This window comes from Xenopus laevis, chromosome 1S (genome assembly GCF_017654675.1).
Source record: "Xenopus laevis strain J_2021 chromosome 1S, Xenopus_laevis_v10.1, whole genome shotgun sequence".
NCBI lineage: Eukaryota > Metazoa > Chordata > Amphibia > Anura > Pipidae > Xenopus > Xenopus laevis.
Window position 1 is genome coordinate 152,825,780 of NC_054372.1, and position 72,089 is coordinate 152,897,868.

Sequence of the window (72,089 nt, forward strand, 5' to 3'; positions counted from 1 at the left end):
ATTTGTTTAGTTGTGTTCAATAATCCAGGTGTGGGGATATGGGCCTATAATAATCCATTTCAATGATATGAATAAACTTTGAAAGGAGAAAAGAAAACTCTTTTGATATTGATATTGCTCTGCTTAGAAAAGACAAGAGAAGCATTAAATGTTATCATGACTACCCTAAAACGTTGCATCTCTGCAATTAAAATTGCAAGGGCTTACCCTGCCTGAATTTGCAGTGTGTGCCAGTGAATTACTTATTTCCAAATATACAGTGCACATAGAATATAAATGTCACAATATAAAGTTGATTAGTAATTAATACAGATAATTACTACATGGCAGCACAGAAACCAGTGCAATTAACATCAGAATGTAATAATCTGCCATGTAGCATCATCTTATATTACAGTCCCTTGTTTTCTCCATGATAATTTGTGACGACCCCTAAGATTAGCTTCTCAACAGCTACTCAGAGCAAACTGAGCATGTGAGTGTTGCAGACACTTTCCAACATGGTGACCCCTTATGACAAGTTTGAAGCCCTGGATCATTGCTGCTATTGAGAAGCTGAAACTTTAGGATGGTGCAATAAATTCAGTATATAAAATATGGCATTTTTAGCTATATTAATTTTTAGGGTTTAGTTCTCCTTTAATTATTAAAGGCAACAGGCACTTTTTAAGAAAAAGTCACATTTTGGGTTCTAAGAGGACAGCAAAAACATTTGAAGCAAACTGCAACAGGAATACTGTTAAGCAGTAATATTCAAAAATGGCCGTGTGTATGAGCTCTTAATGTGACCTCAGCAATACCAGCTAGCTAGTAGGATGGGATAACAAAACTGTTTGAATTGGGATATGTAAGGGCATTTTTATTAAAAAAAAAAAAAAAAAAGAATTTCTCAAAGAAATATACCTCAGTTATATATATAAAAAAAAATAAACAGCCCCTAAAAGTAATATTGCATGTACAGTGAGGGATTATATTTATATAATAGAATATGTTCTTATGGGAAGTCACTTTGAGATGGAACACAATTTTTACTGTAGATTAACAATATTTTTCCAAATCAGTCTCAATAATAAAAAGAATAAAAAAAAAGGAATAAAAAAAAAAAAGGAATAAAAATAACATTTCTAAGAACGTAAGCCGTTGCTGGATATCGTATTAAGAGCAACCTTGCCATCTTGTGGATCTTTATAGAATTACATAAAATGATTTCCAAAGGGCCATCATTCTATAGTATTTATATTTAGTTATCTAAAGAAGATGTATTACGCAACACTGTACAGAGATTTTATTTCATTCACATCAGTCCCTGTTCCAGTGGAGCTTACAATCTAAGGTCCCTATCACATTCACACACAATATGGTCAATTTTATCAGGAGACAATTAACCTTCCTGTATGTTTGGGAGGAAACTGGAGTTCCCATAGGAAGGAAACCCCACACAACCGCAAAAAGGACATACAACTTCTTGCAGTTCTGTGAATATAGTTCAAATGTTGAATTGTCCTTAGCTGAAATGTGACATAGCTACATGCATAAAGCACCAGATAAAATAAACATCATGCTAATGTGAGATGATATTGCCAACTGCCTTTATATGTAGCTGCTAATGTTAATATTTCAGCATATCCAGACAATGTTTATGATGTCCATCTGTGTAGTGGCACATACATTGAATCCTAAAGCCAAGCTCTGCACTAGCAGTTTTCTGTGTCTTTCTGAACAAACTAGAGGTATGGGACCAGTTATCCAGAATGTTTAGGACCTAGGGTTTTCCAGATAAGTGGTCTTTTTGTAATTTGTAATTTTTGTCTATTAAAATAATCTTTTATATTTGTTTAAAAAACATTTGGGTATTTCCAGCACAAATTTCCAGCAGTGGAATTGTAAATAATCTTTTAAACATTAATGAAATCCCATGCTTTTTTTTTTTAACTCCAATAAAGTTTAATTATATCTTAGCAAGGATAATGTACAATTTACATTTATTATTACTGAGAGAAAAAAACTTTGAAAAAATGTGGATAATTTGATTAAAATGGAGTCTTCAAGATGGTCTTCTTGTAAATTTGGAGCTTTCTGAATAATGGGTTTCCAGGAAACAGATCTATTGCAGCACTAACCAGGTAACAGCACTATTGGCACAGCTGTAGCTGGTGTAGGGATTGCTTTAAAGGAAAACTATACCCACCAAAATGAACATTAAAGCAACAGATAGTTCATATCATATTAAGTGGCATTTTAAAGAATCTTACCAAACTGGAAAATATATTTAAGTAAATATTGCCCTTTTACATCTCTTGCCTTGAGCCACCATTTCGTGATGGTCTGTGTGCTGCCTCAGAGATCACCTGACCAGAAATACTTCCTGTAACAGGAAGAAGTGTGGAAGCAAAATACACAACTCTGTCTGTTAATTGGCTCATGTGACCTAACATGTATGGTTTGTTGGTATGTTTGTGAGTACAGTGAATCCTACGATCCCAGGGGGGGCCCTTATTTTTTAAAATGGCAATTTTCTATTTATGATTACCCAATGGCACATACTACTAGAAAAGTATATTATTATGAAAATGTTTTTTTTTACATGAAGCAGGATTTTACATATGAGCTGTTTTATGCAATATCTTTTTATAGAGACCTACATTGTTTGGGGGGTATAGTTTTCCTTTAAGCCTCAGTCAGGAGCTTGACTTCAACGACTACATACTGTAGATTGATGGTGCATAGCCTCTATAATTCACAGGCAGTACTGAACTAAAGAATTTCCTTGAGGAAAGGCTGTTGAATGGTGCTGTCTACTGTATATGAATCCTGTTGTGCACCTTCTATATGGTGTTTTTGCTGGTGAGTACTGACTTCTTATCACCTACAAAAGAATTTCCATTGCAGGTGTAGAGAAAAATGTTTGGTATGAAACATAACAAAAGTGGCAGAAAGGTCATAATGTTAATCGGGTAAGATGATAATCACCGCTTTCAGAACATCAGTCTTTTAGGGTAAGGTCACACTGGGTTGATTTGGGGAGATTTAGTTGACTGGCGACTAATCGCCTCGTCTTTGCGGCGACCAATCTCCCCAAATGCCTTACCTCTGTCTTGTGCCGGCTACAATGAAAAATCGCCTGCGGCATGGCACACGCTGAAGTTTCGGCCGACTTCGGAATACGAATCAACGCTGAATTACATATTGCATAGCAATGTTATGCTGAATATAGGCAACCAATAAACCCTGCAAAAAACTGGAGTGTGTTATTAACCCCTGTTACTATTACAAAATGTGCTCCTGTTAATTCATTAATAATATTTACTACTTAATTGTACCACAATTGGTAGATACTGTATACTCACTGTGGGTTCTGGCAAATGCCAGAGGGGCTGCTGTAAGAAGCCATAGACAAGCACTATTTAGTGGGCTGGGGTGTATTATTTGGGTCTATTTATACTTCATATGCCAGGGCCTATTTTGAATCCCATTCCAAATCCACATCTTAGCATCTAGTGGTAGTCATTACATTTCAGTCTTCTTATAAATGCTTCCATTGAACAACCTGTATTTAAATATATATATATATATATATATATATATATATATATATATATATATATATATATATATATATATATATATATATATATATATAGGAAATAATGGATAATTTATTCTTACAGTCCAGCTTGCTGTATTCTATTGCATCACCATCCAACTCTTTCCTTCTATTCAGGCGAAGTGCTCCATTTTTGTTACCATATGCTATGGCTGAGAACAGTGTCTGGCCCGCTGGCCTGCGTGCCTTCATGACCTCCCCTCCCAATCGCATGAAATGATTTGCAAGACAAAGGTACATGCTGGCAATGGGGGTTAGCGGGACAGAGGGTGACTTTAGGTTGGCGGCTGGGGGCCTATTAGGATTTGTGTCTGGGGAAGGGGGCCCCCTTGGGAGAGGCGGGGGACCCTAATGTAGCAGCCCTAATGGGCCCAGACACCCCCACACTGGCTGAGAAAAGTTCAAAGTGAACCCTTCTGCAGTGTCTTTTCCAGATTTATTACCACCTATGGTGATTTGTTACCAGTTCTCAGTTTATTCAGTCTGTTTGTATGGATTAAAGGGCCAGTATACCCCTTGTTTAATAGCAGGTCAATTATTAGGGCTTATGCTGAACACCTTTTTTTCAGTTTTTGAAGATTTCTTGAGCTAACCAGGACAAATTGAAGCTACTCTATGTTTAGTTCTTGTGAGGATGCTAATCCCTCTATATCATGGACACAAATCAGTCACAACAAGGGTTGAAGGGAGGGGTTGTATACTGGTAGTCTGGTTACAGTATATATTTTGCAAGGACCAAACATGGAGTAGCTTCAGTTTCCCCATTTGCCCAGGTTAGCTCAAGAAATAACAATAAGTCAGTAACAACAGATTTTTCACAAACTTCTCAAGACCTAAGACCAATCAAATACAGTTCTCCTAAATTCAAATTCTAATTCTAAACAAAAAAAACCCATGTGAGGTAATCAAAGCTGATCTGTACAGCTTCATAAACTGTACATCAGAACAGTCAAGGGGTGAAAATAAACTGCAGAGATGTGCAATTAGATTGGTAAAGGGGATGTTCTATGTTTATTCAGTCTGTTTGCATGGATCTACAGGTCTTTTAGCATGGGTATGTACTATATATATTTAGTGTATATATGCATATTAATAGGTCTGTACAGGTACATACTGTATATACACATGGGGCCTGCTTTCTCTATGTTTATCCCAGTGGTAACAACTTTATAGAAGCAAGACAAAAAAACGAAGAGAAAATAATCATGCATTAACTTCCTTATACTTAGGCTAATAGAAAGGGAAAATTAAAAATGTATTATTTGATTTCCCCTTACTCCTTTTATTTCCTCTCTTCAATTATTTTAACCAAATGAAACCTATAAGCTTTGTTCCATCTGATTTATCACGGCCCATGTGAATACAAATGTTTTGTGCAAAGTTTTTGAAAAATGTACGTAATTATGTTAGTACATAGTAAAGTTGTGTGCTACACAATTTGTTGTGTGTGCTGCTATAAGGGATTTGATGGCGTTAGCCATGCCAAATGTTCCCATTGGGCCCAGGGTCACACACGGTCAGATTAACCACTAGGCATTGGCTTAGCATTAGGGGCACAGTCCCAGCAACTGAAAAAAAGAAGTGAGCACATCATTTCATTTTGTTTTTAAGGAGAAGGAAAGTTGTTTAGCCTTGGGGTGCCAAATGTTAGGCACTCCCAAGTGAATGTATTTACTTACCTGAAACCCTGGGTTTATTCCAACGAGCACCACAGAGCGATCCTCTTCCAGCTTCTTCCTCTTCGTGCGGCCCGGGGTTTTAGGTAAGTAAGTAAATACAATCACTTGGGGGTGCCTAACATTTGGCAGCCCGAAACGATAAATGGCTTTCCTTCTCCTTTAAAGGCCCCACCATGTGGCTGCGCTTCTTGTATCTCCAGCTCTATCAGTAGCATCTGAAGTGGAAGGAGGAAAGTGGGCTACCCTGCTTAGGGCTTCATTTTGCATTTATCCAGCCTTGGGGTCATGTGAGTTGTTCCAGTGCCCTACTTTATAAGAAGGGAGAGAGCAAATGGATGTAGTCTGGGGTAATTTTTAAAGTGACACTTATTAAATTGTAGGGGCTCAGGTTAGTAGTTTTAGGGGGTTATTTATGCTAAAAATTCAAAAAAGGTGAGTTTCTTTTTACGATAAAATCAGAACTTTTAGTGGAAAAAATACTCCATCTTTAACCTATCGAGGTCCTGTAGAAGTCAATGGCAGAGGTCCTTTTTGCAATTTGAAGAAATCTATGGCTGTGCTGGGTTTTGTGCGATAATACAAACATTTCGGCCTTTTCTGCCCATTTCACAAAAAAATCTGAATTTTCGGATCAGAAAAGGTTGCGTTTTTTTCCGTTCAGATTTTTCAGTGGCTTTTTAATGATAAATAAGGGTAAATCGTGGATTCTAGATTGTTCAGACTTTTTATTTTATTTAAAACATGAGAAAAATTCTGATTTTGATAAATAATCCCCTTGGTGTAATCTCTTGGAGCACACTGCGACTTTTGAGTATGCTTCGGGCAGACACTCGTGGTGTGAGTTTTATGCTTGTGAACCTGTATAAATCAAACATATTTGTTATACAAAGGAAATACCTTATTTTCTGTTATTTCTTCAGAAAATCCACTGTTTCTGGTTAAGAACCACCAGTGCCTAAGTTTCTTTATAGTAGACTGGGGACCCATCCACCAATACTTCTGTGAGGGCACAGGTGAAATGGGCAACACCCCTGACAGCAGCTGGGAAAGGTACCCCCAAGTATCAACAGGCTCACATTGCCATCTTAACTTGCAACAGAGATTTGATTTTTTTAAAGTCATTTGATCGACACTTTATAGTAAATGTATTAGTTCCATCAGATTTTAGATATAATATCATCTATCAACAATTTTTAATGCTATTTTTGATATGCAGAGAGTCTCTAATGGCTTATTGGAAGGCTAAGCAATCTGCAGACATTAATGGTACTTTGTTGTTTCGCAAATGTATAATCACTACATAGATGGGAACAATTTGCAGTAATTAAAAATATGTCAAAATGGCAAATACAGTTTAATCTAAAGAAAATTACTATCTTATTCTAATGGAGGCCAGCATGTTAGGTTTTCTGATATGCACCTTTGTCAAACAGATTGCAGACATTTTTTAAGATGACATGCTCATCTTCTTCCATCTGTCTGATAGCCCAAGAGTGCCAAAGGCAGTGCCAGGTTGGGATAACAGAACATTATCATTAGCTAGTATAGATTGCATGAGCAGCAATGACAGGCACACGTTAGTAGAAGGAAGAAAGGATGAACCTAAAAATCTGTTCCCATCATTAATCAACTTTTCGGAGTTTGGCTGTGAATGGAGGACAGAAAGGGTTAGTCCATTGTGTTACTAAGCGGTGTAATCATCTCTTCAGAGTTGGAGGATTTAGGTTACGGCACCATATGTGCCCTTCCAATACACTGAAATAATTATAGTATAGGCCATCAGTTTGGGTATCTCATTACCTCCTTAATGCTCATGAGACTGAGATTTTAATGATATTGTAATCAATGCCATGCTTCTAGAGATCGTTTGTTAATGATTACTAATTCTTCACAAAATGTCATTGAGACATTTCACCAAATTGTTGGGGGCAAATGTAATCCAACAGGGTGCAAACCTGCAGGGGTTACAGACTTCATTTTACCAACATGCACTTGAGCTTAGGTGTTAAAAATCTTCTACCATTTACAGTACAATCCCTTATGCCTTTTTAATTGATTCCGTCTAAAATGTACCAAATTTACATATTGCTATTTGAGGTTGGCTTTGATTTGGCTTATGTTAAAGTCCATATGGCTTATGCATAAAGGACATGCATGCTAATCTTCATATCTTTAAACATAGTGTTGTAATTGGTTCATTCATACTGATTTACCTGCATCCTACAGGTATTGGATCTATTATCCAAAATGCTTGGGACCTGGGACTCGCCGGATAAGGGATCGTTTCGTCATTTGGATCCCAATACCTAAAGCCAATAGGACTGATTTCCACCAATATTGATTCATGCAGCTTAAGTTCCCTCAAGTACCAGGTACTGTTTTATTATTGCAAATTGTAATTAGTTGCTTAAAATGAGGAGTCTGTGGAAGATGGTCTTCCCATACTTCAGAGCTTTTAGGATAAGGAATCCCATACCTGTAGTCTGCTACAAAGACTTACCTTTTTATTCACATAATGAAGTTTGCCTTTGTGACATCCACTGCAACATTTACTTCAGGTGAATGCGACCCATCAATTTGCAGCACTACAGAAGTAAAGGAAAATCTGGGATTCATGAACTTTGGGCACCATTATATACTGTAGCTCTTTTGCCCGTGTGTTGTGCATAGTATTTTTTTTTTGCAGAGAAACCACCTCTATCGACAGCCCACATCTAATTAAAGGAACAGTAACACAAAAAATAAGTGTTTTAAAGTAATGAAAATACAATGTACTGTTGCCCTGCACTGATAAAACTGGTGTATTTGCTTCATAAACACTACTATAGTTCATATAAACAAGCTGCTGTGCAGCCATTCAAAGCTGAAAAAGGAGAAAAGGCACAGGATACACAGCAGATAACAGATAAGCTCTGTAGCTTGAATGGCTGCACAGCAGCTTGTTTATATGAACTATAGTAGTCACCCTAATAGTAAAAACATTTGAGTTGACTCAATTTGGTCAATTTATGGAGCCTGTTTTTCAAGCATTGCTATTGAAACACTGCTCTATTGTCATAGAGATGCAGTGAAATCCTGCAGTGCCTGATCACTGTTCCCTGGCTTTGGCTCACACACTTCCTTATAGAATAAGTTTATTATTACAGGTCAAAAGGAAATATACATTTTTTTTATGGGATACCGTATTTCTGCATAAGGCATTTCAATTTGTGTACCACTGTCCCCAGACTGCATTTTAGGACATTTGAGAAAATGACAGACATAAGGGTAACTGTTGCATTTTATTTTTAGTATAAAAAATGAAAGTATTAACACGGAACCAAGGGAGAATGAAATAAATAGATACGGTTATGGAAGCTGAACACTGTAATCTTAAAGTAACAATTGTATCATTTATCTTAAATTGTTACAAATGCATTGAAGTGCAGGTATGGAGAATTCCCTGCCAAAAAGCCTCTTATTTTAATTAAGTTTCAGAAACTTTGTATTTTTTTTTTATTTTGGCGTCAGTGCAGGAGATCAAAGAGAAACTCAGGACTTTTAAAATAAAAATCCAGTACTGCGGGTTGAGCTGTCAAAATCGGGACTGTCCCTGGGACGGCTGGGAGGTATGGCAAAACTGCTACCAGCAATCATGTTATTTTTTGTATCAATGATCTATTTGGCTTTCAACAAGGCAGCAAATATAGATTCTGTAAGATGACAGTTTGAACATAAAGGGGAACTATCACAAAAATAAAATATAAGCATCATACTGAAATAGGGAACTTTCTAGATATAATTAGTTAAAAAATCTGTACCGTTTCTGAAATAATCAATATTTTTCTCTAGCCCCCCTTCTCAGTATATGTCTCTATTCTTGCAGGATTCAGAGAGAGATTTTGATTGACAGATCTAATATATCTTTTAGGTGGGGCTCCTTTTTCTAGCATATGTATTGGAGCTCACTCAAATAACTAATTCAGGCACAAATAAAAATCTTACAGAATAAATTACTTTGGCACAAATGTTGATGCAGAGAGAGGATTTTTATCAGAGTTGGTGCTTTTGAAAGAGTGAGCTCTAATACATCCTCTAGGTTTCGGCAAAAGGAGACCTGTCAGTAAAATCTGACTCCGACTCCTGCATTAAGCGACAGATGCTGTGAGAAGGACAGTAACAAGTAACTAAATTTTTTCAGAAATGGTACAGCATAAAATAGAATTTTTTATATTTTAAAAAATGTCTTATTTCAGTGTGCTGAAACTTATATTAAATGTTTATATTTAGGGATAGTCCCCCCCCCCTTTTAGTATAAATGAATGGGTGCCTCTACTTTGCCAAAAAATATATTAGAGCGGCTGAGGAACATTTTTATTGAAATGCAGACGTACAACATATTTTATTTATATGCAAAGATTGCATTCATTTACATGATTGGTGTTGATGGCCCTCAAAATATTTGTATTTTGCAATTTTAATCATATCGAGAGAACACGCAAGAATATTAAATACTGTTTTGAATGTATAAAATGCAGTAGAAACAAAAAAAAGAGCTACAAACTACAAAGCAAAATCATCAGATACTGACTCTGAAACCAAAACATGCTCGTTAAACTTGTATCACAAAAAAGCACAGCACAAAAAAACAAAAACAGTCAACCAGAAGGCATAGCGAAAAGTGATCTTCCTCTTTCTGACAGTTAGGGGCAGATTTATCAAAATGTTTGATTAGAGGTCACCACAGGAACATTTCACTCCTATGTGATTTTTCAAATGGTGAACTCAAACTTTCACCCTCTGATAAATCCACTTCTAAAAATCCCATAGGAATGAATAGAAAGAGGGGGAGTTTTTCTGTGGTGACTAGTGATGGGTGAATCAGATCTGTTTTTCTTCGCCAAAATGCATGAAAGTCAATGGGCGTCGATTTTTTTTTTTTTTGGTGCGCAATGCGGAGCGTCAATTTTTTTCACCCATTGGAGTCTACAGACGTCATTTTTGTGGCGATACTTGGCAAAAAAAATTTGCTTATCACTAGTGGTGACTAACCACACATTTTGGTAAATCTGTCCCTTAGCATTTTTTCCATGCAGCAAATAAATCTGAAAGCAGTGATATACTTGCACTACTTCATTAATCCCCACCAGCAACCACAAGGGTTACTTTTTTGTAAAAGTCTTTGCCACAATACAATTTAATATATTTCAGCTACAGTCGGATGCAGCATACCTATTATTTGTTTTAGTCACAGGTAATAGCTCTGTAATGTTTCAGTGGCCCTTTGCATCCTGGCTACCAATCTTTATTTTACAGATGAATTGGCCCAACGTACATTTGTTAAAGGGCCTCTGACACTGGAAAACATACCGTATATACTCGAGTATAAGCCGAGTTTTTCAGCCCCCAAAATATGCTGAAAAACTCTACCTCGGCTTATACGCGGGTCAAGCGCAAAAACGGTCGCCGGCGTCTAAGAATAGTCGCCGGCATCTAAGAATAGTCGCCCCACCTAAGAATAGTCGCGTCCAAGAATAGTCACCCGCGTCCAAGAATAGTCTCCAAGAATATTCGCCGGCGTCCAAGAATGGTCGCCGGCATCCAAAAACGAGACGCCGGCACCTCCGATGGGAGCAGAAACCCTAAATTTTTTGATTGAAACTTACCAGAAGCTGCTGCATTTCTCACCCTCGGCTTATACTCGAGTCAATAAGCTTTCCCAGTTTTTGGAGGTAAAATTAGGTACCTCGGCTTATACTCGGGACGGCTTATACTCGAGTATATACGGTACCTTTACAAAATGCATCAGTTAATAGCACTTTTTCAGCAGAATCCTGCATTAAAATTCATTTTTTAAAAGAGCAAACAGATGTTTTTCTATTTAATTTTCAAATATGATGTGGATTCTTAGTTTCCCAGGTGCACTTAGCCATGTGGCTTGTGCTCTGATAAACTTTAGTCACTTGTCACTGCTGTGCTGCAAATTGGCGTGATATTACCCCACCTCCCATTTTTCCCCAGCAACCTATCAACGGGAAGGTAACAAGATCCCTGACACCTGCACTGATAAAAATGCTCCCATATCAGGATAGCACTCAACAATAAAACACCAAAGTCCGACTCACCCAAGCCATGACTCTTACATTGAGCAGGAGAAAGCAGTTGCATGGAGAAGTGATAGCACAATGACATTAGATGGCTCAGTACACACCAATATTACAACTGAAAACATACATTTATTGGCTCATGAAAAACATTTTATATAGTTGAATTAACTATAACTCTACTGAGTGACAAGTATGCAATTATGTCAACAACCAATATATGTAGCGGAGGCAGAATACTGGGAGTTAGTAGTAGGCAGAATACTGAGAGATAGCATTCAAGATGTGTATGAATGAATTAATCACGTGCTTGATTTTTGCCAGTTGCCATTAATTTGCCTTGTTAAAAAGAAAACAATTGTATTGCAAATATCCATTGCATATCTGCTTGAGAGAGATGTGTTGTGCTTTTTGCTGTTTATAAAATAAAATAAATAAAATAGGTTAATAAAAACACTATAAAAAACATTGCACTTTATTCCATATCTACTATTTGAGATTGCATTGATGTAGGATATATTATATGAGAATCTTATCTGAACAAGAGACCCACTGCAGTTTAATGCCCTTTTAAATGAAACAGAAACAAAGATTTTACTGGTCCTTTATGTCTCTGTTCAGAGACTGCTTCACTCGCAGTTAGGGTTGCCACCTGCCTGGTATTTTACCGGCCTGGCTGGTAAAAATTAAGCTTGATTCCAAAGTTATTGATAGGGGAAATGCATAAAAATATAAGAACCCCGGTATTTTTTTGAAGAAAAGGTGGCAACCCTACTCGCAGTTGTAATCGAGCAAGTCATAAATATACAAACAAGGAAATTATTTAATTAAAACCAAATAAAAAGAAATATAATAAACATTTGGCTGCAGGTTATTGAAATTGCAAGAGGGGCTTCTCTAGGCACTCAATGTGCCCAACATTACCTAATTTTTATACCCTATGTAGTATATGCCAGCAAGTAAACTTTCATTCATTCATTATCGAATTTTTAAGATGGAAAACTATAAATGTGCTTTTCCCATCAAATGAATACAGGTCTAAAATTCCTGAATTTTAGAAGAATGCTAAAGTACAGTATTTGAGGTTTTGTTGCAAAATAGTTTAAATCAAACTGATTTCTTTTTGAGATCCATTATGGAGCAACTGTAAGACAAAAATTTGATCTTATGAGAGATGATTGCATGAACCAGACAATCTGTAGGTACAGATAGAGAACATCTGTTGATGTAGGTGGTGTACTGCTATTGCTGGCCATATAACCCTATGTATAGTGATCTTATCAGAGCATCCAACTCTTAGAGGCACAGAATTTCAAATTCATGTGTGTTTTTTTTTTAAACTCCATTAAATTCAAATGAATTAGAAATTTGACTTGGTGAAATTTAATAAAAAAATCTAATTTTTAAAATTACCCAAAAACTTTAATCGGATTCGATCAAACTTGATTCAAATCTTTTCTCTGAATGTCAGGAAGGCTGCAAACATCTCCAAATTGATCCCTGGACCTCTCCCATTGACTTAAACCGTAATTCGGCAGGGTTTTAGGTGGTGAATAGTTAAATTCGAATTCTTAAAGGGCCAGAGTATAAATTTCGAAAATCGAATTACATTTTTTTTTAAAAAAAACTCGAATCGAGTTTGTATAATTCCCTAGTTGAATGAAATTTTTTCGAGAATTCGAATTTTCAATTCAACCTTTAATAAATCTGCCCCATAAGCTCTACACAATGTGTGTTACTATGATGCACATGAAATATTAATTCAACACCTTAAAGTAGAAGGAAAGCTACCAAGGCAGTTTATTGCTAATATATTAGCCACAACAGTGCAAGCTAGAAAGCCATTTTTATTCATTAGAATGCTTTTTCATACCTGAGTAAACAACTCTAGACACCGTCTGTTTGTTTAGGATAGCAGCTGCCATATTGGCTTGCTGTGGCATAACTTCCTGCCTGAGTCTCCCCTGCTTGCTCATGATTAAAGCAGGGAGGGGAGGATGGAGGGGGAGAGGTGCAAACTGAGCATGCTCAAGCCCTGCCCTGGATGTTTAAGCTGAAAACAGGAAGTCTGATACAGAAGCTCATGTGTACACTATATAAGGCAAGAAATGCAGTGTTTCTTTTGACAGAGGACTCAGAGCAGCATTACTTTGCGGATTTACTGGCATATTAATATAGACCTTTCTGATAAAGCTTACTTACTTCTCCTTTAAATGTAACAACTAATAGACAAGTATATTTCCCTACTGCAAACTAATATTTTCATTTTGTAATGGAACTTCATATTTATCAAGGACTGCATACACCTCATTTTTAAATTATAGTATTCATTGTAATATTTAAGGGATCGTTTGTCTTATCGTAGTGTCAGTCTAGTATTTGAAAACTGACCATCATCATTAAAATAAAATATGGTTCACTCTTTTTTGTTGTCAAGAAGAGCCTTACTTACTTAAAAAGCACCACTAACTCTTTCTGTCTCTTGCCTTTTGGGTGATGAGATGATGAGAGTAATATGCTCGGTTATATTAGTATACACCGAACAACTCCATTAAGCTTATGCAGCTCAGCATCAAATTATTCACACCACAGTTAAGTTCCTACAGGAAATATATAGCTTTTCCTCATGGTCGAAGTTTTCAAGTAACTACACCGTCAGGATTTTATTAAGGTTGGATGGAGCTGGAAGGCTGGTATACATGGTCAACAAATTCTTTCTTTTCTTCACAGTTTGCACTGCAGATGACTGAAGTGTTGCAATCAGATGGGAAGAAGCTCAGGAGGACTTTCTCCATAACAGTGCTTGGCAATAGGATTGCGGTAGGTATTCTCATGCTGAACACTCTGTGCAGTAGCAGGAAAAAAAAATAAAATAAAACAGATTTCATTATTTAGGTGAATTATACAGCTGATTCATTAGAATAAAGAAAAATAATGACACTCACCTGTGAGGAAGTCCTGCACTTGGCCAAACACAACTCAAAATGATCTTCAACTGCTTGGAACAAATTCTGAAAAGCCACTGCTGCTTTGTTTAGAAAACGTTCCAGTTGAAGTTGCTATAAAGATACAAAATCGAAAATGGCAAATTTGACAAGAAATATTCTACATACTTAACTTCTTGTTCCAGCCTAAAGTTTCAGCATCTCAATAGCAGCAATGATCCAGGACAGGTCACCATATTGGAAAGAATCAGAGACACTCACGTGCTCAGTGTGCTCTGAGCAGCTGTTGAGAAGCTAAGCTTAGGGATCATTGCAAATTTACAAGCAGAAAATGAGGTTGGCCTGTAATATAAGATAATGCTAATTTCACTGGTTTCTGAGCTGCCATGTAGTAATTATCTGTATCAATGAGGCATGCTACACACCTTATTAGGCTGCAAGCAGCAGGATACACAAAACTCATACACACTGCAACAACCATTGGGTAGGCAAGTTTCACAGCTGTACAGTTTAGTACTGGCCACATTTATGTTACAGCATCCATTTGCTAAGAGCTCTTTACGCTCACAAATGTAACCTGCAAAAACAAAAAACAGACAGTAAGGAAATATCTGGAACTATAACAAACATATTCAAATGACTTCTAAATTCTTTATACTGTGCAGACCATCTAAACCACAAATACGGTACATTTAAATTCACAGTAGCCAGAATTAAAAGAGTATAATATGGCCCTGTGTATTTTTAAATCCCTTTTCAGTACATTTAGTATTAGTGCTGCAGGACTTAGTAACAGAAGCCCAGTTGATGCTGTAAGTGGATATGTAATTCTGAAAGTTACATCCAGTAGTTATTGTCTACTCAAGTGCCTTACTTAGTGTCTATATTTCAAAGTTAAATAAAGAAAACGAATAAAAAAAAAATTTCATAAAAGGGTTATGTGTTAGAAGCGCTATTAACTGCTGTGCTTTGCAAACTGTATTTTCTCATATGACAGGATTCCTTTAATGCCTTTCTAATAGAAGTTAAAGCCCCGGGACCTTAATTTCTTTTCTTATCCAGCCACATAGTTAAACTGTGCTTCTTATTGCAAAGTCATGCAACAAGGGTTACTCTACCCTTGTTTTAAAAAATAACTTTTACCCATGAGATTTCTTTTTTTATTATTACCCATATCATCTGTGACAAGCAATTTGCCTTGCACGGAGTTTCGGCACTGATTACTTATGCGGCTGCTGTTTCCCAAATTGAACTGGACTTTCCATTGTAAGTTCTGATCTTGATCCCCTGTCTGAAGAAGCATTCTGTCTCTCACAGTTCTTTCTTCCTGAATAAAGAAAATTAACGTCACAAAGAATATAAATAGTAAAGGAACCTACACACCAGAATTTTAACATACCACTAGATGGCAAAGCATGACCCTATTCACTTCTATTCTTTTTGCTATAGGACTGAACTGAACTACCAAACACAGGTGAGATGCTGTAAGTTGTGTTCAACTGTGTTTTGTAAACTGCACTATTCTATATTAGTATTATCCTGCCACAGATGTTCAAAAAGTTAATAGGTTTAGAATTATTTTTTTATGACAGTTTGCATGATGCAGTTTGTAGTAGTGCTGTCACTGCTTGAGAAAGGCATCTGTTATTTATGTCTGGTTTAATTTTTCAGCTAGAATTGTAGTGTATTGTCATGTTCTTGTTTTGAGGGAGGATGGGAGTTATATTTTTAAAGGTGGCCATAAACCCTACAATTACGATCTTTCCTGGAATCCTTCATTTCAATACACACGTGTAGAGCTAAATCGTCAGAATCAATAAAATTCTACCTGTATCTGACGATTCAGTGGCCAATGTTTGGGTGCCTTCAATGGAACCAATCAAAATCTTACAACCAGCCCAATCAACGAGCCAATATCCAAGCCAATATTGGCGGTCGGCTTATCTCCTGCCATACACAGAGTTGCCACCTGGCAGGTATTTTACGGGCCTAGCCTGTAAAACGCCTGCCAAGGCCGGTATTACAAATTTACCGGAAATGTAATTGCCGGTAAATTTGTAATACCCTTAACAAAAGCCCTTGGCCACCGGCTACAAACCTACCTTTTCTTCGCCTTCTGTCAATCGCGGGATGTGGCTTCGCCCTTTTTCATCATGATTCCCGTGGATCCGCCCCCTTTTGCACCCGCCCCACCACGTCTGGTAAAAAAATTCCTGAAAAGGTGGCAACCATAGCCATACATGCACCGAATATCATACGAAAATTTGGTACGATCATATCTGTGCATGTATGGCCACCTTTAAAAGTCTCTGATGCATACATATACACAGACGTTAAAGGGCATGTAAAGGCAAAAAAATAAAATCCCATTTTTACTTTCTTTAATGAAAAAGAAACCTATCTCCAATATACTTCAAATAAAAAATGTGTACTGTTTTTATAAGAAACCTGACTGTATGCAGTGAAATTCTCCCTTAATTTACTGCTGTGGATAGGAATTGTCAGACGGTCCCTAACTGCTGAGCAGAAAAACAATCATACTTATGAACAGCAGGGGGAGCCCCCGCCTTACTTACCAGCCATGCAGAACTCAAGCAGCTTTGTTTATGACGGTCCCTAAGCAGCCCAGACCACACTGAGCATGTGCACTTAGTCTTAGTCTTACAAAGATGTTTAACAAAGTTACAAGATGGTGACCCCCTGTAGCCAACTTTGAAAGCATAAATTATTTGTTTGATTCGGCTTGTGGTGCAGTAAGTTCATGTTTATATTTAGTATACAAAATACAGCATTTCTAGCCTTATTCTATTTTAGACTTTACATGCCCTTTTTAAATACGAGGTGACAAGATACATGTACCTATATCAGTTGGCATACACAACAGCAGGAATTCCCTGCATTGTATGGAACAATGGAGCATATATAACACACCAGGTGCCTAACAAAATGTACGTGGGAAAATGAAATGTTCTTGCCTTATGTCTATAGTACTCACCTGCTTGAAGGTGCTGGTGAGAAAATAAATGAGGGAAAGACCGAAAACAACACCAAGAACCCATCTCTTTCGCAGGATCTTCCTCCAAACCATAGACACGTAAAGGGCCATTATAAAAGCTTTCTTATTCGCTGCATTAGAAGGAAGACTGGCTGCTCCCCTAATCTCTGCACAACCCTGAACCCTAGTATTCTAAGACCACTTGTCGCATTGTTTTTATTTACAAGTCTGCGCCGACGCCATTGCGGATCCTCCACCCGGCCCTTTACTTTATACTCTCCAACATATATCTTCCAAACATCAACCTCTTGCGCACTTTATCGCTTATACATCAGGCAACGTCAAACGCCATCTCAGATTCCTCATCCTCACTCAGAACTAATTAGTATCATAACGAGGCACTTTATTTTGCACTTCTCTATCCCTAACAACTAATATATAGAAAACAACTGCGAAGTAACCCTAAGCGTCCTATTTCAATCTACCCAAAATAGAAGCCACTATCTAAGCAACCCGGAACTATTAACATTTTACTTCCGGCTCCTGGCAGCCGTTTCTATGGCGACCATGCTGCTTATGGATTTCCCTGGCTTCTCCGCCTTCCACGTGACCTCGCTCAGCAAAACATCTGCCCCGCTTTCCTGATTGGTTAAGCAACATAGATTGAATTGCGCTTGCTCCGCTGGAAATGGTATAAGGTGGAATTGAAAAGGTAATGTGTTAGTGTGGAGGGAATAGCGGTTGTATTTTGTTGGAGGTATGGATTTATATAAATACTATAAATGTGATTCATGCGTCAACCAGCAATAGCAAAACGTCATTGAATGCTTAGTCACATGCTGCAGCTCAGTCACAGCAGGTTAGAACACATTGAAAATGCATTGCCTGACTAATTGGCTTGAGAGGACTAACAATAGATCACTGAATGCCATTGAATTGTCTTGGCAGTATATCTGTGTTGTTATCCCCACCCAAAACTGTGCTATAAGCATAATGAAAGCAAATGTCCTCCAGGTTCTGCTACATTGTGTCAGGAGTCAGAATCTGAATGGCAGAGAAAGAGAAAGTAAACAGGCAAATGCTGATTTCCATATTGATTATGTTATAACCGTTAATAATGTGTAAGGAATGGATATTGGAAAGCTGCTTAGAATTACATTTTCTTTCATTATTTAAAAAAAAACAACAGATTTTGGGCGGCTGACCCCTAAAAAAAGGTAGTGCCCAGAATTGAACCATGAATTATGTATGCATCTCATCTATAGAGGAGAATCTGCTAAACGTACAACGTTTCAATTGGTATTTAGCTTGATGTGAATACAGGCAGCCCCCCTGCTACGTACGAGGTAGGGTCTGTAGGTTTGTTCTTAAGTTGAAACATATACATTTACTTATTGAATGCAACTTAGACATATTATTTATTTTTACCTTTCTTTGCTCTGCAGTAGACAACACTCACCAGAGGGGATTGGGGCAGGTGGTTTATTAAAGCTAAATGCTAATAAAAGTCAAGCAAACTACAGTACATTACTGTATTTGCCTCTGTATGTAAGTATGAGTTGTATGTAAAGCTGGCCATACACGAAGAGATCCACTCGTCTGGTGACATCGGATCTTTCCCCGATGTGCCCACTAACGACAGGGCTTTATTGGGGTATCCAAACATTTGGCCCTAGGGCCGGACAATTTGATTACAACGAGGAGCAATGGGCTCTGACAGGTGGGTCGCAGGAAAAATGACACCTTCCCGATCAATATCGTGGCCAGATATCGACCGTGAAGACCCGTCGTAAGCCCCCATACACAGGCAGATAAATTGTCGCATTGGTCGGACCGATATCGACATCTTTATCTGCCTGAGTATGGCCACCTTAAGTCAGGTGTATGTAACTCGAGGACTCCCTGTATAAAGGAAAATAGAATCTAGTTTATATTGCATTCACAGTCGTGTGTGTATTTCCCTGTTTGTTCATTAATAAGAAGCAATGCTTACTTGGCTGAGACTTTCTCAACACAAGGTTATAAACCATAAATATCATAAAACCTCTACTACTATTACAGTAGTGGTTGCCACTTTTTTATGGTCTGGTGGCAAACCTTTGGCCATACTGTGAGCATACGTGTCATATATTGCTTGTTTCAGTACTAGCAGTATTGCTATGGCACTATTGAGACAAGTCATATGGCAGCATCCAGCAATATGCTGAATTTAATGTATGCAGAGAAGATCCTCTGTGTAAACTGTGGTATGTACTTATAGTATATACAGTATATGATTAAACTTGCAGTGTTTCAGTATACGTTCAATAATAATTAAAATTTGTGTGCTGCCAAACAGTCCTTTCAATAAAGTCCCTTGATATTTGTTAGGGATGCATCGAATCCACTATTATGGATTCGGCCAAACCCTGAATCCTTTGCAAAAGATTCGTCAGAATACTGAACCGAATCCTGTTTTGTGACAAAAACTCACGCGATTTCCCTCCCCGCCCCTCATTTGCATATGCAAATTAGGGCTCCGATTCGTTTCTGCCAGGCAGAAGGATTCGGCCAAATCCGAATCTTGCTGAATCCTGGCCAAATCCCAAACCATTACTGGATTCAATGCATCCCTAGTATTGGTGCACTCTGAAAAAACTTGTGTAATATTAACTTAATTTATTCCATTACAGGCTCTTGGTAATGTTCCAGAAAGGGAACTAAAACATTTACCTGCTAAATATTTTAATGGAATAAATAAATATGCTGTATTTTGATATATTTATTTAGTACTACACTAAATCCTAACCCAATGGATCTTTTATAGAAATTCATTTTGGGAGAAGACTGCTCATGTAAGTCGAAGCTCAGTGCCCTCTGCCTTCCTCCTTAGACAGTACATTGTAAATGTATTGTTTTAAGGTTCTGAAGACAATGCAGAGACGACACAGCAGCCTCACAGACAACCCTCCTCCAGAAAGGTGAGAATACAAACACATAATTTAAAAAAAAAAATTATCTACTGTATGTTCACTAAATTGGAATTTAATTATAGTAGATATGTTTGATATTTTGTGTACTCCATTACTATATTGAGACAACTGGGTGTCACCTAGTACAAACTTCAGTCAAAAAGTTTTTTGAATGAAAACATTTTGACTGCTTCCTCTGTATTTAAGCTACTGCAAAAGAGCATAACTAAGTGATGAGAATAGTTCTCTTCCATAAACATATTGCTATATGACCTGGTTGCATAAGACCTATGTCCTATGTCAGGCATGGGCTTACAGTCTGGGGATTCATGGAAAATGCCAGAGGGGCTTCTGTAAGATGCCATAGACTGTCACTATTTATTGTGCTGGTGAGTGTCTATTTGGTCCTCTGTGTACTAGAAATGCCAGGGCCTGCTTGGAATCACAATCCAAGTCCGGCTAACATCTTACTTAAAGGGAACAGTTCAGTATAAAAATAAAAACTCTGTAAATGGAGAGGCTTTGCAAAATAAAAATTTAATCTACAAAGGCTGGAATGACTGGATGTCTAACAGAACAAAACAGCTACTGTACAATAACATTGCAACAATTTGTTAAATTCACAATGATCAGTAATCTTACAGCGAAATTTATGAAGAACAGGCCTGTTCTGAGAGGATGTTAGCATACCCCTAACATGAGAAAGCTCAAATGTATTATATAGCCATGTATAACGTAATTATGTTAATTATCCAGTATCCATTTTTCATTTTATATCAGTCAACTAAATGTGTGTACCATTGTACACCAAAAATTAAATTAACAGAGGCTTACTTGAAGGGGAATTATCGCGAAAATGAAAATTTAATATAAGCTTAAGCATACTGAAATAAGAAACTAACTAAATACAATCCTTTAAAAATTCGGTACCATTTCTGAAGTAATCAAGTTTATCTTCACTATTCCTCTCTCAGCATCTGTTTCTCTTCATTCTGTCTTCATGCAAGAGTTGGGTGTCAGATATTCAATGACATTTAGATCCAATATATCTTATGGGGGGGGGGACTTCTTTTTCCTAGAAGATGTATTAGAGCTCACTTTATTAAAATCACCAGAAATCCTGTCTCTCTACATGCAGAATTTGTGCAAAAGGCAGTTATTTTGTTAGATTTTGTTTGTACTGGAATCAGTTATTTGAGTGAGCTCTAATTCATCTGCTAGGAAAGGAAGCCCCCCTATAAGATATATTGGATCTAACTGTCAATGAATATCTGACACCCAACTGCTAAAAGAAGACAGAATGAAGAGAAACAGATGCTGAGAGAAGAATAGTGAACATAAATTATTATGTTTATTATTTCAGAAACAATGCAGAATTTTAAATTGATTGTATTCAGCAAGTTTATTTTAGTATGATGAAGCTTATATTACATTTTTATGTTCGCAATAGTTCCCCTTCAAGCTAGCCATACATATAATGATATATTGTTTCAGGCGATTGTTTCCGAACAGCATTTCAAACCAATAAAAAGGCATTGTTGATATTGGTCGGCTCTTAGATCACCCATGTTTAAAAATCCAATACACCACTGTACCACTTCTGCCTATGCATGCTGTTGTAAATATCAGAAGTATATTAGAACATCTGCTGTTGGGGCAAACCAATCTATGAATACAAGGTACACTTCTTACTTCCTCTCTCTAAACTCTAAAACCCTTTTTTCAAAGGAACCGTAACCAGAACTTGAGTTCTGATGCTAATACAGAAGATGGAGTATTCAATGGACTGAAGCAAGATGCTTCTTCAACTCAGAATTTGTTTTCCAGTTTGGCAGGACTGCAGCCGGGTCCCATTACCGTACAGTCTGGATTAGTTCTGGGATCTTCATCTGGTGGGGGTGAAGTGTTCATACAGATGCCTCCACCACTGAGGGAGGAGACCAGCACACACTCAGAATCAAGCCCCTTTACGCATCATCATCACCATCCTCACCACCGGCAGCAGCCACAGCCACCTCCACATCACCAACAGCACCATTTTCAGCACTCTCACTCCCGATCCTCTCTGCTACATGCAGCTACTTCAGAGCGGCACAGAGAAGAGAGCAATGAGGAGCATGGCACTCCTGCACCAGCCATGTCTGAGCTCAGGGCCATTATCTTCTGGCTACAGAAGGGGCTTCCATTTATACTCATTTTACTGGCTAAAGTCTGCTTTCAGCATAAACTTGGTAAGTGTTACCAACAGTTATAGAACTGGCTGATGTATACATATCTGTGGAACTGCATAAGTTTTCATTCTGAACATACTCTTCTTTCAGAGAAAGCAAAGTCTCAACAGCAAGTCGTTGTTGAGTAGGGGGGAAAAAAACAGAAAAAGAAAAAATATATAGTGTAATACGTCAATAAATTTTAACACCCGTGACACTCAATAAACTGAATCAGTGAATACCAACTAATACACGAGTATAAGCGTGAATAGTGAAAAATATGACATCCCACGTGTTTGGTAAGGTGGATGAAGAAGGGTTCAGGTAAGTTTAATACCCACACTAAAGACCAGGATTGGTCCAGTAGTTGATTTTACTCACATGGGCCCAAAGCTTAAATGGCATAAATCAAAATGCAAATGTCCCATCAGCATTTCTAATCTTCCTTTCTCCTTATGTGAGCAATATAAAGTGACATGTGCAGAAACGTTTAACAAACAAAGTAAAACTCCCAAACTTGGCTGCCCTTTTAGTAGACACCAGTGGGATCACCTGACTATAGCTGGGAAGGGTGGGAGCTACAACATGGAGCTGGTCACTGCTCCTGTATAACTATAACAAACAAGGGAAAGTTGTGCTCACCACTATTTTTTAAAACCATTAGGCGGGGGTGCTATAGTCAGGTGATCCCACTGGTGTCTAATAAAAGGGCAGCCAAGTTTGGGAGTTTTACTTTGAAAGCAGCTAGTAAGTTGCAGGTAAAACTTAGTCCCTTTGTAAAATGTATAATTAAGCAATTAAATTCTTAATGAATCAGATGAAAATTAAGCGTAGGACTGGCCAGATATGGGATGACTTTGACGTAGTTGGCCAGCTTAAATATATTGCAATATATGGACAAACAATCCCTGTGTTGTTTAAAGGGTAAGGCATTTTTTAGTAGCAGTATGCACAAAATGTCGCTGTCTTAAATATATTGATAATGGGTTGAGTGCAAAGGACCTCTTGTAGTTGACTATATATATATATATCAATATATATATATATATATATATTATTTTTATAGTAGAGTTTATTTTCCAATTATTTTCCCACTTTTATATATGTATGAGTATTTATTTATCTGAGGCTACAGAATGTTCATTTATCAATGGTAACAATATCTCCAGTCACACTCTTATGAGATTTTCATAAAAACAAAAACAACTTATTGTGTGGGTATACGTTACACAGACTAAGTACTATATGCACATTTTATATTGATTTTGTATATTAGATTTCTGCTTTTCTGTACATTAGTTTTGTATTTGTTGTTCATAAGCACTGATGGTTTAAGAAGTATCTTAAAACCAGAAGTGATTGTGTACAATATACTCTTAAACGTTTAACTGTTTAAAAAACATTTTCCATTTATGCATTAATATTTTAAGTCTTTTAAATTGATTTCCTCCACAGTCTCCACCTTCTTGTGGTCTTAAATAGATGATGAACTATGCAGTGCTGTTTTTGTCCATTTAGGAAAAGGAATAGAAAAATGTATGCCAATGTACAATTACCATATATTCAATATATTTAGTTTAGTTGGTTATTGCTGGGCTACTAGTGCTTTGCAAATAGCCGTAACAAAGAGTTTGTCACAAATCCAAGGAAATGTAGCAGGCTGAGTGAAAAACTGTATGATCATGTGGTGGATACCTTTCAATAATCTGCTGTGCCCATCATCATTCCAAGTTAGTGGTCTTACAGGCTGAATGCCATGAAAGCTATTTACCTTACTGTAAGAAAGGCTGTCTGCCCATAATGTACATAACTAAGGGATCCATAACACAATAAACCACATCTAGGAATAATTTAGAGAGCATTTTGGTCCGAACTGTCTTAACCTTTAGGTAGGTATATCTTAAAGGAACAGTTCAGTGTAAAAATAAAAACTGGCTAAATAGATAGGCTGTGCAAAATAAAAAATGTTTCTAATATAGTTAGTTAGCCAAAAATGTAATCTATAAAGGCTGGAGTGACTGGCTAATATAATAGCCAGAATCCAACTTCCTGCTTTTCAGCTTTCTAACTCTGAACTAGTTAGAGACTTGAAAGGGGGCACATGGGACAGAACTGTTCAGTGAGTTTGCAATTGACTCTCAGCATTCAGCTCAGATTCAAAAGCAAACAGTTATGAGTCATGTGCGCTCCCGTCAAGTCACTGGTTGGTTACTGCCTGGTAAACAATCAGCGGAAACCAAGAGAGCTGCGAAGCAGGAACTAGTGTTCTGGCTATTATGTTAAACATCCAGTCATTCAGTTACCCCGTTTTTATTTTTATACTGAACAATTCCTTTAAATATGGTACTTAAATATGGTGCTCTCACATAAAGTATTAATGTTTTATTCTGTATATAGGTGTATAAATGTTGGTTTTTTTTGTTTATTTTTAAGAATATGTCATGGTTCCCACTTCTCTGTTAGCAGAGTCAGGGGGCCAATCGGCTCCCAGCGGGAGCAGTCCGGACCAAGGAGGAAGCCTAGTGCAAGCTCGCTGTACATATAGGGTTAAAGAGTTATCAAAATCAATATCCAGGCAGACGTTCAAAAGGCAGGCAGGCATATAAACTGCAAAGTCGATAAACAGGCATGGTCAAAGTCCACAAATCAGTCCAAAACAAACGCTATAATCGGTCATTGAACCCGTGACCTGGGAGGGTTTTTATGTCTGAATTTCGCGCCATGTGCGTGATGTCATTGCGCCAGTGTCTTGATGAAGACACCGGCGTGGCTGTTCCCCACGTGTAGTCAGTGGGCGCCGCCATCTTGGATGTGCCGTTGGAGAGGACGGAGGCACCGAAAGGGAAGACCACTCTGAGCGGCCCTGACAGTACCCCCCCCCCCCGCAGGGGGACCACTGGACCACCAAGCCTTGGCTTCTGGGGAAATTGTCTGTAGAATTCCCTTACCAATCGAGGGGCATGTACATTTCTCCCACAAGCATTCTTCGGGACCAAAGCCCTTCCACTTAATAAGGAATTGGAGGGAACCCCTGGAGAGTCTGTAATCCAGAATCTTTTCCACCTTGTACTCCCCATGGGAATAGATGAAGGGGGAGACTGATCAGAAGAGAAGTGATTGGAGATTGCTGGTTTAACCAAGGAGACATGAAATGCATTAGGAATTTGCATCACAGGGGAAAGTGATAGTCGGACTGCCACAGGATTAATAACCTCTGAAATGGGGAAAGTACCGACAAACTTTGGACCAAACTTGGTAGAAGGAACCTTTAAATTAATATTCCTAGTGGACAGCCACACCTTGTCTCCAACTTTGTACTGCAGGGAGGATCTCCGTCTATGATCAGCAAAAGTCTTATGCACTAGGGCACTCTTTTCCAAATTTGCTTTGGTTGCAGCCCAAATAGCAGACATATGGGCTGCATGATCATCTGCAGCGGGAACATCCGACAAGAAAAAGTCTTGAGGGAAGGCTTGAGGATGTTGACCATAAAAGGAGATCTTCATATGAAAGTGTGACATGCATTGTTATGAGCAAATTCCGCCCACGGGAGATCGGACCAATCGTCATGACAGAGGGAAATATGATTCCTCAAGAACAGTTCTAACGCTTGATTCACTCGCTCCGCTGCCCCATTGGTTTGGGGATGGTAGGCAGAAGAGAACTGAAGGGTGATGCCCAAATCTTTACATAAGGATCGCCAGAACCTGACTGTGAATTGAGATCCTTTGACAGAGACTATCTCCTCCAGGAAGCCGTGCAGTTGAAAGATCAATTGGATGAACAGCTGGGATACTTCCACTGCTAAGGGAAGTTTTCGCAGGGGAATATGAAGTGTGCCATCTTACTGAAGCGATCTATAACTACCCAGATGACAGTGTTCCCTCTAGAGGTAGAGGTTGTAGTATGGCTAGCCTTGGAGGTGGCACAAACAGTACAGGCAGCAACAAAGTACTTGACGTCTTTGCGGATAGTCGGCCACCAGACTAGGAGTTTTTTGCCTTTCAGGGAGACGATCCACGGGAGTGAAGCTTCGGGATAGTGCGTTCACTTTCAGATTCTTAGAGCCAGGGTGATAGGTCAAGATAAAGTTAAAGCAGGAAAAGAAGAGGGACCACCTTGCCTGTCGGGGATTCAGCCTCTTGAGAGATTGTATGAATTCTAGGTTTTTATGGTCAGTATAGATAGTGACTGGATTTGAGGCCCCCTCTAAAAGGTGACACCATTCTTCGAGAGTGAGCTTTCCCGCCAGGAGTTCACGGTTCCCAACATAATATTTCTGCTCAGCGGGAGAGAATTTCTTGGAGAAGTATGCACATGGATGTAACTTCCCATCAGCAGAGTGTCTTTGGGAAAGAATAGCACCAGCCCTCATGTCGGAAGAGTCCACCTCAATGAAGAAGGGTAACAGAGGATCAGGGTGGCGAAGGACAGAGGCAGAGGTGAAAGTATCTTTCAGGTATTGGAATGCTTCTATGGCTGAAGGAGGCCATGAGTTAGGTTTACCCCCTTTTCGGTTAAGAGCAAGAATGCGGGCAAAACGAGAGGAAAACCCCTTCATGAACGGTAATAGTTTGCAAACCCGATGAATCTTTGGATGGCCGTGGTGCTCAAGGAAGGGGCCACTCTTGGATCGCAGAAACTTTGGCGGAGTCCTTCTCGAAGCCCTCTGGAGAGATGATGTAGCCAAGAAAATGGATCTTGGACACCTCGAAGACACACTTCTCCAACTTGGAGAGAGTTCTTACTCAGACGAGTACCTCTTTCGTCTGGAAACAATGACTTTCCAAGTCTTTGGAGAAGATCAAGATGTCATCAAGGTACACGACTATGGATTTCCCCAAGAGATCCCGGAAGATGTCTTTAAAAACTCCTGGAAGACGGCGGGGGCATTACAGAGACCAAAGGGCATCACCAGATATTCGTAATGCCCATCCCGGGTGTTGAATGCCATCTTCCATTCGTCACCTTCACGAATGCAGATGAGGTTGTAAGCCCCACGTAGATCCAACTTGGTGAAAACCTTAACCCCTTTCAGTCGATCAAATAGTTCTGAGATAAGTGGCAAGGGGTATCGGTTTTTAACCGTAATTTTATTAAGTCCACGGTAGTCAATACAAGGAAGCAGACCACCATCCTTCTTCTCCACGAAGAGGAAACCAGCCCCTGCCGGAGAGGTAGAGGGACAAATAAAACTTCGCTGGAGGTTCTCCTGGATATAATCCTTCATGGCAGAGGTTTCTGCTGGAGACGGTGGATAAGTACATCCTCTAGGGGGCATGATTCCAGGAAGAAGATCGACAGGGCAATCATAGTGCTGATGAGGATGGAGAAATTCCACAGACTATTTACAGAAGACATCGGAGAATTCCCTGTAGACAGTCGGCAGGGCCTGAAGACCAGTGGAGGAGATGGTCACACGGTGGAGAGGAGTAGAAGGTAAACAATGTTCATGACAGAAAGGACTCCAGCGAGAGATCTGTTCAGAGGACCAATGATTAGAGGGATTGTGTAGACAAAGCCAGGGTAATCATAAAACGATGGGAACGGAGGGGCAGGAAATAATGAGGAACGATAATTTCTCTTTATGTAAAGTCCCAACCTGCATAGGCAATTCCCCTCTAGTCATGGAGATTATCTCAGAAGTTAGTGGCCTGTCGTCAATAGCTGTAACCCCTAGGGGAGTCGACAATGGATACAGGGGAACATCCATATACTAAGCAAAAAGAGCGTCCATGAAGTTTCCGGCAGCCCCAGAATCAAGGAAGGCAAAGCCGACGATCATCTTAGTGGCCTAGCGAATCTGTAACAGCAGAAGAAACCTGTGAGAGTTCTCTTGGGGGTGGGAGTAATGCCACCCACATCCCAGGTTTACCTTAAAGAAGAGGATCCTTTGGCTTCACAGAACAGGAATTGGCAAAATTAGTTTGGCCACCACAATATAGACAAAGTCCTGCCAAAAGCCTCCAGAGCTTCTCCTGCTCAGAGAGACTTGCCCCCCTTTCGACCTGCATGGGTTCCTCCGGAGGAATAACAGAAGGCTGCTGGGGTGACGGGGGCAACAGGGGTCTTTGGAAGCTTGGGGCCAAGGTTAGCTGAAGTCTCTTGCCATGCTCCCCGTAAGATTGATGTTCCCTGAGCCATGTATCCACCTTGATGGCGAGATCAATTAAGTCTTCCAAAAATTCAGGACGATCCCTGGAGACTGCCATCTTTGAGTCTGGATGACAAGCCTTGCTAGAACACTGCTGCGTATGCCTCGTTCCAGTTCGTTTCAGCCATTAATGTTCTAAAATTAATGGCGTACTCACTGGCACTACTTTTCCCATGCCGAATCTGAAAAAGCAAGGAAGAGGCGTTGGCGACATGACCAGGGGCGTCAAAAACAGTACAGAAGGCTTGGAAGAATGCCTTGGCATCAGAGGTGAATTCTTCTCCCAAAGTGGTGTTGCCCAATCGATCGGTTTCCTCACCAGCTGACGAAGCCACAGTAGGAGAAATAACGGCTGCGGGAGGATTACTGACGACTGGAAACACAGAAGGCATGCGGGAAAGAAGAGTATCCAGTACTTGCCCAATACGGACCTGCTGAGCTTCATAATCTTCCATGCGGGACGCCAGGCCTCGGAGTGCTCGTTTGACATCAGGCGCAGCTTCCTCAGTGGGGTCCATTGCCAGATTATAAAGTCAGGGGGCCTATCGGCTCCCAGCGGGAGTAGTTCGGACCAAGGAGGAAGCCCAGGGATCAAAGTCCAAGTACGCAGTACAAATAGGGTTAAAGAGTTGTCAAAATCAATATCCAGGCAGACGTTCAAAAGGCATGCAGATGAACAGCAAAGTCGATGAGCAGGCAAGGTCAAAGTCCACAAATCAGTCCAACATGAATAATAGAGCATCCAGGAATGTCCAAAACAAACGCATTAAACCCGTGACCTGGAAGGGTTTTTATCTTTGAATTTAGCGGCATGCGCGTGACGTCATCGCTGTGCTGTTCCCCACGTGTAGTCAATTGTGCTGCCATCTTGGATGAGGACTGTTGGAGAGGACGGAGGGGCTGAAAGGGAAGACTGAGCAGTCCTGACAAGCAGAAGGCTAACAACAACATTTCAGGGTTTTTGTTTGTTTTTTTTAATCAATCAATATACTCCCTATTGGTCCTTATTAAGCCATATTAAACCTAGAATGGTTTACCCCAAAAGAGTTGGAGCTTACTGGAAAATGGGCAGGGTTTAAGGAAGGTCGGGGGCATTCGGTCATATGAAAAAGTTTGGGAACCCCTTTCAGCCTGCATAATAATTGACTCCACTTTCAACAAAATAGACAACTGTGGTATGTCTTTCATTTCCCAAGAACATCTGAGTACTGGGGTGTTTTCTGAACAAAGATTTTTAGTGAAGCAGTATTCAGTTGTATGAAATTAAATCAAATGTGAAATATCTGTTGCTTTTTCTTATGTATAGATTGCCAAGGTGGTAAGTGACTCTTTTTGTCATGATAAAATTGTGATTAAGACCCTGCAGCATTCTAGCAGTTAGATATATAGACATTATAATTGATATAGCATAGCATGCCAACAAACATTTACTATGGGCTGGTGAACTAATTACATTTCGTTTGTTCATTTATTGTAAACCTCCACTCTGTTATAAAATTAGTGTAAAGTCTGCGTAACCTGCTGGCGCTATGTAAATAAATGATGAAAATAATATTGAGCACCAAGCATAAATATTCATATTTAATCCAATTTGTAAGAGAGACCCAATACTAATATGGATTATGATCTTCTCTAGGGATAGCAGTTTGCATTGGAATGGCCAGTACCTTTGCTTATGCAAATTCCTCTCTCAAACACCAAGTTTCACTAAAGGTAAGGCACGATTTAACCATTTAGTTTACTTCGAAATTCACTTTTAGTATTTCATTGGTGTTTATTTTGTATTCTTTTTGGTTTCTGAATGATGTCATGTTTTTGTTGTGCAGCTCTCTAAGAAATGAAATTTTGTTGCTAGGGTTTCACTTACACTATCAACCAGGTATTGGTTTAAATAGCAGAGTGGAGGATATATAGAAAAAGATCTGAAACACTAAAGTTATTACTAATAATAAATCTCTTACTTTGGGATTAATCTGCTTTCTGGTTGCCAGGGTCACCAAACACTGTTTCAAATAACGTTATTATTAATTATAATTAGCGTAATATGCATATGTGTGTGTAAATGTCCCTTTATTATTTATCTTTCCAGCCTGGCATTTAACTGGGTTAATAGATAAGTGCTTACAAATATTATTTACAATACAAATCTAAAGTGCTAGCTGTCAGCATCCGTGACCCTGCAGCTAGATAGCCTTTTACATTTTAAACTAAAAATGGAATAAAATGGTAAATTAAATGTAATTAAAAATATATATATAAATAAATGATCAATAAATGCACCCTGCAAGCTAACTTGAATATTAATGTGTGTATATAATTTTAAGCTTATCTTCCTCTTATATGCAGTGATTGATCCTATTTTTTTTACTTTTTGGGAGATTGAGAGGGAAAGTACAAAATAGGTACATCATGTGAAAAACAATTATTTTTTTTTTTAGGGAAATTTTACATTCACTTACAAATTAGTATTTGAGGGCAATTTTCATGAAAACATCTGCGAAATCTTGAAGGATCCCCTGTTGCTCGATCTTATATAGCCATGTCAGGCCAATATCACCTGTACTTTGCTTTGGGGATTAAAAATTAACTGTGGTGTTTCAGTTAGTTAAAACTGTTGTATTTAAATGGTCGTATCCCGGACGAGCCCCCATAAATATATGGATAATATAAAATATAATATAAATATAATCAAATATAAATGATCATATAAATATATTCTTATATATTGTCGCTTGTCTATCGATATGATTCTCAACTAGGGATTTATGATTCTCGCCCACAATGAGTTAGTCTCTCTTGGACTTACTTAAATTGAGCCTGGCCCGAAGTTCCCCCTAGGCCTGACTTAACCATTCAGATTCACACAGGATATTAACCAGACATATTTATTTGAGGTATACATTAATACAGAGTAATATAATACAGAGTATTAAATAATAGCTCATACTTCCTGAAAGCTCTTGGGGACCTGGAGGGAACAATTAGCAATACAACATGTTACAATTTAACCATTTTTTCTTCCATGGGGCTGATCCAGTGGCTTCCAATCATCATTCTTGTTTTACCATAACCGTGTCACTATTTCCATCTTAAGCTGGCCACAGACGCAAAGATCCAATCGTATGAATCAATGTACGATCGGACTTTCCCATCTCCCGACCTGCCACTAACCATTCAGATCAAAGTCTTAACATTCCGACCAAATAAAGTAGTTAAAGAACAGATCAGCCGATGTTCTGCCCCTGACAGCAATCCTACGATAGACAAAGCTAGTGACAGTCTCCCACTGAAAATCGTACGATCGGCAATACACGCAGAGATATTATCGGCAGCCGACAGAAATTTTCTAACCTGTCCGATTGACCAAACGATCGATCTCTGCCAAACGAAAAATGTCGGGACTCTCCACACACGTTCTGAAAATCGTACGAATCCACGATTCGTACGATGAGATCTTTGCATCTATGGCCAGCTTTAGGGACAACCTTTTCTTCAATTGAAGATATACCAGCGCTAAAAGCTCAGGGTAGACACAAGAAAGAAATGCAAACACAATATAGTGTAGTAGTTTTTAAATCGAATGAAATATATAACCACTTGTGCGGTAGTTAAACGATGTGGTTTTGGGGTCTTCCACCAAGGGGTTAAAAGGCCATTTTTCCGTGCTTTTGATAAATAGTGTGGCCACCTCCTGTGTGGGGCAGTGGGTACTTACAGACGTTTATAAATATCACCCGCATATAATAAAATCCTTTGTCCTATTCTTGGTGAGTATGTGGGGCAGTGGGTACCCACTGCCCCACATACTCACCAAGAATAGGACAAAGGATTTTATTATATGCGGGTGATATTTATAAACGTCTGTAAGTACCCACTGCCCCACACAGGAGGTGGCCACACTATTTATCAAAAGCACGGAAAAATGGCCTTTTAACCCCTTGGTGGAAGACCCCAAAACCACATCGTTTAACTACCGCACAAGTGGTTATATATTTCATTCGATTTAAAAACTACTACACTATATTGTGTTTGCATTTCTTTCTTGTGTCTACCCTGAGCTTTTAGCGCTGGTATATCTTCAATTGAAGAAAAGGTTGTTTGCATTTTGGTCGATCTGAGGGAGAACAGGTCATATACCGGCAAAGGGAGTGAACTGCAGAACCTTGGGATCTTGCCTTCCATTTACAGCTTTAGGGACAGACTCATAGTCTCAGTACAATAGCCAAATAAGGTGTAACTACAGTGTCCAGAATGGTATCGGTGCTGTGGTCTCTGAAACTATGTGTCTTTCTTAACCTTGCACTAAGAATACTTGTGACTTGGGACAACAGATGTATTCCTTGTTCTGTGCAAACATTCTACAACCCTAATAACAGAATGGCCTTTAACCTTGAGCTTCTTCTACAACACAGCAATTATGTACAAGTGTGATGTTCTATAATCTTTATTCTTTGATAATAACCACTTATGGCTTAAACCTAAAACCCTGATATCTACAAAAACACTTTCCTGAAAAAATACTGAACTGCTGGTCAATTCATTTTATAATGAAATGGTTCAAAGAAATTGCAGTACGAGAAGGAAGGCCTCATGCAAACTGCAGATGTTTATATGCAAAGATGGCATTGATCATAACTTAATGTACCATATTGTCTATTAGGTATAATATTGACTGTCTACAAGCGGCAAGTAGAAGACCAGTTTTCCTCTCTTTTAATCAGTGTATTTTTGTAAAGTGTCCGTATAAGCAGTGCACCTGCCCCCTGTTCCCACCTCAAGAATAGTTGTCAAAAGAATGTTGAATAGTTCTAGTTTTAGCAGCCATATCCTGCTGCTTTTGTTACTTTTTGTCCAGCGTATTGGTTATGACAAGTGCCTGTATAGCAAAACAAGGTTTAAATAATTATAAAATAGAGCTCCCATATTTTATTTAATCTATGCAATTTCAAGAGTAACCAAAAATTTCTGCTCTGTACTTACTGGCTTCATTGTGCTTGTTTGCTTAGGAAAAGCGTTCTGTGTTTGCAGCTATGTGGATTGTGATGTTCCTGATGGCCAACACACTTTATCTTCTATATAGCATTCAGTCTCAGCAGCTGCAGTACAGGTCAGTATTACAGGTATTTTGTTATATTTAGGGAGTTATTTTTTAAAAAAATTTCTATTTAGAGTTTTAAATGGGAAAGTACCATGGGAAATTTTTCGTGATTTATTAAACCTGCCGTGGTCATGTAGAAGTCAATGGCAGATGTCCTGTTTACAATTGGAAGATATCCTGAGTTTTTGGAGTTTTGGGGTGTCAAATCTGAAAAATTTCATAATCATAAAAGTTCCTATAAAACGCTACATTTATATTTGCGTGATAAATATAGTGAAGAATCGGCATAAAATGTTGTTTGGACCAAGTTATTAACATCCGTCACAGATTTGTTCTGCTCTGCCACTACGTTAGCCTTTCAGAACTACTCAAACAATTCTGAAATGTATCTTGTTTGTATATTATCATAATAATATTATCCTCCAAGCGATATCCCCTAACATATCTCATTAACCTCAGACTAGAGACAAGTCTGTTTTTTAAGACCCGCACCTAACCGATACCCTCTTACCCTAAGCCTGGCCCAGACCCACTTACCCACCTTCTCAATCCCATGGATGTCACCTGACCCGCTCCTCACAGTAATTGCAGTGCCAACAGGAGGCGATGTCACAGTGAACTTTTTTTGCATTAGAAAGCTAAGTTATGCAACATTGCCCCCACTGCAGCAGGTCAGGTACCCGAGGGCCACCCACACAGTGGGCACATGAAGTTTAATCCGGCCGAGTCCTGATCACATTGCGGTATCCGCTGGTACCCGACCTGATGCAAGACTCAGACTATCTAATCCAGTTGTTTTCTTTACTTCTCTGAACTCACCTCTAGTGTTTGAAACTAATGACAAATACATTATGTATGTGTTTATTACATCTTCTCTAGTGCTCTTCTCCAAAAGACCGGAACCATCAACAATTCTTTCTTTCATTTGCACTTTGTTTATTTATGTAATCATGTGTTTTTATGTTTTAGGTTTCATTTAGCCCCACTGTGTTGTGTGAGTATTTTCCACTTATTTGTTTATTTTATTTATTCATTTTAAACATTAGCCATCATTTAATTTTGAGAGTTCGTCATTTGCCCAGAGTATATTAGCAAAAGTGAGAGTTAAAGGAAAACGTTATCCCCAAAATGAATACAGCAGATAGTTTATATCATATTAGGTGGCATATTAAAAACATTTTACACAACTGGAAATATACATTTTTATGTAAATATTGCCCTTTTACATCTCTAACCTTGAACCACCATTTTGTGATGGTCTGTGTGCTGCCTCAGAGATCACCTCACCAGAAATACTGTAGCTCTAACTGTAACATGAAGACGTGTGGAAGCAAAAGACAGAACTTTAGCCATTATTGGGTCATGTGACCTAACATGGATTGTTTGTAGGATCTTAGGGGGCGGCACGTACTGGCAGTTTTCTATTTAGGATTACCCAATGGCAGATACTGAGGAAAAAGTATAATATTATGAGGATGGTTTATTTATCTAAAGCAAGATTTTACATATGAGCTGTTTTATGCAATATGTTTTTATAGAGCTACATTATTTGGAGGTGTGGTTTTGTTTTAACACCATCAAGCAGTGATAAAAGTAAGAGTATAGTTAAGCTTATAGTCATGGATAGGTAGAGGGATGTGAAGTCCGTAGGATCAGGCTTGTGAAGCAGAGGTTGACCACTATGTACAGATCACATGGAGGGCACAGTTTAGGGCCTTGTGCATTTTTTGTTCTTTAACTGGCGCTCACTGTCGGACTTGGTGTTGATAATTAATGAATTTCTGATTGTAATGTTCAAACAGAAGAGCTAGATAATCACAATTTCAGCAAGCAGGAAATTTAAATAAAAGGGCATTTCTCAGTGTGTTGTTTTTTATCTATGAAGTACAGACTGCTAATTTCTAGTTTAAAATAGTTGTTATGCTTAGTTTACAAGAAATGGAAAAGTAACTTTGTACTGTATTACTCAAGCAATGCTATATTTGTTGCTTTATTTGGCTTTAAAGGGATACTGTCATGGGAAAAAGTGTTTTTTACAAAGCACATCCGTTAGTAGTCTTGCTCCACTAGAATTCTGCGCTGAAATTTGTTTCTCCAAAAACAGATCATATTATATATTTGATTTTGAAATCTGACATGGGGCTAGACATATTGTCAGTTTCCCAGCTGCCCCCAGTCATCTGACTTGTATTCTGATAAACTTCAGTCACTCTTTACTGCTGTACTGCAAGATGGAGTGCTATTACCCCCCCCCCCAGCAGCCTATATAGAATCATGGGAAGGTAACCAGATAGCAACTCCCTAGCACAAGATAACAGCTGCCTTGTAGATCTAAGAACCGCACTCAATAGTAAAAACCAGGTCCCACTGCAACATATTCAGTTACATTGAGTAGAAGAAACAACAGCCTGCCAGAAAGCAGTTCCATCTTAAAGTCCTGGCTCTTTCTGAAAGCACATGACCAGGCAAAATGACCTGAGATGGCTGCCTACACACCAATTCATGGTTCAGGAATTACATTTTATCTTCTAGAGTGAATTAATTGCAGTGTAATTTAGAAATAAAAACTATATCATAAAAATCATGACAGAATCCCTTTTAGCAAGGGTACACTAAAATTCTGATTTACTGCATTGCTATTCACCTGCAACACCATTGCATCAAGCAATTCTGCCAACCATCTGAGTGATGGTCACTGGTGTGCGTACTTATGCCAAAAAGACCTGTACTAGGGGATTAAATAAAATTATACTTTACACTGCACTTAGACTGAAGATTGTTTTGAAGGCTTGTTTTAAAACCCCTACCAGGATGCACAATAATAATTTATGTTTTTTGTAGTAAAGGTTATTCCTGCCGAAATGTGCAGAGATATGTAAATTCTAGCACAGTTTGGGATAATTCCGTGTACAGATTATAAAAGAAAAATCCTATTGAGTTCAGTTATATCACACCATTCTGCCTTGTTTGCTAGGCCCTCTTCTGACTTTTAGGGGATTATAAAACAATAGGAGGACTATTAAATGTGATAAGAAATGTTGTGGGCAACCAGTGCAATAGGCACATTAAGGGCAGAGACAGAAGAGAATATTCGGGGAGATTAATCCGCGACTAATCTCCCCCCAAAAAGCCTTCCCGCCGGCTAGAATCTAAATCGCCAGCGGGATGACACTCGGAGCACGTTGTTTTCCGAATTCGTCGAATCTTTGCGTCTGTCTCTGCCGTAATGCCTTATAGTCAAATAAAAGAGTCCTCTGCACTCAACCCATTATCGATATATTTAAGACAGAGACATTTTGTGCATACTGCTACTGAAAAATGACTTACCCTTTAAACAAAACAGGGATTGTTTGTCCATATATTGCAATATATTTAAGATGGCCAACTACGTCAGTCATCCCATATCTGGCCAGTCCTACGCTTAATTTTCATCTGATTCATTAAGAATTCTATTGCTTCATTATACATTTTACAAAGGGACTAGGTTTTACCCGCAACTTACTAGCTGCTTTCAAAGTAAAACTCCCAAACTTGGCTGCCCTTTTATTAGACACCAGTGGGATCACCTGACTATAGCTGGGAAGGGTGGGAGCTACAACATGGAGCTGGTCACTGCTCCTGTATAAACTATAACAAACAAGGGAAAGTTGTGCTCACCACACTGCCGTAATGCCTTTTTTGAAGATGGGGGGGAAACAGAAAAAGCAAAACATGCACTTATCCCTAGAGCAATAGTTTGTTTTGCTGCTGTGCTCAGTGACCACTATTTGAAAGCTACAAAGATGTAGAAGAAAGGTAAATAATTATAAAAACTATAAAAAAAATATTAGGTCCAAATGAAAAGTTGCTAGGAATAGGACATGCTATAACAAGAAGTGAATTTGAAGGTGAACGGCTACTTTAATGATGCCAATGCGTATAGTAGCTCTAAAGGGATTTGGAAAGAAGTTGTGGTTGTTGACATTTTAATAAAGAAAGGACACTATTATATGCATTTTATACGAAATTTAAATGGTTATGTTTTAGAACATTTTATAAATTCTAGATTATCAGAATATATAAGGTATTTTAAAGTTTTTTTGGGTTTTCCCCAAATTCTTTTAAATTCCTTGCTGCCTTTATGTGGGTGAAATATATTTACCGTTCTTAGCAACACATTATATATGTACTGTACCCATTTAGTCTTCAATATCCATCGAAATGCATATTTCAGAGATGTCATTTTTTTCCTCCTATTTTAAAACAAGGGTTTGAGCAATGTTTCTAAAATCTGAAAGCTGTACCTCTCCAAATACAATTTATATATATATATATATATATATATATATATATAAATATATAAAATATTTTGGGACTTTGAAGTGGAAACAAGTGCAAAACTGCCCAAGATATATAGGGTGTTTTGTTCTGCCTCATGGAAGAACAATCAAAATGTATTAGACTGACTTTGATGGATTACTGTAGTATCACCTTTCTGATTATATTCCTGTTAGTTGAATACCCAGCTACAGAACAGATGTAGCCAATTTATTGCCTTCTCTGTTTAGTTATTGTACAACATGTTTTCATTGCCTTGGCTATCACTGCAACAGAATCTTAATGTATGCAGTATATTTTGTGAAGCTGAAGTTTGGCACATTACAATACATTTGCATTGGGGCATATACAATTAAGCAATTGGGCCAACATTCAACAGTGTTTAGTGTGGACTATTACTTTTTTTTAATTTATTGATTTTGGCCAAAATTATAGACTTCATCTAATACATTCAGATTCCATCAGTTTACCACCTAGCAGTTCTTAAACAGGATCATATTGTATAACTAGAATTAGAAGACCAATCAATGTTTCCTTATTTTTTAGCTTTATCTTTCTGAAACCTAACTTGGAAAATTTGGATTTCTTTGAGCTCATGTGGATTGTGGGCATCTCAGACTTCGTTCTGAAGTACATCACCGTGTCAGTGAAGTGTCTGGTGCTCGCTCTTCCAAGAATCATCCTAGCTGTTAAATCAAAGGTACGTTGTGCTCATGTAGTTCTCATAATACTCGTGATGCCTTGTCATATTGCTATTTTCAGATTAATTTGCTAATGTTTTTGCTAATGATGTAATGCCAAGAACAAAGATTTTCATGTAAAGTCTGATAATAAGCTGACTTCACTTTAAGTAATTGCTATCCAATTGTTATACAAACAATTCAATTCCATATTCAGGTGAAGTGTTATAAAAATCATAATTCAGATTAATTTATTTATTTAATTAAGCTGTTTTATTTTCACACAACCTGACAATACACATAGCAATATGCTGTTAATATATAAAAGTGCATTTTGAGTGAATTTGTTTGTATACCGAATATTTTTGTAATTTAGAGATGAAAAGGCAATTATTCAGGATACATTGGCCCAACCCGTACGATATATGTGAAGTTCCTGGCTTCATAAATGATATATATATCTAATAAAAATGATCTCATCACAAGACATGTCCCACAGAAAATTAAGAAGTTGGTAGATTTTGATTGGCTTGCAGTTCTTGTCTTATTGGTTGACAAGTACCACTGGCAGATCAATTAACTTCTGGCATCAGAGAATACAGTCAGGCAAATCTTGATTTGTCCCTGGCCCTCCTCCAAGATGAGCTTCTTCTAACTCACCCCCTCTCGTTTTCTTCTGCATTTTTTTTTTTTGTTTTTGAAAGGAATTAATATTCTGAAGCTGAACCAAAAGAAGTGATCTCTCCTGAGATAAATTGCTTCATCGGAAAAGGTTTAGAGTCATTCACCACCCCCACCTCCTCTACCTACCAAGAAATGAGAGCAGTCATTAATCCTTGTCATTATGCTAGCGCATGATCGGAATGAACAGCACCCCAGAAACCCAGTGAGACTTTGTCTCACATGAAAGATTCAGCTTATTCAGATGAAATCAGAGCAGGATTAAAGTCTTCTGATGGGTGGTTTTTATTAACTCTCGGCACTGCACTACTACACAGAGTGCTTAGCTTATTCTGTCTGTACTTGCCATTATTGGTTTGCTGTAAATATTCCAACTTTTGTTTAATCTTAAAAATAATGCTGTCTGTGTCATGGGAATTAATTGTAACTTTCTTGATTTCAGTATACTTAAACAGCAGTGTTATTCCACTGAAATTATTATTAACTGCTTGCTATAATACATTCCCTTTGCCTGGCAAGAACTCATTGAAGAGCTTATTTAAACTGTATAATAATAAACATAATGCACTGGAAGAACTACTTTTAACAGCCTTTTAATAAGTCAACCTTTGATGAGTTCATTCCATAATGTAACATAGTGCATCATTAGCAATACTTGCTCATATCTACTCATAACAACCAAGTGTTTCAAAATGTTTTTGTTTCCTTAAATTATAATCTGGATATTGAAACAGATAAAGATACAAGGCATTTGTCATATTTTTGCTTACTCGTACACGAATAGATCTTGGACTAATAGAACCTATGTAAAAAGTTTAGGAAAGATTACATAAGATAAGGCAATACAATATGTACATCATTTCATAAATGCCTTGTACTTGTGATTAGTCCCTGTAAGGTCATGTTCACTACAACTGTTTTATGGCTTAAGTTTCAAAATAAATAACTGTTGTGTTAATCTGTTTAGTTTTCAAACAGTGGTGTGCAGAATCCAATTGTATCATCATCCTCATCATCATTTATTTATATAGCGCTGTCAAGATACGCAGTGCTTTGCTTTCCATTCTCTTGAACAGAAAGAGTAATTGTCCAGTGTAGATTCTACAAGAAGTATTGTATGGGGAGAAATTGAAACAAGTACAAGTTTTTTATTAATATAATTAAATAAAAGGTTTGCAATAGTGATGTGCGGGCCGACCCGAAGTTTGTGGGCGGTGTGGGCTGAACCTCTTAGTGCCCACTTCCGCCAAACACGCTCCTTTTTATATACTCGCATCCTGGTGTGCCCCACGCATTCCGTGATGTCACGGGGGTGCAGGTATATAAATAGGAGCGCGCGGTGCAACTTCTATCTTGAATGTTAATCTATTAAAGAAAAATATGCAACAGAACCATGTGTGATTTGAGTTTTCTTTGTGCTCATGATTTCAGAACAAACACAGCCAAAAAGAAGTGAACGCAGATATACTTGAGAATATTCTTCAGAACCTCAAATAAGCAGTGTTTATTAAGGAAAAAAATTTCTTAAAACATTTGTGGTTTTCAGTCTAAATGAAAATAAATGGAGCAATGAGATTTTTCTGTGTTCACAGAACAGAAAGTGATAAATACGGCTTTTAATTGCAACTACTTTTATAGTAATATTAACCTTAAACCCACTGTATTTTAAAGTCATATATATTGCTTTACAATACACTAAATGGCAGTGTGTTGGGAGTTTCCTTAACTGAGAAGGATCTACATATTTTTGTAGATGGGCAGTGTCATTCTGTTGCCACTAAAGCAAATAAAGTTCTGTCTTGCATAAACTCAAGGGATGAAAACAATTTTGCCTCTTTATAGGTTCCTGGTAAGGCCTCACCTGGAGTATGCAGTGCAGTTTTGGGCTCCAGTCCTTTAGAAGGATATAAATGAGCTGGAGAGAGTGTAAAGACGTGCAACTAAACTGGTTAGACTAGAGGGATGGAAGACCTAAACTATGAGGGTAGACTGTCAAAGTAAACTTTATTGTCATCTCAGCAGTATACGAATACACAGTGAAATGAGACGATGTGGCTCCAGCTAGTACAGATATCAGAGTGTCTCTGAGGTAGTCCCGGTGTGTAAAGTACAGAAGTGTAAAACAAAAGTTCCGTTCACAGTTCAGGTGTGTCTGGAATGTAGTGGGACGGCAGGCAGTGAGTTGAGGAGTCTGATCGCTTGTGGAAAAAAGTTTTTGCGCAGCCTGGTTGATCGGGCTTTAATGTTGCTAAAGCATCTGCCGGATGTGAGCAGCGTGAACAGTCCGTGTGAGGGTGTGTGGAGTCCAGTGCAATGCAGGAGGCCTTTCTTGCACAGCGCTTGTGGAAGATGTCCTGCAGTGATGGAAGAGCCGCTCAAATGATGTTGCCAGCTGCTCTGACAGTCCGCTGTAGACTTTTCCGATCAGCAGCGCTGGCACAACTGTACCAGACAGATGCAGCTCGTCAGGATGCTCTCTATGGTGCCCCTGTAGAACACTGTGAGGGCGGAAGGCTGGCCCGTTTCAGTCGTCTCAGGAAGTGAAGACGCTGCTGAGCCTTTTTGGTGATGGATGCGGTGTTGGTGGTCCAGGTGAGGTCATCTGAGATGTGGACTACCAGGAATTTAGTGTTCTTTACTGTCTCTACCGTGGAGCCGTTGATGCTGAGTGGTGTGTGAGCAGAGCGAGTTTTCCTGAAGTCGACAATCATCTCTTTCGTTTTATCCACATTCAGTGACAGGTTGTTCTCACTTTATTTCTTACTCTCCGTGATTCACCTGTTTTCACAAAACATTAAAGAGCTTTAAGAATTTTAAGTTGCAATGGCTGTGCACTTGATATGCCTGCTCTGCTTACCAACCATTTTCCAAACGTGAACCATGACATGATTATCAGTCATTTTATCCTTCCCAGCTGTGTTCATCTTAATTATTCTATATTAAATGGTTTTTTTTCAATGCAATTTCTCTTTTGTGGGGAAACTGTATAAATAGCAACTACATCACATGGTGAACCACATACAGAGACAGATTTTCTTTAACTGGCCAGGGGTTCATGAAGTTGGATACCCCATACGCATTGGAACACAAAGGGCATTTTCACACCATGAGGAAATTGCTCGTTGAATTGCTAAGCAAAAATTGTTGTAGCAAAAGAATAGAGGTAGATTCATTTTCAACACATAAACACATCTGGTCGGCTCTCGATTACAATACCAACTTATTGGGAGCCACTAGCTGGGCGCCCAGTTCAGTCACAGATGCTGTTTGATGATTAAAAGACTGAGAGCTTCCAGGTTTCTGCCTGGTGCTTTTGATATTCCTTAAGCCAACGTTTTGATTAATAAGTAGTCTTCAGCAGAGCTGCCAGCTGACAATGTTTTGTTTGCTTAGCAATTGTTTCCACTGGTACATCTTTATTTCCACTGATGGAAATGATGATGATCACTTAGTCCTTGGCTACAGAATCAGCAGCTAGTTTCTTTCTATTGAAAAATGACTTGTAAAATCACATGCTACACCTTTCCAGCCCGGTTCACAATATTGGATCTCAGAGGCATATTTAATCAAAAATGACAGCTCCAAATTGGTTTAGATTAAGAAATTAGCATGAAAAAGTAATAAAGAATCTACACATACTTTTAAAGGAAGTGTATAAACTAAAAAAGAGGACCTACTTAAAGGGATACTGTCATGGGAAAAAAAAAATAATTTCAAAATGAATCAGTTAATAGTGCTGCTCCAGCAGAATTCTGCACTGAAATCCATTTCTCAAAAGAGCAAACAGATTTTTTTTATATTCAATTTTGAAATCTGACATGGGACTAGACATATTGTCAATTTCCCAGCTGCCCCAAGTCATGTGACTTGTGCTCTGATAAACAATCACTCTTTACTGCTGTACTGCAAGTTGGAGTGATATCACCCCCTCCCTTTTCCCCGCCTAGCAGCCAAACAAAAGAACAATGGGAAGGTAACCAGATAGCAGCTCCCTAACACCAGATAACAGCTGCCTGGTAGATCTAAGAACAACACTCAATAGTAAAAACCCATGTCCCACTGAGACTCCTTCAGTTACATTGAGAAGGAAAAACAGCAGCCTGCCAGAAAGCATTTCTCTCCTAAAGTGCAGGCACATGACAGGGGCAGTTGGGAAATTGACAATATGTGTAGCCCCATGTCAGATTTCAAAATTGAATATAAAAAAATATGTTTGCTCTTTTGAGAAATGGATTTCAGTGCAGAATTCTGCTGGAGCAGCACTATTAACTGATTCATTTTGAAAAAAAAATTTTTTCCCATAACAGTATCCCTTTAACTAACTTGGAAAAAAGTTATATTCATTTATTTGGTTCATAGTTTACTTAAAATAATATCACTACTGGTAAGCCTAGCTGCTAAAGCTGTGAATAGTTTAAAGGAAACACTTATTGTTATTTTCTTTTATGGACAGTCTTGCTGTCTGCATCTCCTCGATCTCTCTCTCTTACAAAAGTCAGAACATTTTAACAATGTATGTCAGGGGGAGTTAATGTGAAGCTGTTTTAACCATTAATAATTCTATTGATTAGTTTTCTGTAAAACATTTTGTAATAGTACATTATTTTGAAAAGTGGTTGCTGACCTTCAGGATAGATTCATATCTAAATATTGAAAATCAGTATTCGCAAAAACGAAACGTGCTTACTTTGGAAAGCTTAGTTACAGTATATGGAAAAACAGAGAATGTAAACAGCCCCTAAAGTAAAAAAAGTTGGAAACATTTGAAACTTTAAAGATTGAGCATTCAAATAGAGGACACTTGGGCAGATTATGTGATGTGGTCGTTTTTACCTATGAGAAGCCACTCACATGTTCATTTAGTACTACTAGTCCAGTTAATTTAGTACTCTGTCATTCCTTGGATGAGTACTCACCTTCATGGATATAAGGCCATTCGGCTTCCACCTCCAACCAAACCATATCCAATCTGCCAGAGTTGTGCCAATGTATTAGCTGGCTATATGCAAAATGTTGATTAACTAGACCCTTCCTTTTGTACGGATGAAGATGAGTCTTGAGAAAAAGTTATTAAATTCCCAATTTATACATTATTTCCAGCATTTATATACAAATATTTGCTATCCAAACAGCCTGACCCTTTGTAAATGTCTAGAATTAAGGGTTGGGGCACACGGGCAGATTCGGGGACATTAGTCGGCAGGCGACAAATCTCTACTTTGGGGTGACCGATCTGCCTTCCGCCGCCTAAAATGAAAATCGCCTTGGGGCAGGCATTCAGAGCGCTTCAAAGTCACCCATAATTGCCTCACGGAGGCATCTTCCGGCGACTTCGGAAAATGACTGGCAACTAATCTCCCCAAATCTGCCCGTGTGTCCCGACCCTTACTGCTGCTAAGCTCTAACACCTCTCATTAAACCCAGTTGCAAAGTGCCATCGTTATCAGCCTGGCATTACTAGTGTCTGATACATGGGGGGGGCAGTTGCTAGCAGGTATCTTATTAGGAATGTAATTGTGTTATCAGCCTTATGGCAAGTCATGGTATATGTACATACCTGTTTTATAGCATTGTATTAAGAAACACTTGCAAACTGGGCTCATTCTTTCTACTTAAATTTTAAAAACAAAAAAGGTCACATTAGCATCATAGGTTAAATGGACAAAATGGTAAATTAATTTGTAGAAAGGGACTGGTTCAGTTTTGTAGCAATGAAAAGCTTATTCTGTGTATTGGTTCAGAGCCATGTAACTCTAAAATCAGTATTGATTTCAAAACACAGATGTAGCTCAGTCTAATAGAGGGAGAGAAGGAGTCAAGAGACAAGCTGCTATTTAAAGTAAATTACCTAATACTGTTGTTTTCTGGTAACAATCAGCGCTGAGCAGATAAGCACATGGCAATTTCAACACCCGACTTTATTCAAGCATATAGCTGATGTTGGGATTTGTCTACTAGTAATGTACAGTAAGGCTATCCTAAGCCATTAGATTGTCTAATGCTTTTACATTAACTCCTGCTACATCTGTATGGCTGCCCTTACATGCACCGTATTTATGGTCCCGTTGGATCAAGGATTCCCTTTTTATGATGTATATTTTACATTCTTTATGGTGATATGCAAATTTAAAATAATTGCAAATGGATGCATAACATCAAGTGACACGTTGTTTTGTTTTGTTCTTTTTCTTTTAGAAAAATGTATACTTTTTTTTTCTGCTGTAATTGAATATAATAATATGAATCCTTCCTCATTGCAATTAAAGAGCTGTATTTTTGTTGCCTATTTGCCTCTGAACACAACATATATTTATTTTCTGTATTCTCCTGTATGTCAGTTTAGGCTAATGGGTTGGCACACCAGGCTTTTCTCTGCTGGCATGTTTCAGCCCACAGACAAACGCCCAAACCTAGATATGCTGCCAGTCATTGACTATGAATGAAATACAAGGTGGGTTTCCATTTTAGGATGAAGGATATAGAGAGAAAAAATTGGTAGGAAAAAAATGATAGGCTCCCTTAAATATACCTCAGAATCACTTCTCAGAACTGAAGCATTAGCTGTAGATTTTGCTTGGATGTCAAACAGACTCTGGTTTTGGAGTAGTGCTGAGTACCAAAGAAAACTGGTCGTACATCAAAACGCAACAGGCAAACACAAGGATAAAATCTATAAGATCAATGTATTACACACTTTTATATATTCTTAAGCTGGAGCTGGACTTTTTTTGACCCTTGCCATGAAAAGGTGACATAGGTCCTTGTTAGGATCCTCAGTCCAAGCTGTCAAATGTGTGTAATAAGAATCATTAAAGCCATACCGACACATTTCTATAAAAATCATAGGAACTTTTCCGTATCTAGGAGCTGCTGAACTCCAAAATTTTCAACTAAAAGCCGCCCGAGTGCCGCGAACCATCGTTAACCCGGCCCTCCGACACTGCTAAATGATCTTCTGTGTTGTCTCAATGGTGCTGGGCTGTGGGCGGCACGATTCTTCCATAGGTTAATTACAAAGGAAAACAGGACTGCAGCCTATGAAAAGATCCCTCCTCCCCCAGCCCAGTGTCATTGAAGCAATTCGGAAGATCCGTTAGCTGTGTCAGAGGGGTGGGTCAACGAAGGTTCGGGGGGCTTTTAATTGAAAATATTCGGTGTGCAGCAACTCCTAGACGTTGACACATTCCTATGATTTCTATACGACTATATTGGTATCGCTTTAACATTGTGGGGCACAAGACAAGATTAAGGTGATTTAAGACACAGAAAAACTTTAGAAATGGAAATGTGATTGGATTGCAAAGCAAAGATACAGATACAGAGTATATTAAGGATGTTTCTACCATTGGCAGAAAATTGTATTTTGTTGGCCACATATTATATTTAACATTCTGTCAACGTATTCCCTGTATTTGTGGTTATCTCATCTGCCTCTGGCTCCCCCACCCATGCTGATCTCTTTTGTAGTTTCCACCACTTTATTATTCCGTTCCTCGTTGTTGCTTGAGGCTACAGACAGGAAAAATTTACAATTGACTATTGCGTATGAAAACTCTGTCCAATTAAGAAAATCACCAGATTTTACAATCCTCATCAATTCTGCACCTGTGGGCTAATAAGATTATTCCAATCTACGAGCACATATTTAATTATTACAACATTTTCAATTTTTGCTCCTTTTTATGAGCATGCATTATTGTGTATCACTCACCATTACAATTTTAGCCATGTACCTTATAACATTATAAATGTTCATTTATCCTGTCCAGGTTTGTGCAGAGCAGGTATCTAAACTGCTCATCCACAGACTGGCAATAGAAGTGATGCCTAAAGATATTCTTGTAAGATCACTTTTTTGTTTGCTTGGCGCCCCTGAAGTAGAGAAGGGAAAACTAATGGAGTGAGGTGCTTTATGCAGATGAAAATGTGAACTTGCTGGCAAGCCGGCTGGAGGGCTATGAGATCATGAAAATGCCAAAGCTCTGAGCAATGAGACTTATTTGTAGCTGCGGGACTGGAGAGCACGAGGCATGCAGTATGATCTCACCTTCCTCCCTCCTTCAGCTTCTAAACACAGGCACAAACATACACACTTCTTTCCTTACAACAACCTCAGGGGGATAGATCTGACTGAGAAGACTGTAATCCATCTCTGAGTCCTTAATCAGTGTAACACACTCTATAGTCTTTTCATCTGTAGCGCAGCAGTGTCGGCAGCTCCGTGCACAATGTCCTACTCAGATTCTTTGTGCTGCGGAGATGGCAGTTTTTTTGTGCCAGTTGCCTAAGGTGATAAGGAGCTGATGGAGGGATTTATACCAGGTGCCTTCGCTTTTCTGACATTCATGTCACAAATAAATTGCAAATAGCTAGCGAAATGGAGCTGGGTTTAAGCACTGTGAATGCTTTGTCCAATTCTTGTTCTTTAAAGTAAGTAGTTTGGGTGTAGACTATATACAGTGTTCTGTCCTTTCTCCCAGATGTTGTTTAGGTTTTGTCCAATGTTCTGATTATAACAACTGACTGTATCAAGTCCGATAATCTTGTTAAAACTCCAATGTCGAACCATATAATGCAGCTATACAAGTTAGATCCACTTAGTCTTCAGGAAATAAAAATCGCCCACTTCATACATATATTTTCTGCCAAGGGCTTATTTATGCGATGACCATGTCACTTCATCTATACTATTATTCTAATTTATGGCATGCACATTCAGTAGGGCACATTTAGGAGCATGTGCACTGTTCAGCTGCATTTTCGTTGCCTGACCTGGACACAAGTTTATCCAATAATGCTCTAACTGCTTGGTTCAACATTTAGCAACAAAGGCACAGATCTGGCCTCATACTATACTGCAGGACTCCAGCCTCAACAGAACCAGCTAGGCCGCTGTGATGCAAGGCAATTTGGAAGGCTTGTCTCTACAAGCAGTATCCCCAGCATACTAAATAATATGGGAACTTTACCTGTTCTGTTTATAAAGCAGCCACAAATAGTAAGTCATGTAATATGACGTTAGAGGCAGCACAGAATCACGCACTATGCAAATTATCTTTGGAGCATACACTTTTATAAAAGATTATATTATACCTGCAAAATAACACACATAAGGGAAAGTTAATTTTACAATTAACTCTTTGTAACATTTTTGTTAAATTTGGCTTTCCATACTTCCTGAATCTGATCTGAAATTTAACTGCTGGTGGCTTAACGTTTTAAGGTTAAGGTTTTTTTCTCCTTACTGACCGATTTTAGTGCAATCCAATATCTGTCAAATTATTGTGAGGTTATCGGGCACCGAACGATTGTGTATCTTACGATTTATTGTGCGACATCGGTCAGAAAATCATTCGGGCAGGTTAGAAAATGTTCATCGTTCACAGTGAAATGTATCCATTGTTCAATTGTTTGTAGGGCCAAGCAGGCAGCTACCCGCAGTTTTCCTGGCTTCAACTAGATGATATCACTTGAAATTATCTTTTTAGTTGATGGACAAATTGTATATTTAAACGATCAAGATCTTAGTACAGTATCGAAAAGACCTTTTAAAAATCTTGACGTTAATGGCTACTTTAAATCCGCAAATTCAAACAAATAGAAAAGTATAATCATGATAAGATTTATTTTGTTCAACTCTTTCTTAATCATCTACCATTCAAATCATTCCTCTGTTACTAAGATAACTAGCCCCCTAGCAACCAGTAGAGCTGCAAAAAAAAGTTCAATAGCCAATCCACTAAGGCTTAGTACAGCGATCTGCTACATCCTTATTGGAGCTGTATAGTAATATTCTGTTGGTGCATTTAATATACTGTGCACTAATCTACACTACAAGGGACACTATATATAGTTCAATATATCATTATCTTCTTGGTATAAAGATTCGTTCACAATATACGTTTAACGTACAATCTATTGGATGTTTTGGCATTTAAGTTGATGTGTTTTCCTATTAAAATCTGTTCTGACTGGGTTTGTGAAAATCACTGGCAGTCGTATGGAAATGGTGTTGCACCCTAATCTTGTGTTGTTGGATCTGAGCAAATGTAGCAAAAGACTATAGTGTAATGATGTTGTATGTAGATATGTGAATGACTGATAGGTGGGCTTATATCAATGTAAGTGCTGTTTATTTTTGTATAACTAAAACAAGTATCACAGACTGTTGCATATTTAGCAAACTACAGTGTTCTTGACTTGATTCCAAAGAAAATCCTATTACGGTAGATTTTAAGTATCTGTAATTAAAGCCTCTCCATGCAGTTCTCTCCAGTACTAATAGTGCAATTGTCTTTCCACAGGGCAAATTCTACCTGCTGATTGAAGAACTCAGCCAGCTGGTTCGCTCCCTATTACCCATCCAGCTGTGGTATAAGTACATTATTGGGGATGATCCATCAAACACATACTTCTTGGGGAGCATCCTGATTATCTTGTACAGCCTCTGTAAGGTGAGCCAAAGCAAAACTAGAGTAAAAAGCACATTTAACAGCCTGATGTTATGGCCTAGCTTATGTATGTATAGTTTTATATATTTTGCTGCTAATACATGCAGTGCTGACTTTTATAATATTTTAGTGACCAAGAAACTGTGAGAATAAGTTTTATAAAAGTACAGTCACGTTAAATGAAACATCAGGCAAGAAAAAAATGGACACTGAGGCACAGGGCCTAAAATCAGAGATGGATAAGTTACACAGACAAATGTGAGGGTTTTTATCATGCTCAGGACCATTAATTTTTTCTACTACAGGTATAGGATCCCTTATCCGGAAACCCGATATCCAGAATGCTCCGAATTACGGAATGGTTGTCTCCCATAGACTCCATTTTATCCAAATAATCCAAATTTTTAAAAATGATTTCCTTTTTCTCTGTAATAATAAAACAGTAGCTTGTACTTGAGCCCAACTAAGATATAATTAATCCTTATTGGAAGCAAAACTTTGGTTTATTTAATGTTTATTTTAATGTTTAAATGAATTTATAATAGACTTAAGGTATGAAGACCCAAATTACGGAAAGATCCGTTATCCAGAAAACCCCAGGTCCCGAGCATTCTGGATAACAGGTCCCATACCTGTAGTTTCTTTCTGCTCATTATTATTATGCTCTATTTATATACTGTTTGCACATTTATGCAACCCTTTACAGAGATGGTTCATTATCACAAGTCCCTGCCCCACTAGAGCTTACTATCCTCTCTGGTATATTCAAGGATCCATTTTATTTTTCCACATTTCTCATGGCACCAGCTAACAATGCTCCCTCTAGGCTGTGCACATGCACATTTGTTTGCACTAATCCAATAGTAGCTCAGATGCATCCATCTTTGTACACAGTATGCACAAAGGATAGTGGCCCACAATAATAAGTGAACATTGCTAGCTTGGGCATTTTCCCAGTATAACACAATATACAAATTACAGTACAGTACTTTAAATTTAAACATGCAATAGAGAATATGGCTATGTTTTGGCCTTTGTTGTAAGAACATGAAATCTAAATTGTACACAGATAAAAAGTTCTGTACTCTTAGGTCTGATGTGAGTGTAAACTGCTTATTTTTGTGCTGTCAAAGCTTTAGTTTCAAAAAGATACTTCACATACTTCTCTAAATCAATATAGAGTGACGAGATGAAATTCCAAAAGCCTTTTGGGGAATAGAAGTCCCTATAGTATGAAACCAACTCACTAGAGTCCAATAATAACATGCAAGTCTCATGTTAGTTGCTAAAATAGAAGCAGAGCGCACTCTTTGGGAACAAGCCTGTTTCACACTTGACAACTTGAAAAACATGCATATTTTTTTTTTCTCCAACTGTGTGTTTCACAAGAGGTTTGTCCAAGATGCAATATTACCTTATTGTTTTTAATCACATTTAGGGGGTTATTTATTAAAGTCTGAATACCAAGAAGCTCGAACAATCGAGTTTGTTTTGTTTTTTTTACTATAAAATCTGAATTTTTTGTGAAAACAAAAACTCAAATTTTTTTGGGATTTATTCTACCCCAAGGATGAAAAAAGTCTGAATCCAAAAATCCGGCATCTCAGACCTGCCAAGGTTGTATATAAGTCATTGGGAGAGAGAAGTCCCAAAAATATCCTGATCTGCACTGGGTTTTGTGCAAAAATCTGATGATTTTGTGGTTTTCAGGCAACAATCCAGAGTTTTCTGGTGGAAAATCCGAAATATTTATACGATTTGAATTTTCGGACAATTTTCAGTATTTTTCGCGTTTTTTCCCCAACTGGAATTTTTCAGGAGAATGTATTGACAAATAACAGGAAATAGCCTGTGGTGATTTGGTTGGAGTATATTTCCGAAAATTATGGGATAAATTTGAATTTTGATAAATAACCCATATTCCCATTCTGTTCATTGGGGTCACCCTGTGGCCAGTCCCAGACCTGCAAGCATGTCTATTACTAATTAATCATATCACTTAATATGCTAAATGATCTAGCCATAGTTGGATTCAAGAAGAGGGACTTAAGGTGGCCATAGACACACAGATCCTATCGTACGAATAGAGGATTCGTATGATTTTCGGATCGTGTGTGGTGTGTGCCGACATCTTTCGTCCGGCGGAGATCGCTCGTTTGGTAGATCGTTCAGGTTTTATTTTGACCTGACCGATCCCGCCAGAGCCCATGGCACATCGTAATCGGATCATTCGGCCATACAGCCGAACAATCAGATTACCCCCATATAGCCATGCTCGTTAATGACACATCGGGGAAAGATCCGCTCGTTTGGAGATGTTGCCAAACGAGCGGATCTTTGCGTCTGTGACCACCTTTAGACATTGTTCCTGTTTATTAGTGCCAAAGCACATAACAGACGATGGTGCGCACAAATAATTTTAAATAAAAACTCATGATAGAACAGGTACATACATCACTTGATCCCTTGTAATACTGTAATTCTGAAGCCTTCTTTCCTTTTAGTCCCTGCAGCATAATATTCACTTTTGGGGCAGAGGGCATTATTAGAAACAAAATCAAATAACATGGCCTGTGCATGCATTTTTAATAATTCTGTTTTCTCTCATCCAGTCTTTTGATATTTGTGGTCGAATTGGAGGATTAAGGAAAGCAGTGAAGCTTCTGTGCCACCCTCAGGTAAAACATTCTCTGCAGGGAAGATTGTGTGTACAGCTTTGAAATAAGCACAGTGTTTATTAGCAAGTAACTGATCTGAGGAATAAAATGAGATTACCTGTTAGCAGAATAGAGTAATACATTGATGCAATTTTATAATATGATACAAGTAATACTGACCCCTTCCTTAGACAGAACAGAGTAAGTTAGTTCTCTTTTTAACCTTTCCCATTCTCACCCTTTTTTTATATCATGATTTTCTTTTCTCTGATTTGTAGTGAAAGTAAGGACCTGTATAAAAGGACTCCACCTATAGCATTGTGCCTTTACTCATAGAATTGTATACTAATATTTCACGATAGGTAGTACATTTTAATTTTGCATCTAAAAGCTCATCCTTCAGTTCAGCCCAGACATATCTGCCAAATCCAAATTTGAATTTGCAATCTTGCTTTCATGGTATTGTCTAAATAAATAATATAGATTATTGTGTTGTTGTTTTAGCAGAAGTATGGTGTCCGTGCCTCCAGCCAGCAGTGTGCAGAAGCCGGTGATATGTGTGCCATTTGCCAAGCAGATTTCAAAGACCCATTGATTCTAATTTGTCAGGTAAAATTCACAGGCATGGTACAGGTTAAAGAAACTATTTATCTTATTTTATACGCTTATCATATTTTTTACATTTGTTATTTTACTTGATATACAGAGTTTAAATGTATAATTGTTTTATTCTCATAGTAAATGTAGAAAACCTGGCCTGACTTATAACATGCATTTGATCCTTTGCCTCCGTCCAGCCACCATCATCTCTCTCACCATCCCTAGCCTCCTTTAGCACGTGCCCTCTTTCTGTCTACTAATCTCTACTTGACCCACTTCAGCCTGCTTTTCACCTATAACTGCTAATGATTGGCAAATAAATTCACCAGGCATGGATTTGCGGTGAATTTCTGTGTTTCATCGCCCACAAATAAATTTGCAAAACTGTGGCAAATATTCGCCAGTGAAAAATCCGGCATGACAAAAAAAAATTGACGCAAGTCAAATTTGTTGGACGTATAAAATTTGTTGCTTGTGTCAAAATAATTTCGCCGCCCATTGACTTCAATGCATTTTGCAAATTTTTCATTGTTTTGCAAATGTTTCTTTGTTGCCCAAATTTTTCGGCGCAGCAAAAACGGGACAGATTCACCCATCACTAATAACTGCACTACTCAAAAAACACTAATCAAAGTCTTTGCAACTTTTGATTTCAATTTACAAAAATGTATATCATAATGTTTTCAAAATCATAATGGCATCAGGTTTTCTAAGCAGGCAAATAATCTTTCTGAAAAACTCATTGTAGAATAAATGGGCTGACTTTTCACATGCACTTGTCACACCTAAAAATCCTCATTGGTCCTTTATCTGCCATCAGCCACCATCACATCTCTCACCTTCCCAATCCTCCTAGACCTTTAGAGAACGTGGACCCAATACAGAACCCTGTGGGGCCGCACTAAGAACCCATCTTCAAATAGACAATGAACCATTGTTAACCAACCTATTTACAAAATTCTTTAGTCAGTTACCTTTAAAATGTACGTGTATAACTTTACTATGACCAAAACACCTTCATTTACTTATCCTTTATAAAGTCATGGGGCAAATTATAATTCTTCAGAACATAATAATTGATGTGATCTCTTAAAGGAGAACTAAAGCTTAACTAAAAAAAAACAGGGAGAAATGTTGTACATTATGTTTTTGGGCTACTGCATCAGCCCATGGCAACCACAGCCCTTTAGCAGGGAAGATCTGTGTCTCCAAAGATGCCCCAGTAGCTCCCCATCTTCTTTTCTGCTGATTCACTGCACATGCTCTGTGCTGCTGTCACTTACTGAGCTTAGGGACCAACTCACAATATACAGTACACATAGAATATAAATGTCACAATGAGGCCTTAACTGAAATAATCTCTAGATACCTGAGGTTGTATTCCATCTAGCCCTGGTGCCTTGTTCAGATTCAGGTTAAGTAAACCTTTATGCACCATATCCTACATCAACCACTGACGAGATTGAGCTGAGCCAACAGTGCAGCTATCGAGTGGGTCTTAGAACTCTGGTCCCTCTATTGTATACACTGAAGTAAAGAACTGATTAAGCACATGTGCTCTTTCAGTATGCTCTATAACCGCATAGTTTCCATTAATGCAACCACACTCTCACTCTGCATCTTTTTACTATTAATATATTTATCTGACACACTGTGGCACTGATTTTTATAGTGGACCTAAGAAGCACAAGCCAGATTGTGTTGGCTGTATCTAATCAATTATATAAAGGGATTGCCAACTAGCTATTGGGTGCAACAGAATTACAAGTGTAACTCACTTGCCGTAGACGTACGTATTTGGCTTAAGAGTATCTAATTGCAAAATGTATTAGATTGTCAACGTTTCGATCCCTTACAGGGATCTTCGTCAGGAGTGTACAAAACGTTTTGTACATTCCTGACGAAGATCCCTGTAAGGGATCGAAACGTTGACAATCTAATACATTTTGCCTTTAGATACACAAATACTGTGAGTGCCGCAATCCCATATAGTCCAAAGAAGTGTCTGCACTCTTCCTCTTCAACAGACTCATGGGTGCTCGGTCAAACAATACATATGTTCGACAAGTGATGTTTGAATAAAGATTTTCATGTGTTTGAAGAAACTGGAGTGCGGGTCCTTTCCAAATAATCGAATATATATATATATATATATATATATATATATATATATATATATATATATATATATATATATATATATATATATATATATATATATATATATATACATATACACACACACACACATTTTTTTGCCCATTACATGTATTGTAATGTATTACTGTCCTGCTCCTTTGTTTTTACTTGCTAATTAGCATATTACTATTATTCATGTTTGCATCCATTCTAAATTTTATTTTTTGTTTTATTTCTACAGCATGTGTTCTGCGAGGAATGCCTATGCCTTTGGTTTGACAGAGAGCGCACATGTCCTCTATGCCGTTCTGTTGCTGTTGAAACTTTCCGCTTATGGAAGGATGGTTCAACCTCAGCCCACTTACAGGTGTACTGACGGAGAAAGCTCTTAAGCTTCATGAAAGAGTGCTCTTAACACAGTATATATAGGATACTTAGAATGCGATAATAGCTCAGTTCCACAGTCTTTCTCATCAGCTTTAAATATTACATATGGCAAGCAAAAATGGCAATCCGGGATAAAACCGTTTCATTTGCATCATTTCCTAATAACCCTTAAAGAAAAAATCTTTTTTTTTTCAGACTGTACCTTATTGTTTACCGGTGACTGCTTTTACCCACTGATTTTTATAGTGTTTTGAAATAATTGTGGATATTAAAGGGCAAGGGTAATAAACTCTGAATCAAGGAACAGTAACGCCAAAAAATTAAAATGTACGGTTTCCCTGTACTGGTACAACTGACGTGTTTGCTTCAGAAACATTACTGTAGTTTATAAACAAGCTGCTGTTTAGCCATCCATTCAAAGCACATGTTACATAGCAGATAATAGATCCACTCTGTAGAATCCCATTTTATTCTATTACAGAGCTTTTCTGTTATCTGCTAAGTAGCCTGTGCCTTTTCTCCTTTTTTCGCTTGAATGGCTACACGGCAGCTTATTTATACTATTATAGTAGACTTTCTAAAGCAAACACATAACTTTTACCAATGCATAGCAACAGTACATTACAATACAGTATTTAAATTACTTTAAAACACTTATTTTTTGGTGTTACCAATCTCCTAAATGCCAGTTCAGCAGGGGTGTTTTATTGTATAGTGTCCATTAAAGGTTTTTTCCAGCTACTTCTGCTATCCATTCCTTTTTGTTCTGGCTTTGGCCACGCCACAGTAAAATTAGATTATGTCCCACCGACCAGGCCACTCACAGATGGGTTTATAAAAGAAATAATGGAGATTATGTGCTAAATAACTGGACAATGGATAGCTCCAGTTCTGGTAACCCACAGCATCCAACTGTGTGTTTGCTTTTAAACAACAAATGAGTTGATGTTGCACTGGTTATTATATCTAGGCTATTAGTGTCTTTTTATAGGCAAGCCTGTTAAAATCAGGGTGTTTTCTACCTTTCAGTTCTAGGATCCAGAGTTCATTTCCAGCCTGGGTACTATTTGCAAATAAGTTCTCTCCGTGTCTTGTGTGGTTTTCTCCGGTACTCCAAAAACATACACCTACGCATGAATTGACTCCTTATAAAAGTGATAATAGCATGTGGTTGAGGTCCTAGATTGTAAGCTCCAGTGGTGCAGGGACCAGTGTGAATGTATAATCTATGTAAAGTACTGCATAAATGTTCCAGCGTTATTTAAATGACATACATTTAGTATATCCTCTTTAAAATTTTAATAGCATCGGTAATATTAAAGGAATACTATCATTCATCCTTTTAAGGCCTTCCTATCTCCATGCCCTGACTGGGCCTTAATTGTAACCCCAAGCTAATCGCTACAGATGTTTCAAAATGAAGAATGCGTTCTTTTTTTGTAATGGGAATACCATTATCAGATTAATTACATAAATTAATGCATTTTGTTTTCAATATAATGTACAGGTATGGGACCTATTATCCAGAATGCTCGGGACCTGGGGTTTTCCGGATAACAGACCTTTCCATAATTTGGATCTTCTTACCTTAAGTATACTAGAAAATCATGTAAACATTAAATAAAGCCAGTAGGGTTGTTTTGCTTCCAAAAAGGATTCATTATATTTTAGTTTGAATCAAATACAGGGTACTGTTTATTATTACAGAGAAAAGGGAAATAATTTTTTAAAATTTGGATTATTTCATTATAATGGAGTCTATGGGAGACAGCCAGTAATTTGGAGCTTTCTGGATAATGGGTTTCCTGATAACAGGTTTCTGGATTAACGAATCCCATACCTGTAGTAGTATTCTGAAACATTCCTGAAACAGTATCTTGGCAAAGGCCTCCTGCTGGCCTTTTGTTATTGCATCTTCAGCACATAAGAAACTGTGACAGCTCTTCTCAGATCCTCTGAAAGTTTGTTTTGTGATTATTTTCACATGAAGATAAATATGGCTTAAAGAGGACCTGTCACCTTGAGACATGAGTAATATATATATTTTCCCTCCTTAGTTAAACCCTTTAGCCAGCTGTTTTTGTCTATATCCGAAACAGATTAGAAAATACCCTATATGTAAAAAGTGTTTCATAGGTGCTGCCATCTTGAAACAGGACCCCTTTGTGTTGTGTGTGGGCTGAGCCAAACTGCCAAATCTCATGCATGCCTAGTCATAGAGTATACTCTGTGATAGAAAAATGTAGGGCTATGGCGAGAATGCCCACTTTAAAGAGCATTCTTTTGGTTGATCAATATATGCCTCAGCAGAAATAAGACATAAATTATTGCTTATGCTTTTGTTGTGTTGTGTACATTTTTTCTGCAGGTATATTATGAAGTGAGACAGTAGCACTTGTATTGTAGCTAAAGTGACTACTGGTAGCTGTCCAACTACGAATATTAATAATAACTAGGAGCAGCTGGAAAGAGGAGAAATGTAGGTATTTATTCCCAGTGCCAAATATAGTGTAAGACCTGAAATAATGCAGAATCAAGCCTCATCAAGCCTTTTCTAAATAATCATCAGATGATCCCTCAAACCAGTGGAAGGCAGAATCTTCAGTTAATGAAAACGTATTTATTTTCTTATTTTAATTTGCCTGTGACTGCATGTGGGGGGTTGGTTACTCATGGAGTTGCACCTATAAGGCAGGTCAACAGAACTCACACACACAAACTCAGGCATACACACACTCACAGACTCAGGGATACACACACTCAAACACAGACTCAGGGACACACAGAGATACTCTAACACACACACACACACACACACACACAGAAATGCACATCACAGGCACATGTTTCACAAAAGACTGACCATTAAATCAAGGTGAACAGTCACTAACAGAGCACTCCATAGCGTAGCCTTATCAAGTCTCTAAAATAAAATTTAAAGTACTGTTCACATTTCACAAAAACCAGACCATTAAATCAAAGTGAAGTAAACTAAGTATGCTTCAGTCTGTCCTGCACCCCGAATACAGACACAAGTTCCAGCTAGAGGACTCAGGCCAAACACTGTCGGAGTTTCCTGCTGCCTTATCTTTCTCCTCTGTGCGGGAGGTGAAATCTCACGGGATTTATAGTTTTTCCCTTGAGGCTTTGCGTGCCGACTTTCAGAAAGTCGGACTGGTAGAGTCTCGTGAAAACACTGCATTAGTCACATTTATTCAACAAAAAGATGCTGCTATGTGAGTATTTATAACTCTTTAATTACAGTCCTACTGTCAGCAAAAAAGTGACAGGTTTCCTTTAATGAATTGAGTAGTAGAAGAGGTCCATCGTCTATCCACTGACTGAGCCTGATATTGCAGCTTCATAGTGTAGCTTGTAGGTAAGTAAGACGTTTCTAGTCCTAGTCTTGGAACTGTGACTGATCCTTAAATCCATAACCGTGTTGATTTAAGGGGGGGGCTGTGACGAAAGATTGGACTGCTAATAGGTGTTTAAGCTGAAAACAACCAACATCAAGGGGCACATTTACATATGGTCGAATATCGAGGGTTAATTAAACCTCAATATTCGACCGTCTAAGTAAAATCCTTCGAATATCGAAGTCGAAGGATTTACCGCATTTCCTACGATCGAAGGAAAAATCGATCGAACGATTAAATCCTTCGAATCGAACGATTTTAATCCATCGATCGAACGATTTTCCTTCGATCAGAAATTTGTTAGAAAGAATATGGGGACCTTCCCCATAGGCTAACATTGATGTTCGGTAGGTTTTAGGTGGGAAAGTAGTTGGTCGAAGTTTTTTTTAAAAAGACAGTACTTCGACTATCGTATGGTCGAAGTCGTAGTCGAAGTAGCCAATTCGATGGCCGAAGTAGCCAAAAAAACATTTGAAATTCGAAGTATTTTTTCTTCTATTCCTTCACTCGAGCTAAGTAAATGTGCCCCCAAATGTTTTGTTATTTAATTGCATCGTTTCTCAAACCCATCCTCAGTCCTCACCAGTAGTGCATGATTTGTGGCTAGTACTCCCAGAGGTGCACAGGATTTCCAGTAATTGGTTTCATAATGATGCTAATACGGCTGATAAATACATGGTTTTTCATTGTGTCAGTGCTCTCCAAAGAAGAATAAAAAGTGACCCAAGAGTTGAATGTTCTTGTAATCAAAACATATTCCCTCTGGTTTATTAAATTTAGGTACAGTTTATATTTCATATCACAAATGCCATTAAAAAGCCATTAGCAAGTGTCCCAGTAGAACTGTGTTCTAAAATATTCTGTGCCTGTTGATGCTAGGCCAAAGTTTCACCCTTACCAAAAATAATACAGGTATGGGACCAGTTATCCAGAATGCTCAGGACCTGGGGGTTTTCTGAATACAGTAAATTTCCTTAATCTGGATCTAAAAAAAATCATTTAAACATGATTTAAATCCAATAGGATTGTTTTGCTTCCAATAAGGTTTCATTATATGATCAAAGACAAGGTACTGTTTTATTATAACAGAGAATAAGGAAATTTTAAATTATTTGATCAAAATGGAGTCTATGGGAGATGGCCTTTCCCGTAATTCTGAGCTTGGATTTCAGGATAACGAATCCCATACCTCTAACAATAGAAATGTATGTTAGCCTCAAAGCTAATAACTTCCAGCTCCTTTAATATCAAACATGCATATTTTCTCTTGGAAAACAACTTATGAATTGAAGTGATGGGCCAAGCCATCCTCAATGCTAATAATAATCTCTGCTTTAGTCTAGTGCTTAGTTTAGTCACTTCAGTTTTTAATATTACCACTTGCAAGCAGTAGGGTGTGTGCCTTTCAGTGTCTTCTTGGAGAAACAGCCTGTGAATATTAGTGTGAAGTATTAATAATTATCACGAGGTTCCCGCAATTTAACAGGAGACCTGCTTGACTCACTTTGATTTTTACAATTACAAATCTACACCCAGTAAAGTTTTACTATGAATCCATTAATTCTGCCTGACTGTAAAAGGATGGGATAGTGTTACAGTGTTATACAAAAATCAGTGGAGGGATAAGTTAATAATGAGCTATTCACAACACTGCATTTTATATTATGCAAAGTTTAATAAGTTTATTATTTCAACCATGACAAAGTCCATTGGTTTCGGGTCAACTCCAAAACTGATGGTTTGTAAACACATTCATTTAATCAAATATTTTTTATTTCACTACGACATAGACACATAAAATGATAACGTATGGGTACATATCCTGACATGGCAGACCAGCCTTGTTCAATTGGACTAGTGCCAGCAAACCATGATGAATATTTCAACGCAACTATTCTGGTGCATAGAAGGTTGATCGTCTTCATTAATCGGTAGGTAATTTCTTGCAATGTAATGCATTTATTTCAATTTCCATGACAGCATTCTGATATTGCAACGCCGAAGGTAGATATTGATTGGCGGACTACTAAAAGTAGACCATGTCAAACAAGGCAAGCATTAGTCTTACAATCAAATACAAGGGATCAAGTCAAAATGACTAATGACTGAATTACTCAATATGTGGCATGTAGACATGCCTGGAGGTAAACAGCACCTTTACATTTTATATAGAGAGTTAGATTAGACAGGGCTACTGAGCAAACTCTGTAATGCAGAGCTTGTTCAGTTAACTAGAATAGTACTTGCCAGTGTAGTTACTCTACTTTTTGCACTTCACTCACTTGAGTGCTGATGGACAACATTAAATAATATAAGCAGTGTTGACCCCCAGGTTAACTTAGAACTAGTCCATGTCACAAGGAACCTTCCTATGATGCACAAATTGTCAATAAAAAAAGCCTGCGTGTTTTCTGAAGCGCTTGTAAATATTGAATGTCAAAAAAAATGTAGTGGCCAAGCACTTATCACTGGAATTTAGGAAAGTCGCCAGTTTAGTAAGGGTGCACCAAATCCCTAGTTTTGAGATTTGGACAAATCCCTGGATCTTTTGGGAAGAATTCGACCAAATCATGAACCGAATCTGAGCCCTAATTTGCATATACAAATTAGGAAATGAAAGGGGTTAAAAAAAGTCTGCGTGCTCTCACATAAGGAAAATAATTTTGATCTCCTTAATCACATGACCTAAAATGACATGATGTTATGGCCAGGCTCTTGGAGTATTTGATGCATGCTTATTTGTTTGTCTGTTATTGTTTACATGTTATGCATAAACTAAGCTGATAAAATCCTGGTGGTCAATGTTAAAGCTCCCAGTATGAAATTCCTTTTTTCCCTACTTTGTCATGCAGCATTAAAGGTACTTGGTTTTTATGTCCCACTTCCAGAGCCCTTACAAAATTAACAGTACTTAGCACCACAAAACACAAAAATTAGCACCTTGCCAGCTTTGCTGAAGCATCCAAGTATAGTACAGTTGGATTGTCATGAGTCCTTCTCTAGTACCAGCTAATTCCATTATAAGGCAGGACAGTAGAATCTGAGTAGTTGTATACAAGGTTTAACAGTCAAGTCATGTAATAAAGTGTTATATGTAAAAAGAGCAAGGGAAGCAAAGGTGGCACTGGCCTGCATGAAGATCTCTGCATATAAATAAGTCTTGTTTCCCAGTTTCTAGCTTGCTATAAAGGACACATCCATGCCGTGGAAATCTTTTCTTTTTAGTTATGCAACTTTTTTCAGTTTTTATTTTACAGGAGCAGAAGCATATAATCAACTAGTTTTGGCCCACAAATTGACAGATTGGAGTCTTTGAAATAACATTATGGACTGGGATAGATAGTCTTGCAAACCTGGATACTAGAATTGGAAGGGGTTCAAATCCATTATAAAGGGAGTCTAAAGGCCTAATTATATTGTACCTAATAGATCAAAATAGGTGTTTTCTTTGTTGTATTCACATGATGTGATAAAATGTGAACATTTATAACATTTTAGTAAATGTGGGCTGTGCTCAGCATAATGACATAAATGATCCAGTAGGGCAATAGCAAACCTATGTTCCTGCACCTTTCTTTCTCTAAGCTTGGAAGATACTAGAATATCAATTGCATTGCACCAAAAAGCACCAGCAGATAAGACTTAACGTACATCTGAACATACATGGGGTATTGGTATTGCAGGTTCTCACGTTCAGTATTCTCACCCCTTGGGAGAGATGTATTGGGCCAGATTTGGTGTAGTTACTGTAGCCACTGTATGTAGAAAAACAAGTGCTTTGCATCTGAGAAGAAGCAATGGTGAATTAAAAGGGATCAGAAATGTCCAGCTTATAAATAATGCACAACATATACAATCACAAAATAATAAAACGTACAGCATATTTAAACACCATAATCATTACATTACATAGAACACCCCCGTTAGTTTTCCCATGGATATGCTCTGCCATGACTGTGCCAATGAGCTTAATCTTCATACTTAACTTGAGGTGATAATTCCTAAAAGATAGTTGCCTTCCTTACTTTCAAAAATGACTATAGCTTTCCCTGAAATCTACTTTCCATAGGCTGTTTAGCTTTTAGAAGTTCATATGTAAAATGGTCTCACCAATCTCAGTGCCTTACAAATGCAATATGTTATAGGATTAGCACCAAGTCTTATGTGTGATAGTATTAAAAAAAGGCAAATACTGACTTAATATGTGAAGTCATATGTAAAACAGGGATCTCATCTGTTGTTCTGGAGCTATAACTGAACACTCCCACGGCCCTTCTGCTGCCAGCAATACTGGACATTGTGATATATATATATATATATATATATATATATATATATATATATATATATATATATATAATATCAGATCTTCAGACCACATGGTAAAGGACAATATCTACATACTAGGACACATTATGCTTTTCAGGCCAAGTACCTGCTCTGATCTTAAAGCAAAATATTGCTTTATCCATGACAAAAAACATGTTAAAAAATTCCTTTTACCTTATTATTCATTATCCTTAAAGAAAGAAGTGACATTTTAAATATATATAACTGCTGATATAACTTACTCTAAACAAGTTTATGGTAATCGTTGATATTTGTGCCAATTAAGAAAAGCAGGAAATCCATATAACTAACAATGCCAGACCCCGTTCATTACACAAAATATCTTTTCAGACTTCCTAACAAAGGATTCTGGAGGCCAGATTTCCAATTCCAGCCTGTAAAACTCGCCGTTAAATAATGATAAGATAAATCATTTTTGAGCAGTAGTGAGTAAATCACTCATCGTTACAGCACCAACAGTATCTCATTAAATGAACTGTTGATCTGCAGCACTTAAATATTAATCATAGCTAATGAATAGCTTTCTTTCAGATGCTTAATGTGCTGTTTCATCTAGTAAGGTCAATAAAACATCCAATAGTCACATATTGCTTTACTGTCTACAATAAAGCTTTAAGATCGAAATCTTTACATCATATAAGAAAGATGCTCAAAAAGTGTTTACCAAATGATAGGACGCACACTCTTTGTACAATAAATTATAGACTATGATATGTACATTTATTATTAACAACATACACAACAGTGTGTAGTAGAGAAAAGTCCAAAGAATCCAAAATGGTCACACGCGTAGGCTGGAAATGGCTGTACCCCTCTGGTGCCTTTGGTATTTGATGAGTGACCATAGGGTTTCTTTTGGACCTCTAGCGAGGTATCACATTATCCAGCCCATTGCACATTCTCCCAAGACCTTGCTGGTGGCCTACTGAAATCCTGTACATTCCTACTCTCAAAGGACACATGATGATAATGTCCAGTTTAATGAGCTCAGCTTTTTTCCTCGGGTTTCAGAGCCATTCCTTGTAAGCACTTCTTAGACCTTTATTACAGGAATATCTTTCCTTCAGGCACCGTTGGCTTCAGTCACTCCTCAACGATGAGGACTCCAAATGCTTCAATCTGTAAATCAAAAGGCCAAAATTAGTAAGTCCTCTCAGTTAATACTGCCATACTCTTTCTAATTAACACAAACATTCTACATGGCCTCAAGGTGGCCCTACAATGACATCTCGCTGCCCAGAAGCAAAAAGATTGATATCGTATGAGGGGACCATACACAGTATATCTGTCTTTCTATCGTCCAACAACTTGGGCTGTCAGGAAGTGAAGAAGAACTGTGATCTCTTTACTTCTTCATCCTAACAATGCACCATACATGGCCAGATATTATCCTACATGCCTGATCCCAAATTGACTGGTTCCATAGTATATGAATCAAAATAGATTGGAGAGCCACTATACAGTATATATATATATATATATCTTGAAAATTAGTAGAACCTTTGCTTCATATGATATTACTGATATATATATATATATATATATATGCCTCTAATTTAACAAAGGCAAACAAACAACACACTTTAGGTTTATTTCATTTGGGACATTGTGGAGAACAGTAGGAGATAATATAGCATTTCTGAGCAGAAGTTTCCTGGCAGTGCGTTTCTCATGCTTTGCTATGGGAAGCGACCAGTGGCAATATTCTGACTGCCAATGTTCTCCTCTTTAGCCCCATGGCAGTCAAAACACCCTTTGTTGCTTAGACCTGAAGCTTGCGTGAAAGTTAAATGGTATTATAATAAAGGGAGTAGTTATGGAATGACAGTATATGTTTGCATTGTAAATACCTAACAGAATCTACTATAGAAATTCAGTGAAACCTCCGTTTTATATCCCCTAATTTGTTTCCCCTCATTTTACATTTTTTGTGGTCCCACCTATATATTATGCATAATACATTTCCCTGATTTTCCTGGACTTTACCCCTTTTCTTTTTTTTTGGTCCCCTGAAAAACATAAAATGGAGATTATAAAGTTATCAATTTGGTTGATATGACACATACAAAGCATATAAGCTACTAACCATATTCTGGTTAGTAGGGTGCCTTTGTCTATTCACTAAAAATGGACTATATGTGTGTTAAAAATCACAAGCAAATATATAATGTATGGACATAATTCAGGCTGGGCAGAGAACTTGCATAAGACAAAAGGATGTACTCTTTGCATGGATGATGTTTGGTAGGTGGATGTCATGCAATAGATGACATAAGCGCTTAAAGTGCCCTGAGATCTAACATGAGATTGTTTTTCCCACAGGGAGAGGTTTTGTTTATGTTCCAGTCCCAGTGGGAAATTTGACAGTATAAAAGCCACTAGATGAGAAGTTATGGATGTTGCTAAATAGAGCGCTGTTATATCAGGGCTGGGCTAGGATTAGGCAGCAAAGGCACATGCCTTAGGTGCAACTATTGGGGGCACAATTGAATGGTGGGGGCAATCAGGCAGGGTCCCTGGCCAAGTAATATTGCCTTGGGTGCAAATACTTCTTGGCTCAGCGCTATGTTACATACAGAGCAAGTAGGCACTTTAATGGAATGAAAAGGTCAGCCTCTGAATTAGCTGGAGGTTTACAGGGGGGGTTCTTCTCTGCAATGTTCATAGATACTCCAGCTGCCTAGATTAATTTGTTTTGGCTCACCATGAGCTATACTTGCAATTTTGCAGATTTGTATGGTAAATAGTCCATGTAGAAGGAAAACAGATACATACTGTATATAGTGTATAAAAATGTAAGGGAAGGAATGCAGCAGCTTTCACTTACAATATCTAATCTAATATATATTAACCAATCATTAGTAAAGAGACACTCCATGGTGGCCTAGAGAAAATGTGTGAGGCTCTATAGGAGAGACACTGCCAGAGTTACACATGTAGGAAGTTGGAGAGGGTGCAGGATCCCAAAATAGGAATGGTCATGGTGGAGATTACCAGTGAGACAGAGACACTTCAGAGTATTAGAGAGCTGCAGGATCAGTGTGTAGAGCCCCCAAACCTCCTTTGTTTCAACTCCACTCAAACTATGAGAAGCCTAGACAGTCTTAAGCAAGTCTGCAGCAGAGTTAGGGAATTTTCATATGCAGAAAAATGTCACTCGAAGTGGAATATAAAGTGAAGCAGAGATCCTTGTTGTTGTCTGTTGTATGGAGATTACTACTACTAGTGTCCCAATTAGGCATGAAATGCATAAGGCTTGTTTTTTATATATATTGGGGATATTTCCCTATATAATATTTTTAACTGCATCTCGCTGCTGTGTTTTTATCCAGTTTTCAGTGCCAGCCTGTTGCTGTTAATATTTTTCATTACATCCCTTGGGCACGTGTAACCTGGAGGCATTTTTTCTATTGGTTAAAGTGTACACCCTTGCACTAGTTCTTGTTAAGAAAATGATTGCCCCAACAAAAGGCAGGAGATAGCCATGCTGTCCCAGACTGTGTGATTGAGATCTAATGCCTTGTTAGAAGTTGCTTTAGGGAAGTCAGTTGTGTATCTTGATTAAGACAAGCATGCAGCTTCCTCTTTAAAAACACGAGGCCCTGGAAATTTGAGGCAAGAGAGTGTTATATAAAGGCATTAATAAACAGAGTCTTTATATGAGATATTTAATAATCATACAGTATGTGTGTAATACTACAGGTTGAGGCTGGATTTAGGGCTAAGGGGATCACTTAAACATGCTCTGCTGTTACTTGATTTACACAATTTGAAGAGCATGTTTGAATGAAGTTGAAGCTTTTAAACGTACCTCTTTTATAATAGTCTTTACATCAGTAGGCAATAAGACATGATTTACATCATTATAAAAGCCTAGCAATGTAATGCAGCTAGCCATTAATTCTGACTTGGTGCAATGGGTTCATATAATGGATACATTTGGTGCCTATATTAGTAAATCAATAAATTAATCAAAAACAGTAGATCAGCCTAACTCCTTTCAGTGGTTTTGACAGCACAGGTGTACAGAGACTTAATCGTAATGTTCATATATTATCATATGTGAACTGGAAATCAATCCATTCTTGTGTAGCCCCATATGTGCCCCAAAGTGCTACATCTGAACACAGAACAAACTCATTTCCGGCAATGTGAAGCACACTGCATTTCTCCCATAATATCTACTGTTTGTGTTAATCAACAAGACCTAAGCCCTTAATTACCTTTATATCTAATGTATGTCTAATGATCCATTTTCCTCCTTAATCTACTTAAACGGACAACCAGGACGATATGTTTTCTATAACAGAGACGTTTAGAGGGTTCATTATTAAAATGTCATCTATTCCATGGGTGCTGTTAATACACTCTTATTGTAGTCCTGGGCCCCTAGAGAAAACCCTTGCTACCCTAATACAAAACTCCAGTAGTATTGCTAAACATATACCTTATTCTATTTTGCTAAAATTGTCAATTCTGTAGCACCAGTGTGATAATTCAACATTACATGATATTACAATGGTTTGTAGCTTTGTTTGTAACCCATAACCTCTTTGGGGCAAAGGTGCATACATTTCACAATGACAACTGTTGACTATTGACAGACTGTCCAAAATACTGGTAGCTAATGCTTCTAGTTTCCATGCAGATAAAGAATATAAACATATTATCTTCCATTTATAAAGATCCAGTTAACACTGACATTCTAAAATGAGTGGCTGTTGGAAGGATAAAAGCATACTTGTTACAAACTTTTCAGTACAAGCAGGATTCTGAAGAACATGCTCCCATATTTACATGTCAACCGCAATGGGTGATCTTGCAGTGAGCGCCTTACATACTATCATATCAAGCACTTTGGTGCTAATGTTACTTTTATTTAGTAACTACCCCCCTTAGCAAATAAGTCTGATATAAATATATATAATATATAATGTTACATTAATCAGCATGCTGAATATACTTTTGCCTGTGTGCCAGAACAGCTGTATGTGACCACAGGTACAACACCCCTATCAATATAGAAGAGCCTCATTCTGAAACTACCTGCTCAGTTCCATAAAATCAGTTTGTCTATACTCTACCTCTTTTAAGTTCAGCAATATAAACTTGCATCAAGCATAGTATATGGCATTTCCTAGATATTGTCATGCACAGGGCCAGTGACAAAATAGAGTGCTAAGACAAAAACCTACAGTAAAGGTCACCGAGACAACAAGAACAGGACAGTTTTCCACTTCCTATGTCATACAGAATTCCATACTTCTGGGGTCTCCACTGTTACTATAGGCACCATCTCTCCCTACTATACCTGCTATCTCACAGTCCCCTCCCAGAGACTACTATCCCACTGTTACTATAGGCACCATCTCTCCCTACTATACCTGCTATCCCACAGTCACAGTCCCCTCCCAAAGACTATTATCCCACTGCTACTATAGGCACCATCTCTCCCTACTATACCTGCTATCCCACAGCCACAGTCCCTTCCCAGGGACTATTATCCCACTGCTACTATAGGAACCATCTCTCCCTACTATACCTGCTATCCCACAGTCACAGTCCCTTCCCAGAGACTATTATCCCCACTGTTACTATAGGCACCATCTCTCCCTACTATACCTGCTATCCCACAGTCACAGTCCCTTCCCAGAGACTATTATCCCCACTGTTACTATAGGCACCATCTCTCCCTACTATACCTGCTATCCCACAGCCACAGTCCCTTCCCAGAGACTATTATCCCCACTGTTACTATAGGCACCATCTCTCCCTACTATACCTGCTATCCCACAGCCACAGTCCCTTCCCAGAGACTATTATCCCCACTGTTACTATAGGCACCATCTCTCCCTACTATACCTGCTATCCCACAGCCACAGTCCCTTCCCAGAGACTATTATCCCCGCTGTTACTATAGACACCATCTCTCCCTACTATACCTGCTATCCTACAGTCACACTCCCTTCCCAGAGACTAATATCCCACTGTTACTATAGACACCATCTCTCCCTACTATACCTGCTATCCCACAGTCATAGTCCCTTCCCAGAGACTATTATCCCCACTGCTATTATAGACACCATCTCTCCCTACTATACCTGCTATCACACAGCCACACTCCCTTCCCAGAGACTATTATCCCACTGCTACTATAGGCACCATCTCTCCCTACTATACCTGCTATCCCACAGTCACAGTCCCTTCCCAGAGACTATTATCCCACTGTTACTATAGGCACCATCTCTCCCTACTATACCTGCTATCCCACAGTCACAGTCCCTTCCCAGAGACTATTATCCCCACTGTTACTATAGGCACCATCTCTCCCTACTATACCTGCTATCCCACAGCCACAGTCCCTTCCCAGAGACTATTATCCCACTGCTACTATAGTTACCATCTCTCCCTACTATACCTGTTATCCCACAGTCCCTTCCCAGAGACTATTATCCCCACTGCTACTATAGGCACCATCTATCTCTACTATACCTGCTATCCCACAGCCACAGTTCCTTCCAAGAGACTATTATCCCATTGCTACTATAGGCAACATCTCTCCCTACTATACCTGCTATCCCACAGTCCCTTCCAAGAGACTGTTATCCCACTGCTACTATAGGCACCATCTCTCCCTACTATACCTGCTATCCCACAGTCACACTCCCTTCCCAGAGACTGTTATCCCACTGCTACTATAGGCACCATCTCTCCCTACTATACCTGTTATCCCACAGTCACAGTTCCTATTTAAAGGATATTATCCCCACTGCTACACTCAACCTCCTTGCTACCCCACAACCACTTTTTGCTAATATACTAATGCTCACCCTTTCCGACCTCAGCTGCAAACTGCACCAAACTGTTTTGACTAGTAATATAAAGCGCATATGGTAAATAGGCAAGTTTAAGTTTTTTTATTACATCTTATTTCAGATAACAGAAATAAGTACAAACATTAGATATCCTACCAATGTTATATTTCAGCCTAATTTCATAATTTTTTAATTATTTCTTCCCCTTTTTCTCTGTTCCAATGACTCAATAATGAACAGCTGCAAAACCATACAAATGATTTAAACCTCCTCTCTGTAAATGATAATGCAGTAACAAAAATCAAGCTGCCATAGAGATTATAAAGTGGCCTGCTAATACAGCCCAAGAGGATTTATCAGAAAGGTTGTAGTGTACAACCAAATTACAGAGCAGCATAAAATTCCCTTTTGGGATTTTAAATCGTATTTATTCCTAGAACAGTCAATCCTGCCGGGATCCTCTGTGCCCAGAATACATTGTGTGTGGTCTGTGGAGAGAGATTTGTTTATAAGTAGGTATTAGTGTGAGCAAAATAACCTAAGCAGACAGAAATAGGCGACTGTGTAAATAAAGCAATGTTAGCCAATCAGTACTTTCACTAGAGAGGTACAGGGAACATACTTTATTAGTTCTGATATAATGGCACCTACTGCAGTCAGAGAGGGTGTTGGTCTTATTATTGGACTAACCTATCAATTTTACAAGACATTATACTGCAAACATCTCTTAGGACAAAATCGTCTCTACACCAGATGATTGCATCTACTGAAGCAGCTGATGAAGACTTCTGCCTACAGGACATTGTAAAATATGACCATAAAGCTGTCAACAGCCACAAAGCAATTTACTGAGAAGTTTAGTGCGTTTTTATTGTCTAATGAGATAATGCAGCAGCACATTTGCATTTACTGGGGCCGAAAAATAATGTTGTTTTAAACACTCTTAAATGTTAGTGCAGGCTCTTATTTCAGTGGTTAGTCTGTACTTAAGTGGACCTTTTGGGTTGAACACAAAAAATAATTAGTTTCTCTAAGGTCATATTCTATTGCAACTAAATTTAGGGAATTGCTGCCCATAAACCAAATTAAACAGGGACTAGGTCCAAGCTTCCTACATTTCTAAAAACACACTGCTGATCAGTCAACTAAATAGTGACTAGAGAGTACAGATGTCAGACTAATATAACTGGAAGATGATACTGCCCATGAACATAAAGCTTAGAATTATATGAATGTGCTTAAATAAAGCAGCATATAAATATTGCTGTTTAGAGACCCTGGTCCCTTTAAAGACGGTTTCAGAGACCCTGTTATACATTTATTATAACCCTTCTATAATATAATCTATGATTTAGCATACATCACCATAGCAGGCATCACCAACTTACTGCAGAGACTAAAACACCAACAATGTGTAAACTTCAACTTCAAACATTAACATTTATATACAGTATATAGACTATTGAGTTGAATACTGACATTCCTCCTTTTTCTAAGCAGTAAGTTCAATAGCCACATCCCAAGGTTTATCTACAATATATCCCAGGGGCAGATATGCCTCTTTTGTTTAGGGCAGCTGATATATACAGTAACATTATATATGTATAATTTTTCTTTGTTTATGAACAGAAAGGGGGAATTAAAGTTAATTAAAACCACCAGTAGTAAAAAGTAACAGTAAGTGATGAATTAGTATATCTAGCCAGTTATAGATGGGCATGAACTTTCTCTTCTTTTAATCCCTTCATTTAATAATATTTTATCCCTTAAATCAAAAATGATTATTTGCAATTATTTAGGAAATAGAATTCTGTCTGCTGAGAGTTTTAAAGGTATAGGTATGTTATAGAAATATGCCCTTTAATATGAAATGA

The 72,089-nt window shown here is 38.1% G+C and overlaps 2 protein-coding genes across 3 annotated transcripts; one reads left to right on the top strand and one right to left on the bottom strand.

Moving 5' to 3' along the window:
- Nucleotides 1-13,142: 13,142 nt before the first annotated feature.
- On the bottom strand, nt 13,143-17,787 carry spring1.S (SREBF pathway regulator in golgi 1 S homeolog). Its single transcript, NM_001092376.1, is given in 5 exon segments — nt 13,143-14,210; nt 14,312-14,425; nt 14,737-14,888; nt 15,482-15,638; nt 17,307-17,787. Coding segments are annotated over 5 exon segments (618 nt in total). The 5' UTR covers nt 17,418-17,787; the 3' UTR covers nt 13,143-14,126.
- A 114-nt stretch (nt 17,788-17,901) lies between these two features.
- On the top strand, nt 17,902-56,026 carry rnft2.S (ring finger protein, transmembrane 2 S homeolog). Of its 2 annotated transcripts, none has more exons than XM_018244235.2 (10): nt 17,902-18,018; nt 20,113-20,266; nt 21,986-22,488; nt 30,258-30,334; nt 33,628-33,728; nt 38,583-38,736; nt 49,702-49,851; nt 52,461-52,526; nt 53,013-53,114; nt 55,486-56,026. In XM_018244235.2, exons 2-10 carry the CDS (start codon nt 20,193-20,195, stop codon nt 55,618-55,620), a joined length of 1,362 nt encoding a protein of 453 aa, XP_018099724.1. In that variant the 5' UTR covers nt 17,902-18,018; nt 20,113-20,192; the 3' UTR covers nt 55,621-56,026. The 2 variants fall into 2 exon arrangements, with proteins under 2 accessions (XP_018099724.1, XP_018099722.1); XM_018244233.2 differs by having other exon boundaries at nt 53,010-53,114; nt 55,486-56,025.
- Nucleotides 56,027-72,089: the final 16,063 nt, after the last annotated feature.

Bases quoted from the DNA above. Each gene is read 5' to 3' on its own strand.
- rnft2.S (XM_018244233.2), top strand. From the start codon at position 20,193: ATGTATTGTTTTAAGGTTCTGAAGACAATGCAGAGACGACACAGCAGC. The intron at 30,335-33,627 runs GTAAGGCACGAT...TTGTTTGCTTAG, and splicing joins AACACCAAGTTTCACTAAAG to GAAAAGCGTTCTGTGTTTGC. The intron at 52,527-53,009 runs GTAAAACATTCT...TTGTTGTTTTAG, and splicing joins AGCTTCTGTGCCACCCTCAG to CAGAAGTATGGTGTCCGTGC.